Source organism: Neovison vison, chromosome 6, assembly GCF_020171115.1.
Source record: "Neovison vison isolate M4711 chromosome 6, ASM_NN_V1, whole genome shotgun sequence".
Classification (NCBI taxonomy): domain Eukaryota; kingdom Metazoa; phylum Chordata; class Mammalia; order Carnivora; family Mustelidae; genus Neogale; species Neogale vison.
The window spans coordinates 222,583,518-222,653,956 of record NC_058096.1 but is presented as its reverse complement, the minus strand read 5'-3'; the positions used below and the strand labels follow the sequence as shown (position 1 = coordinate 222,653,956).

The window sequence follows — 70,439 nt, the reverse complement described above, 5'->3', positions numbered from 1 at the left end:
CAGGTCATGATCCCAGAATCCTGGGATCCAGCTCCGCATCGGACTCTTTGCTCATTAGGGAGCCTGCTTTCCTTCCTCTCTCTCTCTCTGCCTCTATGCCTACTTGTGATCTCTCTCTGTCAAATAAATAAATAAAATCTTTTAAAAAAATTGTTCAGGGGGGAATGATGTGGGACACAGAGGCAGAAGAATAATTATTAAATTTCCTTACCTACTGACAAGTCCTTAAAACAGGCAGGGTGACTGCCATCTTAAGGCTTTGCTAAGGGCAAAGTACAATCCTAGCCTGACCGACCCCCTATCCCCAGCCAGGATCCAGTAAGTGTCTACATTAACAATTCCTTTAGGAACCTTTATCTCTAAACCTCCAAGATAGTGTTGACAATCATTCCCAAGCATATGGCCCACAGATAGACATCTAAAGGGTCTCACGAAAAGGTTTCATTACTGGTAATGAATAACCTTTTCCCCAGACAATAGCTAGCCCTTCAAGGTCCTAGAAACCTTGCTTCCAAAATTCCTTAGAGACTTAGATCATCCCTAATCCCCTCCCCAATTTACAAGTATATAATAGAGCACTCCTCACATCCCCGGGGCATCAGCTCTTCCTGCCCATGGATCCTGTCCTCGAAGTTGGGTATTCATCCTTTCTGATGGAGGCATAATACTCCATAGTGTATATGGTCCACATCTTCCTTATCCATTCATCCGTTGAAGGGCATCTTGGTTCTTTCCATAGTTTGGCGACTGTGGCCATTGCTGCTATAAACATTGGGGTACAGATGGCCCTTCTTTTCACGACATCTGTGTCTTTGGGGTAAATACCCAGGAGTGCAATTGCAGGGTCATAGGGAAGCTCTATTTTTAATTTCTTGAGGAATCTCCACACTGTTCTCCAAAGAGGCTGCACCAACTTGCATTCCCACCAACAGTGTAAGAGGGTTCCCCTTTCTCCACATCCTCTCCAACACATGTTGTTTCCTGTTTTGTTAATTTTGGCCATTCTAACTGGTGTAAGGTGATATCTCAATGTGGTTTTAATTTGAATCTCCCTGAGGGCTAATGATGATGAGCATTTTTTCATGTGTCTGATAGCCATTTGTATTTCTTGATTGGAGAAGTGTCTGTTCATATCTTCTGCCCATTTTTTGATGTGTTTGCCTGTTTCGTGTGGGTTGAGTTTGAGGAGTTCATTATAGATCCTGGATATCAACCTTTTGTCTGTACTGTCATTCGCAAATATCTTCTCCCATTCCGTGGGTTGCCTCTTTGTTTTTTTGACTGTTTCCTTTGCTGCGCAGAAGCTTTTGATTTTGATGAAGTCCCAGAAGTTTATTTTCGCTTTTGTTTCCTTTGCCTTTGGAGACGTATCTTGAAAGAAGTTGCTGTGGCTGATATCAAAGAGATTACTGCCTATGTTCTCCTGTAGGATTCTGATGGATTCCTGTCTCACGTTGAGGTCTTTTATCCATTTTGAGTTGATCTTTGTGTACGGTGTAAGAGAATGGTCAAGTTTCATTCTTCTACATATAGCTGTCCAGTTTTCCCAGCACCATTTATTGAAGAGACTGTCTTTTTTCCACTGTATATTTTTTCCTGTTTTGTCGAAGATTAATTGACCATAGAGTTGAGGGTCCATATCTGGGCTCTGTACTCTGTTCCACTGGTCTATGTGTCTGTTTTTATGCCAGTACCATGCTGTCTTGGTGATCACAGCTTTGTAGTAAAGCTTGAAATCAGGTAAGGTGATGCCGCCAGCTTTATTTTTGTTTTTCAACATTTCCTTAGTGATTCGGGGTCTCTTCTGATTCCATACAAATTTTAGGATTATTTGCTCCAGCTCTTTGAAGAATGCCGGTGGAATTTTGATCGGAATGGCATTAAAAGTATAGATTGCTCTAGGCAGTATAGACATGGCTCCGGACCTCACCCCACCGAATCTCACCTGTGTTCTAGAACTTCATCACGTGCACCCTGCAGCCATCCAGAAATACCTGAGGCGGGTGGAGTATGACATTCCTCAAGGAACTCACAACTGCCTTCACGTTAATGCTTTAAAAAAAAGTATTTATTTGAGAAAGTGAGAGCGTGAGTGGAGGGGCAGAGGGAGAAGCAGACTCCCTGCTGAGCAGAGAGCCCGATGCAGGGCTTGAACCCAGGACCCCGAGATCACGACCTGAGCCGAAGGCAGAGGCTTAACCCACTGAGCCTCCCAGGCCCCCCAGTGTTGATGCTTTGCTAGAGGCAAAAAGCAATCTTAGCTTGACATTAGTCAGACTTCCAGGATCCTGTAAGTCCTAACATATGAAAAGCCCTTTGGAAACTTACTTTATCTGTACTCTGTATGACCCCCCCATGCCCCTCAAAACATATATGTTAGCAGTCATCCTCCAAACATACAGCCCACTGATGAACATCTGAAGGGTCTCGTAACTCGTGTTTTACTAGATCATAGTAAATAGCCTTACCTTAATGTCAGCTAGCCTCCCAGCATCCTGGAAGACTTTCTTCCAAATTTCGTAGAGACCTACGCTATCCCTAAACCCCACTAACTAAAAAGTACATAATCAGGGCACCTGGGGGGCTCAGTGGGTTAAGTGTCTGTCTTTGGCTCAGGTCCTGATCTCAGGGTCCTGGAATCGAGTCCCACATTGGGCTCCCTGCTCTGTGGGGATTCTGCTTCTCCCTCTGTCCCTTCCCTTGCTCATCCTTTTCTCCGTTGTGCTCTTTCTCTCAAATAAATAAATAAAATCTTTTAAAATAAAAAGATAAAGTGCATAATCAGTCACTCCTGAAAATCTCTGCAGCTCTTCCTGCCCACGGGTCCTATCTCTGTGCTTTAATAAAAACACCTTTCTGCACCAGAAACATCTCAAGAACTCTTTCTTCCCCTTTCACTCCCAGACCCCACATCACATCAGTTATATGCTTAGTGCTCAAGGATGCGGGGGTGGGGGGCGTTCAGGGAATGTTAGATCGTGTATGTCCTCTTTGAATTTCTACTCAAACCTACTTGGCGAGATTCTCAGTTCAGTATTAACTCTAGGTGAGATGTGCAGGCAGTTAGTTACCAGATCACAAGAGAATGGGGCAACCACTGCATATTTGATCTTATCAGAATGATGCAGGCTCTAGGTCAGCCTCCTGGGTGAAGGCAAACACTTTTTTGCTTCTATCCCTCATCATTTCCCCCCTGACCAATTTTCAGTCCTTAAATCTTTAAGGTTGTTGAAGGGTTAAGGGCTCATCGTTTATGACTTCTTCAGGCCAACGGGGTATAGAGATGTCCCTTTGATGAGGGAACAGAAGGTGAGCTGAGAACAAGGCACAAGCCAACATCCCACAAACCAGCACCCCACAAACCATCTTCCCTTCGCAGGGAAGATCTGTGTGACATCCCTCAGGCACTCCGGCTGCCCCGAAACTAACGGAAGGAAAACCAAATGGTTAACTAACAGAGATCACCGTCCTCAGTTTACAAATGTCTCAGTGATTTACAAGGAAAAAGCATTCTTACCAATAACCTAACTTCTAGAAGGAAATTCCCAACTATCTTAATGTTGATGCTTTACTAGAGGGAAAAACCATCTTAACTTGATCATGGCAAGTCCCCCAATATCTCATAGGTCCTCTTTAGCTTACAGAAATTCTTTTTATTTTATTTTTTAATTTATTTGACAGAGAGAGAGAGAGAGATCACAAGTAGGCAGAGAGGCAGACAGAGAGAGAGAGGGGAGGAAGCAGGTACCCTGCTGAGCAGAGAGTCCAACACGGGGCTCAATCCCAGGACCCTGGGATCATGACCTGAGCTGAGGTCATCTGACCCTGGGAGAGAACAAAGGGAAAGAGACAACATATATATAGGATTGACATTGTAATAAAAACAGGAGGGGCGGTAAGAAGACCCTTTAGAGTGGGCGGCGGCCGCCTCCTGACCAGCAATGTAACCAGTTAGTAAGAGACACTGTAGGGTAGGAGCAGCAATTTGATTATTCATATCTGTAAATTATATTTTTGTTATAATTTTGTTATAATCTGGAATGTAGATGACACGTACAGCTTTACTTATTTTTTTTAAAAGATTTTATTTATTTGACAGAGAGAGAGCCAGCAAGAGAGGGAATGCAGCAGGGGGAGTGGGAGAGGGAGAAGCAGGCTCCCCGCCGAGCAGGGAGCAGAAGCAGGGCTCCGTCCCAGGACCCTGGGATCATGACCTGAGCCAAAGGCAGATGCTTAACCACTGAGCCACCGAGGCACCAACACACAGCTTCAACAATGCCACGTGTTCCTCCTTGCGTTGCTGTTAAGACCCCTAATGTCATTCTATTTTGCAGAATTGCTTCATGCATTTGGGTAATGTTAATGTTTAATAATGTAATGCTATTCTGAGAGTCTTTCAAGTCTTCATTTGTGTATGCATCAAGGGCCTCCATGTGCCATATGCCATCTTCTCTAAACCCGCTGATGAAGAAAGATGTGAGAGGGTCGCCGCCCTGGAACACGATCTCGTCCATTGTTAGGAGTCCACCTGTGGCTTGGCACCCTAAGTTATGATTCTGATGGCTTGAGAATAAGAGAAAGGCTTCTAACGACACGCGAGTCCCCTGTAACATTTACCGTGGGCCACCAAGAAACATTCTTTTTTAGTAACAGAAATACTATTTCTGTATGTGCCGGCATTGACGTAACGTATCCTGTGGGTCCAGTATTGGCACAAATAATGCGGTCTGTGCCTTGTAGTAGAGAAACCCATTTAAGGGGAAACTAAGCCACAGGTCCAACATGAACACTGGTGCTGTAGCGCTGCGTGATGTTGCGCCCTTGTGAAACTGAGTCACGCTCCAGGTACAGTGCGCACATCTGCTAGAACGGCGGATGCCGTAGCAGAACCATCCGGGAAATCCACGCAGCATTCGTCCTCCTCGGAGCCTAATGACTTTCTCTTTGACTTGCAGTCCGGACATCCAAGGTCGTTAGCTCTTGGGGGGCCACTTTCCGAATTTGTGGGTGACTGCGTGTGGGGTTTGGTTAAGGGTAGCTATAGTTTGCTTGGCTCGTGGTTTTACACCAATCGAGGCAGCTCCCAGGACAAACAGGGCTACGGGATAAAACCATTAAGAAGCCCTCTGCTTGTGGTTTGGTCATGCCAGCCGCACAGAACTGGTCAAGGTTATGCACTTGTTGGGGAGTCCTGCCCATGTTCCAGCTGTTGAAAGAACCCTGTGCCCCTGGGGTCCTGTTTTTATCCCTACAGAGTAGAAAGCATGGAGACGGTCTACCCAGGATCTATTGGGGCAGTCTGTCTGAAGCTGACCTCAGGCTTTCCAGCTTTAAAGTCCAGGACTTTAGGGATGCCTGGGTGACTTAGTTCCTTAAGTAGCTGCCTTCGGCTCAGGTCGTGATCCCGGGGTTCCTGGGATCGGGTCCCACATCTGGCTCCTGGCTCAGCAGGGAGCCTGCCTCCCCCTCTCTCTGCCTGCTGCTCTCCCTGCTTGTGCTCACTCTCTCTGTAAAATGAATAAAGAAAACCTTAAAAAAATAAATAAATAAAATCCAGGACTTTAGGTGAAAGGGAGGTTTTAGTTTTTAATGATTTTTTTTAAAAAGATTTTATTCGTCGGAGACAGAGAGAGCACCAGCAGGGGAGCGGCAGGCAGAAGAAGCAGACGCCCCATGGAGCAGGGAGCCCGATGCGGGGCTCGAGCCCAGGACCCTGAAGTCATGACCCAGAGGCTTCACTGGCTGAGCTACCTAGTCGCCCCGATCATATGAGTTTTTTAAAAAAACTTGCTCTGCTGGAACTTTTTTTTTTTAAGATTTTATTTATTTATTTGACAGACAGAGATCACAAGTAGGCAGAGAGGCAGGCAGAGAGAGGAAGGGGAGCAGGCTCCCTGCTGAGCAGAGAGCCCGATGCGGGACTTGATCCCAGAACCCTGAGATCATGACCTGAGCCGAAGGCAGTGGCTTAACCCACTGAGCCACCCAGGTGCCCCTGCTGGAACCTTTTATAAGGAATCTCTAGAGTAAACTTTTGATGGCCTCTTGAGGCCAGAAGCCAAATACCTGTCGTCAGACTTGCCTGCGATTCCTACGGATGCAGGTGAATCCCTCTTCCCGAGCCCAGCCGTGTATCCCGACGTTTCCCAGGCCCGCCGGGAAGTCACGCTCCTGGCTCAGCTGGTAAGGCTGCTGGGAACTTGTCAGCAAAACATCAGGCCAGTATTTCCGAGGGGCTTGACTGGCTTCAAAAAGTCCATTTTAGTTCCCGAAAGCTGCCTGGTCATGCCTCTCTCAAATATGACATATCCACGGTAAGATGACCAGTGTTTCCAAGGCTGTCCTGCTGCAAAGCGCACAGATTCTCATAGAACTTATGCAAATGATTATACCAAAATCATATATAATATAATGACGACAGTAGAATATAATACTGAGCGTTTCTGAGTTCTGGAGGGCTCAAGCAGGGACAAAATTGAATGTTTCAATTTATTCACAAAGGAATATTTTATCATCTTCCTCATTTCATTCAGTCCTATGTTACTAATTTTCATTCTTTTTTTTAAAAGGATTTTATTTACTTGTCAGAGAGAGAGAGGGAGAGCACACAAGCAGGGGAGCTGCAGGGAGACGATCCTGATGTGAGATTCAATCCCAGGACCCGGGATCAGGACCCGAGCAGAAGGCAGTTGCTTAACCCACCGAGCCACGCAGGCGTCCCTAGAGCAGTGTACTTTTAGTATCCATCATTTCAACCTTAGTCCTGACCACACATAAAATTCTTTTTTTGTTGTTTTTATTTCTTATTATGTTGCATTCGTCACCATCCGGCTCATCGTTAGTTTTTGATGCGGTGTCCCAAGGTTCGTTGTTTACATAGAACACCGAGCACTCCGTGCAAACCGCGCCCTCCTTAGTACCCCCCACCAGGCTCACCCAACCCCCCACCCCCTCCTTGCTAAAACCCTCAGTTTGTTTCTTGGAATCCACAGTCTCTCATGGTTCGTCCCCCCCACCGATTCCCCCCCTCATTTTTCCCTTCCTTCTGTCCTCCATGCTATTCCCTGTGCTCCACAAGTGAGTGAAACCATAGGATCATTGACTCTCTCTGCCTGACTTCTCTCACCGAGCATCGTCTCCTCCAGGCCCGTCCATGCGGATGCAAAAGTTGGGTGTTCGGCCTTTCTGATGGAGGCCTAATATTCCATTGTATATACGGACCACATCTTCTTTATTTACAATTCTTTTCCAAAGCTTTCCCTTCACAAACCTGCTACAGCTTTCTTTTTCAATTGGATTTTGTCCTATGCATTTTCTCTCCAAACAACCAGTCTCATTTTAGGACCAAGTTACTTTCTTTTTCCCTCAATAAAATGGATTCCGGTTTCCTATACCTTTCCTACACATCTGCTTTCCTACGTCCAGCATTGTTTTCCTCATCATTTCCACCAGGCTTAATTACATGTATTAGAACTTTAACTCTTGGAAACCTTAGTTCTGGTGAAAACTAACCAGTTGTGAGCAGTGGGTTAAACCAGAATTCTTCAGATGGCAAATTTATAAACACACTTCCTAATTTCTAGAAACATACACTTTAGTGCCTTCTTAGCGCAGTAGGCAGTGCGTCAGTCTCATAAAAACATACGTGTTCCGGGGTACCTGAGTGGCTCAGTGGGTTAAGGCGTCTGCCTTCGGCTCAGGTCATGATCCTAGGGCCCTGGGATTGAGCCCCGCGTCGGGCTCTCTGCTCAGCAGGGAGCCTGCTTCCTCCACTCTCTCTCTCTGCCTGCCTCTCTGCCTACTTGTGATCTCTCTCTGTCAAATAAATAAATAAAATCTTTAAGGAAAAAAAAAAACATACGTTTTCCATAGTACAACCTTTCAGTCAAGCACAAAGCGTATTTACTTACAGACCCGAGTACACTCGGGTTCTCTATGATAAGAAGCCAAATACAAACCTGCATTCAAATAATCAGTGCTTTAGTATTTTATCTTATTTGGAAAAGGCCGATATCCAGTCAATTTAACCCAATTTGACGTCTAATGTGGCAAAACTTCAAGGTTTCAGGTTAACAAAGACTTTGAAATCTACTTTAACAGTCACCCATGAGAACTTTATGTGATGGACGAAATTGCCCATGCTTTCGAGTCATCTTTCCGCTGACTAATCACAGCAGAGGTGATGTGAGCCTATGGGAGTGTTAGTAAACCTTGGTAGAGTGAGTTTTCTGTCTAATACCAAGGACTCTACAGACATGTGTACCTTAAACTAAGAAACTTAACTCGGTGTCCATCAGTGTGCTCCCCATTGTCCGTTTTTACCTGCGGCCCCAGTGGGGAAAGCTGAATTTGGGGAACGTGAGCCCAGGAAGGGGTGCCCTAGGCTTCTCGAAGGCGAGGGAAGGGGTAGGAGGCCCAGCCTGGTGTGGAGCCAGTCCTGCGGGCTGTACCCGGGTGGCGTCCCAGCCGGAGGGGCCGGAGGGGCGGAAGAGGTGAGGCGCCCAAAAGCCCAGAGGGCCGAGTAAAAGCATCCCCCGAGCCAAGCTCCTCCGCTCAGACAGCCGAGCGTCTGCTCGTGGGGCCCTGCAGTGTTACGGAGACCAGCCCTTGCCATGCGAGCGTTTCCAGCGGGCTAAAAGGCGTCCCAAGGGCGCTCTGTGGGGACTGAGAGAAGGTCCGTTATCAAGAGGCCCCCCGAGTTCCCGTGGCCTCCCGGGCCAGACACGCCCAGGGCGTCCTGCTCACAGACGGACCCGAGGCGTCTCTCTGCTTCTCCACCGCATTCTGCGCTACACCACGGGGGCCGGCGGACAGACGGAAAAACCCGGCCACCAAGAACCTGCCATTTTGAACCCAAGGAAAAAACCAGAAAAGTTCTACAAGGGGAAATTACCCAGTGTTGGCATTAAGTAGTCAGTAGCGGGCACTGATGAAAAACAGGAAGGAGACCATCGCGGTCTACGCAGTGTTCCGACTCGGGTCGTCCTGACAGCCGTCTTCCCTAGGAAGCCGCCCGCACTGGGGGTTCAGTTCAGTCCAGTGCTGGTTTCGGCTGCCTCTCAGGGGAGGCCCCATGGCCAGAAGCGGCTAGACCCGAGACGTGCGGGGCATCACAGGAGCCCAATGAGGAAGCCTCCTTCCGTGGGAGTCTTAAGATTGGAGGTGTCCGCGTGGCTTAGGTGGCTGTCCTGTGCTCCAGACAGACAGCTCTGTATGAGGACAGGAGGAACACAGAGAAGGCATCAAGTTTCTGGGTCTTCTCATTCCCAGGCAGGGTACTAACCCCAGCCCGAAGGTGGCCTTTCTGCTCCCCATAGAGGACTGCATGTTTCCGTGAGACCCTACTCTCTGAAGAGCCCCCGGAAGGAAAGTAAAAGAAAAGAGGGAGCAACTCACCAAGTGTGCACCAGGCTCGAAGCCACTGAGAGCACAAGCCCCACGTCACGTGCCAGAATGATGTGGGGCCGTGAGCCAACGGTCAAGAAAGAATTCTTGAGAGGCATCTGGGTGGCTCAGTGGGTTAAGCCTCTGCCTTCAGCTCAGGTCATGGTCTCAGGGTCCTGGGATCGAGCCCCGCATCAGGCTCTCTGCTTGGCGGGGCGCCTGCTTCCCCCCCCCCCAACCCTCACCTGCTGCTCTGCTTGCTTATGATCTCTCTCTCTCTGTCTGTCAAATAAATAAATAAATAAAATCTTTTTAAAAAGAGAAAGAATTCTTAAGGAATGTTTGGTGCTAAAGGAGCTTTCATATTAGCACAGGGACAGGATCCGTGGGCAGAAAGCGCTGCCTCAGCTGCGGGAAGCTGCTGGTTGTCGGCTTAGTGGAGGGGGAGGGGACGTGCAGGGAGTCTCAGATCCTGAATGCCTTCTTGGAATTTCTACTCCTAAAACTGCTTTCGTAAGATTTTGCTGGTGCTTATCACTCAGTTGGATGTTAACTGTGGAGCTTAGGGGTCAGTTGGAGATGCACAGGTCATCAGGAGACCCTTTAAAAGTGTAGCAACGAGCTCGTGTTGGATCCTTACCGGAACGACGTGGGCTATATACGGGGCAGGCTTCTGGGCTGCGAGCGAACGTTGTTCTGCTTCTGTCCTCACTGCCCGGACACTGACGCCAGCCTGCGTCCATTCACGGATGTGGCGGCCCAGTCTAAAGGACGTTACCCACTTTTATGAAACTAAACGAAGTATCTACTACATTTCTGAGTGGGACATCCGTCACAGCACCCTCCGCGCACTATGGAGGCAGGTTTGCATCCCACAGCCCCGCACTTCCACTTGAGTCTGTATATCCGAAAAGAGCCGAAAACAGGTTTGGGAGAGGGGTAGTGGTCCACCTGGGTTCAGGAAGCCTTACTCCGTGGGCACAGGAATTTCAGAATCCGGTTCCCCATGGAGTGACCCTATGTCCAGAGCGGAGGGGCCCTTGGGCCAGCCGGGCAGAGACAGGAGGGCCGGGTGTCCTGCAGGGCGGGGGCCGGTCAGGGATCAGCCCCAGAGGGAGGCCTCCAGTTCACTGCGCTTGTTGTTCTGGAGCCCGGTTGGGAGCTTCCTGGCTGTAATCTGAAACCAGCCCCTCCCCCCCCCCCCCCCCCGTAGTCGCGGGGCAGAGACCCCAAGAAAGGCGGGTCCTCCCAGCTTGGTAGACAGCTGCTTCCCAAAGTAAAGGGAACTTACGAGAAAGGCGTCTGTGGGGCTGCAGCAAGGTGAGGGGGTCCCCTCGCCCACCCACCAGCTCTTTATAGAGACGCCTTAACTGTGCTCAGTCTCCATGCCGCGTCACCCAGGCAAGGCTGTGCCCTCTGGACAGCCTCTGGGAGCCCAGAAGGCAAGCACAGCCCACACGGCAAGGACAGGGGAAGGGGATGAGGCTCTGGGCGTCTGCGTCAAGGTCTTGGGACATCTGGAGGTCATGTCTTTTGTTTTTACATTTTCTCTTTTAAGATTTTCCTTATTTATTTGAGAGAGAGAGAGGGAGAGAGAGAGTGCCAAAGCAGTGGAGAGGGGCAAAGGGAGAGTGAGAAGCGTACTCCCCACTGAGCAGGGAGACCCAAGGTCCCAGGACCCCGAGATCATGACATGAGCCGAAAGCAGAAGCTTAACCACTGAGCCCCCAGGCACCCCTGGAAGTCATGTCTTTTTTTTTTTTTAAGGTCATGTCTTTATGATGATTCCCCCAACATCTTTGTTTAAGAAGAAACACATCACCAGCGATGTCACCACATGTGGTGAAGGCGCTGGGAAAGGAATCCAGTTCAAGTCCCCTCTGCCCCCCTAGCCGTGCTTACAGGCCAGACTGTCGGGGGTCTGCCACGTCCCTAACTCTGTTTTCCTAGGTCACGGTGCCCACCATTCTCAGGGAGTAGACCCCAACTACACAACATACTCTTCTCTAACGTGAGCACACCTGCTGCCCAGAGGAGCCCTGGACAAAGCCCCGGGGAAACCGCTGCCTCCTGCTCTGCCCTGGGACCCCCCTCCGTACCCGCCACCCCCCGCATGGACACAGCTGCAGGCCCGTCACACGCAGGAAGGGCCTGGCCCGGGTGGACAGGAACTCGGGCCGACGTTTCTTGAGCTGTCGGGCCCCTGTCCTCCCTTGCAGAATGAATCAACTCTTCCGTGTTTCTCTCCTCTCTGGACCATTCTTTGCCCCTTGGGGGCAGCCCACCTAACAGGGAGAGCATACCCTTTCTACTTAAAACTCTTTTAGGGACACGCTCAAAAAGCGATCTGAAATACATTTCTTTCCAGTATATAGTGTCCACTTGAAAGTTTTAAGTACATCTCATGACAGCGGTTGTCCAAAGACTTCCTGCTCCCGGGCCTGGGTGCTGCTAAAACTAAGACAAGACCAGAATGGAGTCACTCACTCCGTGCCCGGTCCCCAAACCACGACTTCATTGCCATTTTGGCCTCTCCCAGAAATGGAATCATAAACCCAACCGTCAGGAATGAGCTGCTCTTATCCAGCTGGTAGATCCCTGCCATCCCAGAAAGGAAGGTGACCTGCCAAGACCCATTCGCCTCACCCCCCGACCCCGGCTTGTTAAAAGATTTTACTTATTTATTTGTCCGAGAGAGTGATGGAGCACAAGCAGGGGGAGCGGCAGGCAGAAGGACAAGCAGGCTCCCCGCCGAGCAAGGAGCCTGTTGTGGGGCTCGATCCCAGGACCTGAGCTGAAGGCAGATGTGTAACCCACTGAGCCACCCAGGCGCCCCGAATTTTGCTTCTTAAATAGTCCCAACTCCCAGGGGCACCAAGCTCTCCAGAGGCAGTGGGTTCCCGAGGTAAATGCATGTCTGTCTAATAGCGAACAGATCTGGATTTGGTATAAGGAGAAACTTGACTCGAGTGACAATAAACCGATCCAAGAGGTACAAACATCTCAAATCAGACAGTAAGGGGCTTTTCTCTTCCACGTAGAAGGGGAAGTCGGACTGATGGGGGCGCCCAGAGGAGTACAGGGCCAGCGTGGCTGGACTGGACAGGGCCTCCTGTGGTCAAGGTGTTCTCATTTTCGGGAGAAACGGACTGATGTGGGAAACAAAGGCGGAAGAGAAATCATTACATTTCCTTACTACTTACAGCCCGATGACAGGTCCCTTAAACAAGCAGAGTGACATTCCTCTAGGGACTCAACGGCTTTGATGTTGATACTATGCTAAGGGCAGAAGGCAATCCTAGCCTGACCCCCCAGGGTCCTGTAAGTCTACTTTAAGGTATAAAAATTCCTTTGGAAACTTCCTTTCTTTCTATTCCCCAAGATACATGTTGGCATTCATCCCACAAGCATACGACCGACCAGCCCACTGATACACATTTGAAGGGTTTCATGACTCAGGGTTTATAAAACGGTAATGAGGGACCTTTCCCAACAACAGCTACACCCTCTAGATTCTGGAAACCTTGCTTCCAGAATTCCTTCCAGACATACGCTCTCCCTAACACCGGACCAACTTGCATGGATGTAATGGGCCACTCCTCATGGCTCCAGTTCAGCTCCTTCTGCCCAAGGGTCCTGTTCCCTGTACTTGAATAAAACCACCTTTTTGCACCAAAGACATCTCAAGAATTCTTTCTTGGCTGTCGGCTTCGAAACCTAACATCTTTCCTACCTCACAGGCCCGGCGCTGGGTCCCAGTCCCAGTGTTTCCTCGGTGTTGGAGGGGACCCAAACTTCAGGACTCCTGTGTGGAGAGAGCCTGAGAACTGTGTGGTAAGAAATGGGTTGCAGGGAACACTTGGTCAAGCTCCAGAGGTGCAGGGGGCAGGGCCAGGCCTCAGTATATCAAAGGTCACAAGTCAAAGCAGCCGGGCCCTGCCTTGCATGTGGTGACGTCACCGCTGAGTGTCTCTGTTCTTAGAGGAAGGACACGGAGCCATGAAGACCTCATTCCCACACTGACTCCCAACACGTGAAGTCCCCAGGCCCTCCCGTCCCGTTCAGACCTGTCCCCTCTCTCCCAGCTCTGGACAAGGGGAAGCTCCGTGGGGAAACTGAGTCAGGAGATCCCAGTCTGGGAGGAGGGACCCAGCTCCAGTGCTCGATGGCCACCCCATCAGGAGATGTGAGGTTGCGGTGCGAAGCTCTGCCGGGTCACAGGTTCTGGCAGGGGAGAGCAGATCCGTCAGGGTGCAGGGGCCCAGGCACCATCCAAGAGGGAGCGCTCCCAGGCTCCTGTCTGGCTTTGGGAGGGTCTCGCCTTCATGTGCACCTGCCCTTGGGGTCCTCCTGGGGGAAGGCAGTGAGACGGTGAGTGCATGGTGAGGCGGGGGGCGTAGGGGTTGCCTGGGAGGGGCTGGTTCCCACCCTTATGGGTTGTATACTTGGTCTCCCAATACCTTTAGGGGCCCCCAACCCAGCTCCCACCCTTGGCTGTGGGGTTGGGGTCCCAGTATCCAATCAGGTCCCCACTTTCCCCATGGGGCCACACCCTAATCCTTGGCCAGATGGCATCCGAGGGACCAGAGGGCCACCAGCTCTGCAGCCATGGTTTGGTGGGGGGGCGGGGCGGTCTTGGTAGGACCCGCTGTACCTGAGCAAGAGGTAAGGGAGGGACACCCAGAAGACAAGTTGACCAACGTAAAGCCATTTTGGTTTAAGGCTAACCCTTAATATAAAAGTCATCAGGTCATGAAAAGAGTCACAAGATTGGAGTCAAGGAGAAGGACCGGACCCCACTGGCTACAGCAGTGAAAGCCAGAAAGCCTGCAAATGCTCCAAGTCGTTCCTTGTAGGTTTGTCCCCAACTCTAAGACAAAGGAAAAACTCACCTCAATGTAAATGATGAACCCAAAGTAAAAGGGGAAGCTCCTCCCTGTAGGGTTACCTCATTGAAACAAAACAAAACAAGGGAACCTGGGTGCCTCAGGTCATGGTCTCAGGGTCTTGGGATGGAGCCCCATGTAGGCCTCTGCAATCACCGGGGAATCCGCTTGAGAGTCTCTCTCCCTCTCTTTCTGCCCTTTCCCTCAGTAAATAAATGTATCTTAAAAACAAACAAACAAACAAAAAACAACACTTATAAAGCCTTTGGTTAGAGGCTAAGGGAGTCCCCTTTCCCCCCTGCGTGGAGAGACCATCTCCTTTCTCACCTGTATACTTGGTAAATCCTTGTCCCTTTCTCTAAATTGCTTGCCTTTGAATTTTTTTTAAATTTCTTTATTTTTTATAAACTATATAATATATTTTTATCCCCCGGGGTACAGGTAGCCTTTGAATTTTTTAAAAAAGATTTTATTTTTTTATTTGACAGAGTGTTAGAGAGGGAACACAAGCATGGGGAGGGGGAAAGGGAGAAGCAGGCTTGCAGGGTGCAAGGGGCTTGATGCGGGGCTCAATCCCAGAACACCGGGATCATGACCTGAGCGGAAGGCAGACGCTTAACAACTGAGCCACCCTGGGGCCCTTGCCCTTGAATTTCTTGCACAAAGGCAAGAACCCTCTTGGTGAGAGACCTGAGGCCTGCCCTCCCAGGGCCCTGCCCCTCTGGCATCCTAACTGAACCCAGGTCCTTCTCCCCACTGGCAGCAAGGCCACCTACCCAGTCTCTGAGCGCGCAGCAAGGACAGGAGTTGGTAAGGAGGTCGCCCGCCCACCGGATAGGAGGTGGCCTGACGTCTGCCTGTCACGAGTGACAGTAGAATGAATCCGTTGTCCATCCAAGGACATTACCTGGGAGGGATAAGACACCCAGAGAAGGGGGGAACATGTTTGTAAATCACAGAGACGGTGAGATACTGTTCACCGGAATCCACAAACAGTCCTTGGATCGGAGAGCAAGACCCCACACGGCCTGGCTGAAGGCGCGCCGACCCCACCGACATTACAGCTTCCGCTAACGCACGGGATGATGCTCGGCGTCACGATCGACCGCGACGCGAGCCAAAACCACCACGAGATGCCCCTTCCCCGCCGGGCTGGAATCCAGACGCGGGGAAACGGGCCCCGGCGAGACCCCGGAGGCCTGACCCTCCTCCCCTCCCCCCCCCGTGATCGCACCGGCTCCCGGGCTGCGCTCCAGCACGCGGGACAGGGGCTCCATCCCCTCGCCCAAGCGGTGACCACGGACAGCTCCGTTCCGCCGCGTCCCGATCGGGCGCCGCACGGGGAGGCTCCGCGGGGAGACTGTGTCGGATTCCGGGGGCGAAAGGAGGGCGCAGGCGGGTCGGCGGGCGGGCGTCAGCCGGGTTGGTAACCGACTTCCGGCAGGCAGGTGAGACACGTGTGGAGCGCCGGCCTGTCAGTCAGGATGCGGAAGGCGGGGCCTGGGAGCGCTGCGGGGTCTTGGATCCCAGGGGCGGTGCTTGGAGTGCCGCCCAATCAGAAGGAAAAGGGCCGCAGGCTGTCCTATCACGGCGTGACGAGCTCGCGTCCCGGAGGAATGTCCATTCAGAGTTGGGGGGCGGTAACTCCGAATCCTCGTGCAATCAGGTCGCAGGGCCGGAAGTATCGCCCAATCGGAGCGCGGGGCCTGTAACCCGCCCAATGAGGCCTGAGGGAGGTCCTGGTAGGTGTGGCTCCGGGGGGCAGCGGGCGGTGCTCACCGGCGTGGAGCGGCGCACGTGTGGGTCTGCGGGGCAGAACGGACGCCGGGGGCTTCCGCAGCGGGACGCCGAGATGGTGAGCGCGGGGCCCGCAGCGTGGGTCCCGCCGGCCACAGCGAAGCAGGAGCGGCCGCGGCGGGGCGCTCCCCTCCCGGTCGGGCCGCACCTGCGTGCTGGGCGGGTGGAGCCGGAGCGAGGCCGGCGCGGGGCGGGCAGGCCTGGGGCTCCGGACGCTGTGGGGCCCCGCGGGGGGACGGGGGGCGCCGACCGGGCAGCGGGCGCGCAGAGGACCCCTCCGGGCGGGACTTCCGTGCGCTCCCCCGGGGTGGGGGTGGGGGTGGGGGTCTCTCACTCGGCCGGGACGAGCGCGCGCGGGGCTGAGCCGCCCCGGACGGCCGCGGTGGGTTTCGCTTGCTGCGGAGCCTGCGCTTCTCGGTCCGGTCACTTCGGGGACGACGGGCCCGACGAAGGGTGTGCAGCCGCCGAGAGGACGCGGGACCGGAGCGGGCTGCCGCGCCGTGGTACCGTTAGGGGTTCTGAGGGACTTCGGCTGCATGTAGGGGCCCGGGGCTCCGGCGGGTCCGTCGGAACGGGCACGGGGCGCGCCGAGCGGTGCCCGTCGGGCCGCGGCCGCGCATCCGGCCACGGTTCGGTCCGTGTTCGGGGCGGACACCCGTGGGCGTGTGTCTAAGCCGCCTCTTTGCCGAGACCGTGACAGACGCGCTGCAGTTCACTGCGTGATTTGGGGACGTTTTGCTGAAATCCTTCTGCAGAGGCGGTGACCCCCGGTGCCCCTGTGTCCCGCCGGCAGCACAGGCGGTGCGAGTGTGGTTTTGGCTTCGCCGTCCCGGCCCCTCGCTTCCGGCTGGGGACCCGGCTCGGACCGCCTGTCGGCTCCGGACACCCAGTCCCCGCGGAGGCGGCGTGGGGTGGCCCAGAGCAGTTCGAACGTGTTCCTGCGTCCCGGGTGACGGAGCCAGGGCTTGCCTGGGGGCCGGGGGCGGAGCCGCGGACAGGATCCCGCCGCGGAGGTCGCTGTTGGGAGCGGGGAGGGGGCGAAGGGCCTCCTCTGAGAGCCGGTGCGCCCTGCAGGGGGCCTGGGGCTGGGACCTGGGGACGGACCGCGGGCCTTTGCGTACTTTCCGTGCCTCAAGGAGAGATTCATTGTCTCTGATAGCCTTTGGCTCTTTCCAGGCCTGGGGGACACTGTTGGTCTCCGTGTGCCCTTTGTGCTCCTAAAACTTTTAAGGAAGGAGTTCTTTTTTGTTCTGGTTTGTTTTTTGTTTTTCCGTTTCTTTGTGATTCCGACAGACTGGGAGGTGCTCCCCTGCTTGAAGGGGAGAAAGTGTTGGCGTCCGTTATCTAAGGAACGAGACTGAGATGGAGTGAAAGTTATGCAAAACTTTGCTCTATGTCAGGCATTAGAAGTCAGACTGACCGGTCAGGGCCGCCTCCGAAGAGAGCGACCCCGTCCCGATCCCACAGGCTGGCTTTATAGAGCAGAACCGCAGACCTCAAAGTACGTGGCTTCTATTTTTAGGGCGCTTACGCCCGGAATCATACCTGGAACCGATACCAGGAAGTACTGGGGCGCTTATTCTGGAATGAAATCTGTGGGTATAAACAACACCATGGCTACCTAGGCAATATGGAGTCGCTCTGGCCAAGCAGGCCCTACTAGTTAAACAGGTTTTAACATTATATCAACCATAACATTTCCCCCCTTTTCTTTGGAGGTTAGTCAATTCCTTGACGACTCCTGAACTGCAAGCAAAGCAGGCTCTGGTGGGGGCCTTGAAAGATCCCCCCCGGGTTTAAGCACCCCGGAATGGACCTCTCCTCAGGAGGAGACCCCGGGACCCAAAAACCGAGCTGAGACCACAGATCAGATGCAAACAGCACGAGGTTTATAGAGTAGTCACAGGTACCTGCGGGCGATCAAGTCTTAAGAGGACTCGCACGCCAGCCCTTTGTTCAGGGCCTTTTTATGGGGTTTCGGGAAGCGGAAGCATTCGTACAGAAGCAGAAGCATAGTTCCAAGGTTCTCATTGGCTGGTTTGAATGTAAAGGCATACTTGGCGCGCGCGGGAGGGGGATACAAGGTCTTCATTACTCAGCAGAGAAGCATCCTGCCTACGTGACTAGGCGAACGTGGCTAGGAGGCTGGTCTCCCAGCATATCTTTTGCAAGTTTACTTATCGCTTTTGCAACATGTTGTTGCCTTTTTTTAGCCATAGGGCCGTTAAAGCAAAGGAGGGTTGTTTTAGCAAGGGGAAGGGGGAAGAGGTCCTTTCATTCCCCCATTTTCTTTGTGGCCCGGGTAAAATCTTTTACTTTATGGGGGACTAGTATCTCACTGTCCTACAGCATGATATTGTTGGGTTAATACCATGGCTTGGACAAGTGACAGTCTATCTTTTATGAATTGGGTTAACCTGTTAATGATGCATGGCCCGAAGGTTAGAATTGACATCAAGAGTATTAAGGGTCCTATTAAGGAGGTTATTAGGGAAGTAAACCAGGGTGAACGATTCCAAATTCCTTCATACTGAAAGACTCCTCATATAGACACCCCCACCCCCAGCCATTGATTAACTAACTGCTTCTTGGCTTTTCTGTAATCGCTCGCCCTTCCCCCAGTTAATTGTTTAACCGCTCTCTTGTCTTTCTGTAACCGCTTGGCTTTTAGGGGGTGATACTGGTCTCCTGTTTAAACAGGATACCTTATGCGCATAGTCACGTAGGCAAGGGGGTCGCCTAGGTACGTGGGCCTAGTCACGTAGGCAGGATGTTTCTCTGCTGAGTAATAAGGTCCAACTCCCCCTCGTCACTCCCCCTCCCCGCCTTTTTCTTCGCTCGCGGGGGTCCTCCAAAGCCAATCCGCAAACACCAAGTATGCCTTTTCTAAATGTTCAGATTGTAAGCCAATCAGCTCTGCCCCATCCAAAACTTGTTTGAATCTGTCCATAAAAATCCTGCACCACCCCAGCCTGGGGTGCTCAGCTATCAGGAGCTGCTGACCACCCGCAGGCGCCTGGGCTACAATAAAGAACCTCTTGCTGATTGCATCCTGTGGCAGTGTTGAATTCTTGGGTAAGGGGATCCGCGGGTCTTACAATACCAAGACTGTTGGGATTCAAAGTCTCTTTTACGCTTATCTAGCCTTTCCTTTAATTTGTCTAAAGTTTCTGTTACTACTCCAGTCTGGTCGGCAAAAAAAACAGCATTCTTCTTTGAGAGCAGCACATAGGCCACACTCCTTAAGGAACAATTAAGTCTAAGCCTCTTCTGTTTTGTAACACCACCTCTGACAAGGAGGTTAGGGATTCCTTGAGGGCTCGTACGGATTGCTCTAAGGCCCTAAGATCTTCATTCATAGCATGATGTAAAAGTAGGTATTGATCTGTGTAAAGTTTTTTCCGGCGAGATAAACACAACACCAGGCAAAGTGGGTGCAAGATTTATTAAAAACGCTCTCCAGCGAAGTTTCAGGGCTCAGGAGAAGGGGAGCCGAGAAAGATGCACCGGGAGGAGGTGGGCACCCTCGGGCGAGGTTCCGCGACTCTGGAAAGCAGAGTGGCAGAAGTCGCGCCCAAGGGAGGGAGGAGGGGGCTTTTAAGGGGTCTTGAAGGAAGCTCAGGGGTCTTTTGGAAGTTTCCCTTATTTGGATATCTCGCTTGCTCATCGGGATCCCATTGGTCCACAGGAGCCCGGGGCGGGGGTCTCAGATTCCTGCTTGGGCCTTTGTTCTCCTGTCCGAGCTCAGGTTCTGTGGCGGGAACTTTTCGCCATCTTTAGTAGCCCTTCCTGCCAGCCCAACATTCCGACCTTTTGCTTAATATAATGGTGTCAGGGGCGTCGACTGGGTTCTGGCTACTTCCTGCTGACAGGGGGCGTCGTCATAGGGGTAGTCGGAAGTGCGCAGGCCAGAGTAGGGCTGGAGGAGGACTTGATTGAGAAACACTCGGGCAAGTTCTTGTAAGCTGCCCTGCAAGTATCGGAAAAGACAGGGAGCAACTGAGATTAGGAGGAGGATTATGCATACAGGTCCCACCAGAGGGAGGAGCCAGGTTACCCAGTTGTAGGGGTCCAGGCCCCAGGAGGACATGTCTTGCTGCCGTGCTTGGATCCGATCCCTGAGTTCTTTGATCCTGGAGGGAACTATACCTGATTGGTTAACAAAGTAACAACATTCTTCATTTAAGAATAGGCAGGTCCCCCCTTTTTCGGCGGTCAGAAGGTCTAAGGCCCGTCTGTTCTGTAGCGCTAAGGCTGCCAGGCTGGTGATTTGCATCTGTAGGACTGTGAGGGAGTCAGCAACCCATTCCGTGTCATCATTCAGGGCTTGGGAGAGTTGGTCAAGAAAGTCTATGGAAGTCCCTATCCCCGCTGTTCCAGTTGCCACCCTTGTGGCTACTCCTGCCGTTACGAATGGGAGGAAGGCAGCCCTTCCTGCACGGTGTTGGGGGAATAGGATGGATAGCAACTGGGATTCAGAGTAGATGGTGGTAGAAGAAGATAGTAGAATGAATATACAGCCCAGGGAGTCATTAGTGGTCAGGCAGCGATAGGTTCCCTGAGGGCACGAGAGAAATATTCCTGAGGAAGTACAGTACAGGAGGGAGGAGTTATTGATATGGCAGCTGCTGTGGTAAGGGGGGAGGACACATTAATAATAGGTATGATTCCCCGATAGGGCCAATATGGACCGTATTATTTGTGGCCCTGAAGTTGGGGAGTGGCCAGTCAACAGGGAGGGGTATCCCTACAATGTAGAGTGAGGTAAGGTAGATAGGATAAAAGAGGCGGGGAAATGGCCGGAAGGCTATGATTTATTAGAAAGGGCCAGCCGTGTAGGAATTCAAATGGGCTTAAGCCCAAAGGCCCGCAGGGCGTAGCCAGGAGTCTGGTGAGAGCCCTAGGCAGAAGTGTAGGCCAGGAAAGAAAGGGTTTCTAGGGTAGGTTTGGTGAGTTGGGCTTTGAGCAGCCTGTCGGCCTTTTCTACCTTACCGATGACTGCGGGTGGTACGGGATGTGAAGTGTCCAGGTTATGTTGAGGCTCTCAGCTACCTGTTGGGTTACACTGGAGATGAAGGCGGGTCCGTTGTCCAACTGGAGGGTCCGGGGCAATCCGAACCTCGGGATGATGTGCTCGATGAGTATTGGAGACACCATGTCCGCTGGTTCCATCCAGCCTGTGAATGTATCAACCAAGGTTAATAGGTGGCGATAGGTTTTATGGCGAGGCATGTGAGTGAAGTCCAGTTGCCAGTCTTCCCCTGGCTGATGACCTCGGAGCTGATGGTTAGGCCCTGGTCTGCGGATTCATCCTTGTGAATTCACGGAGGAACAGGTTTTGCAAGCCCTGTGAACAACTTCCAATTATTTTAGATAAGGAAGGATGGTAGAACAATGGCTGAAGAAATTGGTGGAGAGCCTTTGGGCCAATATGGAGGGATAGGTGGATTTTAGTGAAAGATCCCCCCCGGGGCTCCAAGCACCCCGGAATGGACCCCTTCTCAGGAGGAGACCCCCGGACCCAAAAACCAAGCCGAGTCCACTGATCAGATGCAAACAGCACGAGGTTTATTGAGTTGTGTCAACAGGTACCTGCGGGCGATCAAGTCTTAGGAAGACTCGCGCGCCAGCCCTTTGTTTAGGGCCTTTTTATGGGGTTTGGGGAAGCGAGCGCATACGTACAGAAGCAGAAACATAGTTACAAGGTTCTTATTGGCTGGTTTGAATGTAAGGCATACTCGGTGTTTGTAGATTGGCTTTGAAGGACCCCGGCGCGCGAAGAGAAAGGTGGGGAGGGGGAGTGAGGAGGGGGAGTGGACCTTATTACTTAGCAGAGAAACATCCTGCCTACGTGACTAGGTCCACATACTTAGGCGACCCCCCTTGCCTACATGACTATGCACATAAGGTATCCTGTTTAAACAGGAGACCAGTATCACCCCCTAAAAGCCAAGCGGTTACAGAAAGGCAAGAGAGCGGTTAAACAATTAACTTGGGGAAGGGTCTAACAGGGGAAGGGCGAAGCCAAACGATTACAGAAAAGCCAAGAAGCAGTTCGTTAATCAATGGCTGGGGGGGGTGTCTATATGCGGAGTCTTTCATTCCCCCCCCCCCTTTTTTTTTTATGGATAGAATCTTATATCCATTCGCTCTGGTCCTGTACCAGGTCAGTTTGGGATCTGGTCTTGTCGAATTAGCTGATATTGCTGTGTCACCAGTGGTTTCGCAGCCCCAATAGCGACAATAAAAGTGGGATGTCCCACTACAGTAGGTCCACTCTCTGGGTCTGTGAAACCCGGGGCATACATAGAAGGTAAGTGTTCTTAACATACTTTGTTGACTTCAGTCCCCATAGCTTCCCCAAGGATTTAACCCGAGTCGCCCCCGGGGGGGATGGTTGTGAAGGCGGCTTTTGTAGGTCAAAGTAATTTTCTACGTCCTAATTGGCTGGAGTTCCCATTGCTAGCTTGCAGATGTTAGGGTGTACTAGCTGCAGGGCTTGCAGATGGGCTTGAGGAACTGAGTTATGTGTCTTTGGAAATTGGGCTATTGATAAGGTAACTTCTTTGTTGTAAATCTTAAGGACATTTGCAAACAAAGGGAGACTCCTGCCTTACAAGACTGTGATCTCTGCAATATAAACATTTGTTCTTTTTTCAGGGCAGTCAGGGGTGCCTGTGAAATGTCATACATATTACCAAGGGGAGGGGTGGAGAAGGGGGTGCAAGGCGCCAGCCCCTGCTCCCTCTTCAGCCAGCCTCCTGAACAATTTTGACCCTTAAATCTTTAAGGTGGTTGAAGGTGGAAGGTCTTATCTTTTGTAACTTCTTCCTGCTGAATAGGGGCGTAGAGCTGTCCCTACCTACTCAGGTCAACATTGATCAGTGGAGGAATGTATAGGGGAGTTACGAAAGGTGGAGGCAGCTGAATCCAGCGCGGACAGTGAAGAAGTATCCTTGCGCGTGGTAAGGATCATCTGTCGTGGTGAAGTCATTGCAGCAATGGAGTCTCGGCACCAAGTAGAGAAACATCGAACAAAGCAACATATTAAGGTTAATAAGGCAATAAGAATGAGAAGCCCAAAAAGAAGATTTGGCCATAGAACTTCTCCAAACCATTAAGCTAACCAATTACTGAGAGAGAGAGAAGGATATTGAAGAGCATCCTATCTTTTATTAGTCCTGTGACATTTTTGTGATAGTCTGGGATGTACACACAACATTCTGTCTTGATAATTGCACAAGTGCCACCCTGTGCTGCTGTCAGGACATCTAGGGCCATCCTATTTTGTAGGACTGCCTTGCGTATTTGTGAGACTTCGGTATTAAGGAGGGAGATGCCATTTAGAGAATCATTGAGCGCTTTTGTAGTGTATCTATTAAGGGCTTCTACATACCACATGACATCCTCTAGTCCTGCAGATGGAACAAAAATGGATGCTAAGTGATCATACCATTTAAAAACAGATCGCATCCACCTTTGTTTCAAGTTGGGGAGATTAGCTGGAGTTGTAATGGTCTTAGTAACGCGCCCATGAATCCAGGCAAATCCTAAAGTACAGCGACCTATCCACCCTGGAGGAAGCCAGGGCCACAGGTTGGTTCCACAGATCCAGTGGGTTCCATAAGGAGCTGATCATCTAATGCCAGGTCGCCTTGCCCAGTCAGTAGCAAACCAGTCAGTGGCCTGGAGTACTATTACTTGGGAACACATTTTTAATGATAGCTATCCCAGATATCGTGTGTTATTTGCCCAAGTACCACTCGTATGATTCTTTTGTTGCCAGCATAAAACTGCCTTTTGACTGAGCCGTCCAATCGTGGGTGTGAACCACAAATATGTATCCCAGATCTGATATACGTCATCCTTAGTATAGCCATAAGAAGGGTCTTGTAACTTAGACCCATATTTGATTGGGGAGTTATGGATTGACAGCAATCCCCTTTTCTTCCAAATAGCTCCATGGGCATGTAGTACCAGGAAGGCATATTTGGAGTCAATGTTAATGTTTATTCTTAGGCTTTGGCAATTGCAAAGTGCTAGTGAACACTACAGTATACCTAGCTTTTCTTATTTTTTTTTTTATGAAAACTATTGTCATCAGTAAACTGTCATTTATCCAGCATATCTGTAAGTATAGCCCAGTATTTAATTAGTCAGCCTTAATCATTCTTTGGTGGCCTTTGAATTCTAAGAAAAATCTGGACCTGATGTGAACTCATTAGTTAGGGGCTGTTTTAAGTTTTGCTAAAGCATCTGTTTGCAATTGCACTTCAACAGAGGTGGCCTCTAGGATAAATATGACTAAGGGATGAAACCAATAAGAAGACCTTTGAGTGGTCCAGCCTTAACAATATCCTGATTACGGAGGATCACTGGCAAGTGAGAAAACTTGTCAAGAGATAAGGGGAGGCCCCCATGCATCATCCGATCTAATCATAAAGAAAGTGGGGTCATCCATTATCTCTATAAGTCCATAGTTAATCCTATGGAGTGCAGTAGGCTGGCCTTTAGGCAATTTTATTATCCCAGCCACACACAAGGTGTTAGTTAAGTTATACAATTATAGGGGAATCAATTCCATTTTCCAGTTGTTTAATCATGTGCCACGGGGTTCTGCTAATATCCCCACAAAATAATAAAAGATCAACTAAAGAAGCTATTGTGTAACTTCTCTGAAGTTTACCTCAAATTGTTTAGCTTAGGTAAACAAACATTTAAAGACAATCAAATCTAGAATTTAACATCCATAAAGGTGTGTTACTAAAACATAATTTTTCTCTCTAAAATAACCCTCATTTACAGAGATAGCCAAATCAGGCCTAATTCACTTGTGAAACAAGTCCAGTTTTAACAGACTTGGCCTAATTATTTACATAAGCTCAGCAAGAACAGTGAGTGTGATCAATAAATCTTTTAGAATCTGCTTTGCTGGAACTTCTTATAAGGAATCTCTAGGTTGAACTTTTAGTAGCCTCTCCGGGCCAGAAGCCAAGCCCTGTACTTGCCATCAGGTGTGCCTGCAATACCTGTCGATTTGGGCGAATTCCTCTTCTGAGACTGCACCTACCAAGGAGTGACATTCTTTACTCACCTGGTGAGGCTGCTGGGAACTCTGTAAGCAAGGTATCAGGCCAACAGTCCCAAGGGGCTTTATGGCTCCAGGTTTCATAAAGTCAACCTTAGTTCCTTTAAACTGTCTGGTCATATCTGAGTCTTATCAAATATGACATCCCAGTCAAAGCCTTGGTAAAATAACCAGTTTCCAATGCTGTCCTGTTACAAAGAGAACAGATTCTTATTGAACTTATGCAAATGACTGATTGCCATGGAAGAAAGAATACTTAACTGAGACCTTTTGGTTTCAGAGGGTTCAGATAGAGAGAAAAGTTGAATGCTTTGACTCGTTTACAAAGGAGCACTTTTACATCTCTATGAGTTACTGATAACTAGGAGGAAGTATCCCTAGTCTGGAAGAGCAAACATTAGAAAGAACCAGCAATGTTTAAAGTAAGACAAAACATTAAGAGACACAACACTATAATCTTTTAGTTCATTTAGTTCCATGTTACTAATTCTGGTGAATGCACCTTTAGTTAGTTTTGGGAATTCTTACCCATTTCAGTTTTAGGATTTTCAAATATATCAAATATCTGTATTTATCCTGGAAGTCCTTTATATGAATCTCCTTGAAGATAAAACTCATTAAAAATAAGATAATTAAAACAATTATAAATGACAAAAACTCGGAATGCATATGGTTAGAGCTGAAGAGACGGGAGTTTACAATTTAGCTGCAAGGAAATCAGGTTACTTCTGTGACACGTAACATTTCCATAATTATAATATCAAGCGATGATCTCTCAAAACCTTAAAACTTTAGAAGTGCGTAGAATCTCTAGAAGAGTTACAGCATTTTCCCAATTGTAAGCCAAGGTTTATCATTGGTTCAGTAGTATTTCATGAGCAACTTCGCATACCAAGGAAAAGCCTGAGTTAAAGAGATTTACAACTTAAATCTTGTCAACATTTGCTAAAATCTTATAAAGTTTTAAAGCACATGCCTAAATATAATTAGGGATGTTAAACACGTGATAAAACAAAACATAGAAACTGGGTTTTCTGGGCTGGCAAAGAGAAAACCATTTACATTCTCTTATCTGATCAATTAATCTAAGAAAACTTTGTCCTTTTAAACAAAGAAAACCAGCTTTTTTTTTTTTTTTAATACCAGTGTCTTTTCCTTTTTAATTTTATTTCTAAGTGTGCAGTCTTAAGATAGGAGTTTTTTGGGTTTATTTTTTCCATCATGAATGATGTCGCAGACAAAGGAGGGGGATCTTTCCCCTGCTGTCCTGCTCGCATCCCTCACAGGAACTTAGGAGCGTTTTAGCTAAGGCCTGTCCGAATAAACCCCAGACCAGGCTACTCCGTGGAGTAGATGACCGTTCTGCCATATGACGCCCTGTGAGACTCAGGGTGCAGCCCACTCAGACTCCGTAGCCGAAGCAGTGAAGCCGTACAGACAGATTTACACAGTCAGGCACTCTTCAGATTCAAACAGGTTGGATACCCTCCCTTTTTACTCTTTACAGATTAGAGTGAATTTCTATGGTTACAGGCAATGGAGGATGGCAACCGGGTGTTTTCGCAGTCTCTCAAGGTTGGGCTGCTTTCTTAATCTCTCAAGGCCAAATGGCCCTTATACTTGGAAGTATAATCTATGTGGAGGCAGGTCAGGAGAGTATTAAATCACCTTGGAGGCTGTTTTTCTTTTTTTAGTCTGTCCTGGCCATATCTAAAATTCCTTTTTTTGAAGATTTCCCTTCACAAACCTTTTACATTTTTCCTTTGCATTTAGGTTTTGTCCCAAGTCATTTTCTTTCAAACAACCATTTTATTGAGGACAAAATTACCTTCCCTAACCTTCAACAAAATGTATTCCCATTTCTTAAATCTTTTTTTACATATCACCTACTTTTTTATAGAGTTTTCCTTATTTTCATCAGTCTTAGTTACACTAAGCAGAATTTGATAGTCTTAGAAACCCCTTAATCTCTAGTTAAGACTAAGTATTAACCAACTGTGAACTGTTACAACAGAATTCTTCAGATGTCAAATTTATGAAACAGTTAAGTGCAAAACACGTTTACCAACAGATTTAAATACTCTTAGTTTCTTTGCAGTAAGAAGTCAAAAGCACAAACCTACATCCAGTAATTAATGACTTAGCATTTTATCCTTTAAGACCTAGATGTCCACAATTTAATTCCATTTGTCACCCAAGCAAAACTTTAAAACTTTCAGGTTACCAAAGACTTTGAAAGCTACTTCAGCAATTACCCATTAGAACTTTGAGAAAGACAATTAACCATCAGTTTAGTCATTTCTTTGCCCCAACAGAGGAGCAGATGCCATGCTTTCCCACCAGCAAGGGGGGAGGGGTTAAGCAGTCCAAGTCGGGCCAGAGAACACAGGGAAACTTCCCCGAAACAAAGAGAGTTTCGGCAGCTGCTTGGGAATATTCCTTATGGTCTCTGTCTCGAGTTAGACCAACCCCAGTTGGTTCCAGTTATAGCCATTAGCATGGGAAGTGAGTGAGGGAGAAACCCCCACATCTATTAGGAGAAACTCAGAATCTCTCCAGTGACCTAAAGTGAGACTTAAGGGGGTGGTAAGTGTTTGCCCCATTTTAGAGTCAAAGAAAACACCAAGGACAATAAGTAAGACACACAAAACAGTTAACAAGAAGGACGCTGCGCGATTTCGGTACAAAACCGAAAGCAAAAACTCAAGCGGAGATCCCGGGGGTCCGGATTCCCCCTCTCCAACCAAGGCCACGTATCTCTCTGATACAGGCTGAGCTCCAAATGCCCCGCTGCCCCGGGGCATAGATGTCCCGAAGGACTCAAATGTCCCGCCCGGCGGGACTACAAACGCCTCTGGAACATCTTCCAGGGCTGCGAGGGAGACGTCCGAGCCCGTCAGCTCCTTCTGGCCCTCGCCAAATACAAATGGATCCGATCGAACCCCAAACCAAACGCATGCGCAAATTCACAAGTAACAGGTTCAGACGCAGCCACAGACGCAACGAACAGGCACAACGAATAAAGTGCTGGCCAGCTTACCTCCTGACAGTGGGTCGGTGGTCCTTGGGTGGGGGGTCTCGTATCCCGGACGAGCCCCCAAATGAAAGATCCCCCCCCCGGGGCTCCAAGCACCCCGGAATGGACCCCTTCTCAGGAGGAGACCCCCGGACCCAAAAACCAAGCCGAGTCCACTGATCAGATGCAAACAGCACGAGGTTTATTGAGTTGTGTCAACAGGTACCTGCGGGCGATCAAGTCTTAGGAAGACTCGCGCGCCAGCCCTTTGTTTAGGGCCTTTTTATGGGGTTTGGGAAGTGAGCGCATACGTACAGAAGCAGAAACATAGTTACAAGGTTCTTATTGGCTGGTTTGAATGTAAGGCATACTCGGTGTTTGTAGATTGGCTTTGAAGGACCCCGGCGCGCGAAGAGAAAGGTGGGGAGGGGGAGTGAGGAGGGGGAGTGGACCTTATTACTTAGCAGAGAAACATCCTGCCTACGTGACTAGGTCCACATACTTAGGCGACCCCCCTTGCCTACATGACTATGCACATAAGGTATCCTGTTTAAACAGGAGACCAGTATCACCCCCTAAAAGCCAAGCGGTTACAGAAAGGCAAGAGAGCGGTTAAACAATTAACTTGGGGAAGGGTCTAACAGGGGAAGGGCGAAGCCAAACGATTACAGAAAAGCCAAGAAGCAGTTCGTTAATCAATGGCTGGGGGGGGGTGTCTATATGCGGAGTCTTTCATTAGTAATTAGGGTGTGAGCCAGATTGCCTAGCAGGGCAATCCTGTCCTGAATGTAAATCCACCCCTTATCTGGCAAGGGTGTAGGCAGTAAAGTTGCAGGGTTTAAGCAGGGGGGAGGTAGAGAGAGAGAGAGAGATGCGAGTTTTCTAGGAATAGCAGATGGAATAGCTGGAGACGAGGAGGAGTCAGATGGGCCAGGGATCGGTGGCTAAGGTCTGTGAGTCGGCGGAGAGTAGACCATGATTTGATAGAGGGGGTGACTTGATATCCCTTGCCCCCCCCGAAAGTTAAGTAGGGTGGAGGTGTCGTCTTGGGAGACCAAGAGGGAGGGGCTACAGAGGAGGAGGTCATTCACATATTGTAGTAGAGTACTGGTCTTAAGGACTCACTGCTCTAAGTCTGTAGTCAAATCCTGGCCGAAAATGTGAGGGCTGTCCCTGAACCCCTGGGGTAGAACAGTCCAAGTTAGTTGTCCAGAAGCGTGCCTGTCGGGATCCTCCCAGGTGAAGGCAAAGAGAAAATAAGAATCAGGGTGCAGGGGGATAGTGAAAAAGGTGTCTTTTAGATCCAGTACAGTAAAGTGAGAGGTGTTTGGGGAATGCGAGACAATAGAGTGTAGGGGCACGGCCTCGTTGATAAGCCTAAGGTCTGGTACCAGTCGATAAGCCCCTGAGGGCTTGCATACTGGGAGGATGGGGTGTTACAGGGGGAAATGATGGGGATCAGGAGTCCCTGACGTTAAAGCCGTTCTGTGATAGGTTTCAGGCCCCGGCGGTGGGCTAAGGAAATAGGAAACTAAGCTCAAGAGGGAAACTTAGAGTTATCCTTAAGCTGTACTTTAACCGGGGTAAGGTGGGAAGCAATGATGGGCTCTGAGATGTCCCACACCTGAGGATCTACAGCAGGTAGGTCATCTGGAGTGAGGGTCGAGGAGTGGAGAGGTGTAGGATGAGACAGGTTGAGGTGGATAGAGGGGAGGAAGGGGAGAAGCAGATAGTTGCCCTTAGTTTCTGGAGAATTGTCCCTACCCAGTAGAGGGACCGGGCAGGAAGGAATCATAGGAACGAGTGGGGGAAGGGGAACCCATCCAGGCTACAGGTAAGGGGAAGGGTCACCCTAGGATTGGAGGAGGTCCCATCAATCCCCATAACAGTAATTGGTGAGGTTCGAGTAAGTACCGAGTAGGAAGGCAGAACAGAGTAGGTAGCCCCCATGTCCAGCAAAAAGGAGATGGACTTACCCACTACCTGGAGCATAACCCTGGGCTTGGCCTGGGTGAGAGGGGTGGCCGAGTCTGGGCTTCGTCAGTCATCCTCCAATCCAAGCAGTTGAAAGGCCGGACTTACTGTCTCGGGGGTCCCCCACGTTGAGGCGCCGAAGATACCCCGAGGTTAGGGCAGTCGGATTTCCAGTGGCCCATCAAATGGCATTGAGGGCCAGGTCGAGTTGGCGGCTTTGGATTGGGGCACTGGCGAGCCCAATGTCCCTCAGCTCCGCATTCGAAATAGGCCCCCGGGGGGGGTGCGGTTGGTTGCCCCTCTCTGCTGGCTCCCAGAGCCGGCTGGCCGCAGGGCTAGTACCAAGGCTTGGGTCTGCAACTGAACCTTTTGCTGGAGTCTGGCTTGTCGTTTAAGCTCAGCCGCCGCCTCACGGGAATTAAAAACCTTAAATGCCATTTTCACCAAGTCAGAAATGGGGGTCTGAGGGCCCTCCTCAGCCTTCTTTAACTTTCTCCGTATATCCGGCGCCGATTGAGAGATAAAACGAGTAGCCAGTACCGTGTTCCCTGCAGGAGAGGCAGGGTCCAAGCGAGTGTACTGGGTTAAGGCCTCAGTCAATCGGTTAAGAAACATAGCGGGGTTTTCATCAGGGGCCTGGACAATCTCCCTAATCTTGTCATAATTAACGGCCTTATTAGAGGCTGCCCGCATGCCGGCTATGAGACATTGGACCATGCGGTCTTGGCGCCAGTGGCCATCTTGGCCATCCTGATAATGCCAACCTGGTTCTACAGCTGGGACTGCCTGGGCTCCAACTGGCATGGCAGCATCAGTGAGCTGGACCTGATCTGTGTGTTCCTGGGCAGCAGCCTGGATGCCTTCCCTCTCCTCTGTGGTGAGGGTGGTGGTCTGGACCACATGTAAATCATGCCAGGTGAGGTCATAGGCTTGGGCCAGATATTGGAATTCTTTAATATAGTTATCAGGATTGGCCGAAAAGGAGCCCAAACGTTTCTCAATTTGGGAAAGGTCTTGTAGAGAGAAGGGCGCATGAACTCGAACAACTTCTTCAACTCCCGCAACTCCCTTAGGGGGCAGACTAACTGGGGGGGGGGCTTTTGAGCCCTAGTGCGGATGGAGCCATACAGACACATTCATGCAGTCAGGCACTCTTCAGATTCAAACATATTGGACACCCTCCTCTTTGGGTATCTCTAGCTAATGGGAGGTGATCAGTCTCCCCTCCCATTCGTTATGAAAGGATCTAGCTCAAACAGTAGCCCCAGGGCTGTTACAACAGAATTCAATTAAGCACAAAAGATGTTTACCAACAGATTTCAAAAGCGTAAACCTAGTTCCAGTGACCAGCGCTCTGGTATTTTATCCCATTCTGTTAAAGGTTACCAAAGACTTTGAAAGCTACCTTAAGAATTACACATTAAAACTCCGAGACACACAATTAACCATCAGTTCTAGGCATCTCTTTGCTAGCAGATTTTAACAAATAACAAGAGTCTATTTGACCTTCAGTAAACTTTGATTGGAGTTTCCCGTTTACTGCAGATAAATTTGTCAAGAGTTCCGAAAGGAGTGGGGAAGGAGAGGGGGAGGGGGTAGACGAGGGCGCCGGTTCAGAAATCCTGAACTTAAGGAACCTTGGGGTAAGGGATCGCGGTAAGGAGGAGGAGGAGGAGGAACCAGGGGCCCCTCTTGTTGGTGGGTGGGTGAAGCTCTCCGGGGGTTCAGAGAGAGGAGACAGGGAGGAGAGGTCTGAGTCTTTGGGAGCAGTGGGTAGCAGGGTAGGGGGAGGGGAGCGGGCCAAGAGGACCTGAGAGGTGGAGCAGTGAGAGCAGAGGAAGGGGCGAGAGTGCAGAGTCCAGAAAACCTGGACATAAGGGACCTTGACCTATTTGCCTTGGTGTCTGCCGAGGTTATTTAGGTCCATGAAAATCTGATAGTTAAACGTGCCTTCCGGAGGCCATTGGGACTGATTGTCTAATCGGTATTGTGGCCAAGCGACAGTACAGTAACGTCGTTTTCACAGGTCCTGGTCCAGTTCCAGGGTTTTAAGATTGGCCAGCAGGCCTAAAACACCCCCGGGATGTTTTAGGGTCGAATTTGGATTGGGGGGTCCCCACGATTTGTTGCCGGGCAGCCCGAGGGTTGGAGGAAGGCGTCCCCTCGTCCACCACTGGGTTGTGGAAAACCTGTGTCGACTGCCGTAGAGGTTAGGACGTCTCCTAGCCTCTCGGAGTCACGGAGGTCACCTGGTGACCGGCGGGGTCCGCCCTGACGCGGCCGCGATTAGGGCAGGGCTTTCCGGAAGGAGGCGCGGAATCAGGGGAAACTCACCACAGCTTCAGAAGTGGCGTTCGGAAAGGCAGGTCCAGTTCGGCCAGGGAAAGGAGAGAGCCTCCCCACTGTGTGGGGGCTCAATCTCCTTCCCGGGTTTCGGCACCAAATGTAAAGTTTTTTCCGGCGAGATAAACACAACACCAGGCAAAGTGGGTGCAAGATTTATTAAAAACGCTCTCCAGCGAAGTTTCAGGGCTCAGGAGAAGGGGAGCCGAGAAAGTTGCACCGGGAGGAGGTGGGCACCCTCGGGCGAGGTTCCGCGACTCTGGAAAGCAGAGTGGCGGAAGTCGCGCCCAAGGCAGGGAGGAGGGGGCTTTTAAGGGGTCTTGAAGGAAGCTCAGGGGTCTTTTGGAAGTTTCCCTTATTTGGATATCTCGCTTGCTCATCGGGATCCCATTGGTCCACAGGAGCCCGGGGCGGGGGTCTCAGATTCCTGCTTGGGCCTTTGTTCTCCTGTCCGAGCTCAGGTTCTGTGGCGGGAACTTTTCGCCATCTTTAGTAGCCCTTCCTGCCAGCCCAACAATCTGTTCGGACCAGGGCGGTTGCCCCGGTACCGACCCCGGCTGCAATGCCTCCTACCCCTATCAACATAGCTAGGGTGATTAGGGTGGCAGGCTCACACCTCACTCGGCTAAGATCACTCCACTCATGATAACTGAGGACCAGTTCATCTGTGTGGTAGGTTATTCGGGGCCACAGTTGTACCAACACACAATAGTCAGTGGTCTGATTCAAGGCTGCAGCAGACACACAAGGGGTTAAGCCGGTGCTACACGCCCAATAGGTTCCATTGGGTGGGATCAAATAATAGGAGCTAGCCCATATTTTATGGGTCGAATTACAAAGTGTTCTCTGAACATGGTGAGGCGGGGTGCCTATACATAGTCCTGCTCCTGAAACTTGTGAGAGGGTTAGGCTATGGTCTTGGGCAAGACATATAGGGCTGGGGGCGGTAGAGTTAGTGTAATTAGCGGAGAGGGCTATGCCCTCATAGTATGGAGGGCTTGGATTAAGACATAGCCAGCAATTGCTTGCCCTCTCAGGGCTAGAGAGGTCAAGAGCCTGATAGGCTCCTCTAACTAGGTTAATGAGCCTATCTTCTGTCTTGGGTATTTCTGGGGTCTTCCTGGTTTGCACAGCTGTGGGAGTTGCAGGGACTGGGGTACCTTTGACTGCTGGCCTAGGAATCTTTATACCGCTAGCTGCTGGTCTGGAGATTCTCGACCGGGGAGAGTTGGACGCCCTCAGGGCGGGGAGTACTGGGTTCGGGCCCACTGGGCGGGTCTGTGGGTCTTGAATTTTGAAAGTAACTCCCTTGTCTGCATAATTTAGGTACCATCGCAGACCCCAAGTGCGACCAGAAGTCCAGTCCAAAAACTCTTTTCCCTTTTTAGTAAAGCTTATGTTTAGTGGTAAGGATAGTCCACCTGCCATCGGCCCTCCGGTGTCCGTGGTGGGGCACCATGATTTCCTGAACCCACGCTTAACTGTTATGAGATCCCATGATGAGGTGGGATTCCAGTACGCATCGCCAGTGGTTTCACAGCCCCATGAGGCACAAAAATATTCTTGATATCCTCCACACTTATAGGCCTGGGCCCGACTTCTGCCGTCCTTAGGACAAACGTAGAAATCATTTTGGCCTAATGCACAGCGAAAATTGGGACAGGCACACCCGTAATAGCGCATTTTTGTTGGGCAAGGTAAGTTTGAAACATTTAAGTCGTTGTGGCTCTTATCTGGGATGTCCCAGGTTTCAAGCCCTGCCGCTAGTTGGCAAAAATCAGGGGTAAGGGATGGCCACCATGTGTAGGGGGCATGCTGCTGAGAGGTCTCCCAAATTACCTCCCCTGTTTGTGACAGGATCTGCCAAGTGAGCTGTTTTACCGAGTGAGGGGACCCTTGGGAACTCGAAATACCCAGAGCAAGAATAGTCAGTGCTAGGGTCGCACGAGTCTTATCTTTAGTGGATTTTGAGTGCGCTGAACTTTCCATTTTTCCTTGAGATCGGGTTTTGCCGGGTCGTCTGGTTCCGGAGAAGCCGCCTTTACATGGGAGGCGTGGATCCGAGCTGTGATGCCGTCGACCTTTAACGCCGTCGGGGTGGTTAAGAGAACGGTGTAGGGTCCCTTCCATCGGGGCTCAAGGCTCTTGTCTGATGCCTGCGGACCCAGACAGAGTCGCCGATCTGGAATTGATGTGGCACAGTTGGATTTTCTAGCTGCTCCCGGTAAGCTGCAGCCAGTGCCCTCCAGACCTCTTTCTGAACGATCTGGAGTGCCTGGAGGTGGGCTTGTAGGGTAGCGCGATCGGCAAGAGAAGAAACATGAGGATCAATAGGATTGAAAAGGTTTACAATAGGGGGTGGGGCCCCATATAATATTTCAAAAAGAGTTAACCCTAGGGGCCTGGGGGTATTCCTGGCCCTATATAGGGCCAGAGGCAGGAGGAGGACCCAGTCCCTAGAGCCAGTTGCAAGCGTTAATTTAGTTAAAGTCTCCTTGATTGTTCTATTCATTCTCTCTACCTGCCCTGAGCTCTGGGGTCTATATGCACAATGCAATTTCCAATTAATCCCCAATAACTTGGCCACCTTCTGACTTACCTGGGAGACGAAGGCTGGACCATTGTCGGTGCCCAATACCTGGGGTATCCCATACCTGGGGAAGATTTCTTCAAGTAGTTTCTTGGTGACCACATTCGAAGTCTCGTGCTTGGTGGGGAAGGCTTCTACCCATCCTGAAAAAGTGTCTACAAAAACTAACAAATACCTGTAGCCATAGAGTCCAGGTTTTACTTCCGTGAAGTCGATTTCCCAGTGAACACCAGGGCAATGTCCTCGAACGCGCACTCCAGGGGCAGCATAAGTTTTCCTGGCATTTACTTGTGCGCAGACTAAGCAATTTTTAATTATGGATTGCAACACCTTGTCTTGGTTTAGTAACAAATACGGTTGGTGTTCATTACTTAGGAGGGTTTTTATTTTGTTTTCGCTCAGATGGGTCAGTGAGTGCAAGGATTGGACTATGTGGTGAGAATACGAAGTGGGCATAACAACTTTTTCATTCATGATGTATGCCCCTTCTCTCGGGTCCCATGTAGCCCCCATTTTCTTTAGCAGCTCCTGATCTTCAGAACTGTACTCCATAGGTTTATTATTTCCCTGTGGGGGCCGTGTGCTCAGAGTGAGAATGGGCCCAGTCTCTTTTTCCCCCAGGGCAGCTTCCTTAGCAGCTTGATCTGCCAGCTGGTTTCCCTTTGCCACCGGGCTATTATCCTTTTGGTGGCCCGGGCAATGCATAATGCTCAACCTTTGGGGCAGGAACAGAGCTTTGAGCAGAGCCAGTATTTCAGGTTTATTTTTAATTTCTTTTCCCTCGGAGGTCCTCCGATAGATTTCACCATGCACGTGGGCCGTAGCAAAGGCATAGCGGCTGTCGGTATAAACGTTTAGTTTCTTACCTTCTGCCATCTGTAGAGCCTGGGTCAGGGCGATGAGTTCCGCCCGCTGAGCTGATGTCCCAGGGGATAGCGTCTTGGACCAGATTACCTCTGTCTCACTTGTCACTGCAGCTCCCGCTCTTCGCTCGCCATTGTGCAGGAAACTACTGCCATCTGTATACCAGGTGTAATCCGCTCCCATAAGGGGCTGGTCCGTCAGATCCTTTCGGGTGCCATGGGCTTCAGCCAGAATCGGGAGGCAATCATGTGTTTCCATTGCCTCGGGTAAGGGGAGTAGGGTGGCAGGGTTGAGCGCCACCACAGGCCCGAACTGTACACGATCAGTGTCCAGGAGCATGGCCTGATGATGAGTCAGGCGAGCATTGGAGAGCCACCTGTCTGGGGGCTGCTTGACCAAGGCTTCAACCGCATGGGGGGCCAAGATGGTCAGTGACTGGCCCAAAGTTAGCTTGCCCGCGTCCTTGACTAGGATGGCGATGGCAGCCACCATTCGCAGACAGGGTGGCCAACCAGCGGCCACAGGGTCTAACTTCTTTGACAGGTAGGCCACCGGGCGCTTCCAAGGCCCTAGCCTTTGGGTTAGTACTCCCTTGGCATAGCCCTGTTTTTCATCTATGAACAGTTCGAAGGCCTTAGTCACATCTGGGAGTCCCAGGGCTGGGGATTCTAGTAAAGCCTTTTTGAAGTTGGAAAAGGCCTGTTGCTGCTCCTCGCCCCAATGGAACCGAGCCCCTTGCTTAGTGAGGGGGTATAAGGGGGCTGCCATTTCCGCAAACCCAGGGATCCACAGGCGGCAAAATCCAGCAGTTCCCAGAAATTCCCTTAGCTGTCGTGGGGTGGTGGGTGTGGAAATGCGGAGGATAGTCTGCTTTCGTGCCTCAGTGAGCCATCTCTGTCCTTCCCTCAGCTGGTCTCCCAAGTAGGTGACTTGTTTTTGGCATATCTGGGCCTTTTTAGCTGAGGCTCGGTACCCTAACTGTCCCAGTACCCGTAAGAGGGCTTTAGTGCCGTTCAGGCAGTTTTCCTTGGTGTTAGCAGCCAAGAGGAGATCATCGACATATTGAAGAAGTACCAGGGAGGGATGCTGCACCCGGAAATCAGCTAAGTCTCTGTGCAGCGCCTCGTCAAACAGAGTGGGACTGTTCTTGAAACCCTGGGGAAGCCGGGTCCAAGTTAACTGTCCTGAGAGCCCAAGATCTGGGTCCCTCCACTCAAAGGCGAAGAGTGGTTGGCTCACCGGATGTAGTCTTAAGCAGAAAAAGGCATCTTTCAAATCTAGCACCGTATACCATCCATGGGAAGGGGGCAGGGTGCTCAGTAGATTACATGGATTGGGCACGGAGGGATGTATGTCCTCAACTCTTTTGTTGACTTCCCTCAGATCCTGTACTGGCCGGTAATCTCCTGTGCCGGTTTTTTTTTACTGGTAAGAGAGGTGTATTCCAAGGTGACCGGCAGGGAATTAGGATTCCTTGATCGAGAAGTCTCTTAATATGGGGCCTTATGCCTTGACGGGCTTCATGAGACATTGGGTATTGCTTTATTGACACTGGGGTGGCTGTTGCCTTGAGTTGGATTAAGAGAGGGGGTTGTTGATGAGCCATTCCCATGCCCCCCGTTTCCGCCCAGGCCGTAGGGAATTCTTTTAGCCAGGCTCCATTTTGGACCTCTGGGGGTTGTTCAGGTTCATATAGTCTATATTCTTCCTCCAAATGGAGGGTTAGTACCTGTAAGGGTCCCCCGTTGGGGCCTGTTATCGCCGCCCCTTCCGGGTTGAAGTGGATTTGGGCCTTTAATTTGGTTAGAAGGTCTCTTCCCAGTAACGGGTAGGGGCGATCGGGTATGTGTAAAAATGAATGCGTCACCTTACCGGTAGCCAGCTGGACCCTGTGTTCCGTGGTCCACCGATAGTTCTTTCCTCCAGTTGCTCCTTGTACCCAAGCAGTTCGGTTGCTGAGTGGTCCTAGAGTCTGGGTTAGGACTGAATGCTGGGCCCCGGTGTCTACTAGGAAGGTAACTGGCTGTCCCCCGACGCTTAAAGTTATCCTGGGCTCAGGGGGGAGCTCCTGGCCCCGACCTCCCTAGTCTTCCAACGTCAGTAGGGAAGTCAGTGGTTTGGGCGTCAGGGGTCCTCTGAGATTCTTGGGGTTCTTGGGACACTCTCGTGCCCAGTGTCCTCTTTCATTCTTAACCACATTCTCTCCTCTTTCTCTTCTGGAGTTTCTCTCTTATTGAACACCTTTTCTGCCTCTTTTAATAAGTCAGACAGCGTATACCCCTGTAGCCCTTCTAATCTCTGTAATTTGCTCCTAATGTCAGGGCTTGACTGCCAGATAAAGGACATCGATACACTAGTTGCTTGCCCTTCATCATCAGGGTCATACGGGGTGTACATTCTATAAGCCTCCTTAAGTCTTTCTAGAAAGGCAGAAGGCATTTCTTCCTTCCCCTGTATTACTTGCTTAACCTGAGCCAAATTAGTGGGCCGTCTCGTGGCTGCTCGGAGACCCGCTATGAGCAACTGGCGATAGAGACGAAGGTGCTCCCTACCTGCAGGTGTGGCGAAATCCCAATTTGGGCGGGTTAAGGGAAAGGCTGTGTCGATCTCATTGGGCAACTGGGTTGGTCGCCCATCATCGCCCGGTACGTTCTTTCGGGCTTCCAGGAGGACTCTCTGCTTTTCCTCCGAGGTCAGCAGAGTCTGCAACAGCTGTTGACAATCATCCCAAGTGGGCTGATGGGTAACTAGAATAGATTCAATCAAGTTAGTCAGGGCGACGGGATCCTTAGAGAAGGGGGGGTTATGTTGCTTCCAGTTATAAAGGTCGGAAGCAGTAAAGGGCCAATACTGTGGCCGACCATTTGGACCCTCCCTCAAAGGGAAAGCCTGGGAGGCTTGACTTGGAGGCTGCACACGTCGATCCCTGAGTCGCCCCGCAATGGGTGACGCCAGAGAACTAGGCTCTCGCTCTTCTGTTGCAGCCTCCGGGTATGGAGGAGGTTCTTCTGTTAACAGGTCGATAAGAGGGGACCCAGTGTCTGGAGGCAAAACGGGAGCAGGCTTGCGGGGTTTTGGGGACTTGTCTTGGAGCGGGGTGACGGTGGGGTAAAGAGAAGAGGAAGTAGAAGTGGGTGGAGGAGGAGTGGGTTGGGGATGGGACAATTGCTCTTCTAGGGGAGGCGGGGCGGTGGGGGTGATAGGGGAAGAGCAGGGTTTAGGAAGGGGAACAAAGGGCTGGACCCAAAGCGGGGGGTCTGAAGCCAGAGCCCTCCAGGTGACAATGTAGGGCACCTGATCGGGGTGTCCATGGGGTCCAGGGCTGAAAACTTTGGCTTCCACCTGAGAAATAATATCAAGGTTAAAGGTGCCATCGCGTGGCCATCCTACATTGAAAGTGGGCCATTCGGAGGAACAGAAGGTAACCCATTTCTTTTTCCATATTTCCACCGACTGGTTGTTTGCCCGGTCCCGGACGTCGCTCCAGTGGCTTAGGGTGAGACTTAAGGGGGTAGTCACTGTCTGTCCCATAATTTCAAGAACAAAAAAGGTTATTATCACAGAGACAAAAACTAGACTCAGACACCAAACAAACAAACGCGCTGCGCGGTTTCGGCGCAAAACCGAAAGCAAAAACTCAAGCGGAGATCCCGGGGGTCCGGATTCCCCCTCTCCAACCAAGGCCGCGTGTCCCTCCGACACCAGCCGAGCTCCAAATGCCCCACTGCCCCGGGGCATAGATGTCCCGAAGGACCCAAATGTCCCGCCTGGTGGGACTACAAACGCCTCTGGAACGTCTTCCAGGGCTGCGAGGGAGAAGTCCGAGCCCGTCAGCTCCTTCTGGCCCTCGCCAAATACAAATGGATCCGATCGAACCCCAAACCAAACGCGTGCGCAAAATTACAAGTAACAGGTCCAACCACAACCACAGACACAACGAATATAGCGCTGGCCAGCTTACCTCCTGACAGTGGGTCGGTGGTCCCTGGGTGGGGGTCTCGAATCCCGGGACGAGCCCCCAAATGAAAGATCCCCCCCGGGTTTAAGCACCCTGGAATGGACCTCTCCTCAGGAGGAGACCCCGGGACCCAAAAACCGAGCCGAGACCACAGATCAGACGCAAACAGCACGAGGTTTATAGAGTTGACACAGGTACCTGCGGGCGATCAAGTCTTAAGAGGACTCGCGCGCCAGCCCTTTGTTCAGGGCCTTTTTATGGGGTTTGGGGAAGCGGAAGCATTTGTACAGAAGCAGAAGCATAGTTCCAAGGTTCTCATTGGCTGGTTTGAATGTAAAGGCATAGTTGGCGCGCGCGGGAGGGGGATACAAGGTCTTCATTACTCAGCAGAGAAGCATCCTGCCTACGCGACTAGGTGAACGTGGCTAGGAGGCTGGTCTCCCAGCATATCTTTTGCAAGTTTACTTATCGCTTTTGCAACACGTTGTTGCCTTTTTTTAGCCATAGGGCCGTTAAAGCAAAGGAGGGTTGTTTAAGCAAGGGGAAGGGGGAAGAGGTCCTTTCAGCCTTAAGGAAGTTAGTGAAGACGGTAGGGACTGTTATGGTCCATTGGGCTGTTTGAGGCCGATGAGGTGTCCCCTGGCTGCTGCTGAGTAGGAACAGGGTTAAAAGTGACCAAGTTATGAAACCCTTTTGAGTCTTAGTTTTAGTCCACACTCGGTGGGGTCCACCGGCAGTGGCTCCCATTTCTGGGGGGGTGTCCTTCCTTGCTTTCGGTTCGTTTGACATGACGTGTGAATCCAGGCCCTGATGTCTTCTACTTTTATTGCCGTGGGGGTGGTCAGGATGACAGGGAATGGTCCCTTCCAGCGAGGTTCCAAGTTCTTCACTTGGTGGCGGTGCATCCAAACCAAGTCTCTGGGTTGGTAAGGATGCGGTTTTATCTCCGTCTCCATCTCGGTGTGGGCAGTCCGATCCCTGCGTGGCTCTTTTTAAGACAGACGGTAGCGCCCGCAGTGACTGGAGTACGGACTGATCAGTCATTTCCGCTAGGGCAGCCTCTTGTAGCCGTGAGCAGAGTGTGTGTGGGGGGGTGTCTCCCGAACATTATTTCAGATGGGGTCACCTTGTTTAAGCAGGGTGTACTTCGCGCCCCGAGGAGGGCAAAGGGAAGGAGACCCACCCACCCACCGGCACTCTGCACAGTTAACTGTGTCAAGGTTTTTTTAGAAGTCCGGTTTATTTTTTTTACTTGTCCGGAGCTCTGGGGCTGGTAGACACAGTGTTGTTTCCAGTCAGTGCCCACAGCCTTGGCCAATGCCTGTGAGACTGAACTCACAAATGCAGGGCCGTTGTCTGACCCAATCGTGGGAGGCAGCCCAAACCTAGGAATTATTTTTTTAGCAGCTTTTTGGCTACTATTCCTGCCATCTCATGTTTGGTGGGAAAAAGCCTCTACCCAGCCTGAAAAGGTATTCATAAAAACTAACATATGTTTGTGTCCAATGGGTTCTGTTGTTATTCCTACAGAATAGTAGGCAAGGTCGTCTAAACGAACTATTGTGCAACTTCTCTGAAGTTTCCCTCAAGTTGTTTGGCTTAGGTAAACAAACATTTAAAGACAATAAAATCTAGAACTTAATATCCACAGAGGTGTGTTACTGAAACATAATTTTTCTTTCTAAAATAACCCTCGTTTCCAGAGATAGCCAAATCAGGACTAATTTATTTGAAAAACAAGTCCAGTTTAACAAACTTGGCCTAATTATTTATATAAGCTCAGCAAGAATGGTGAGTGATTATACAGATCTTTTAGAATCAGCTTTGCTGGAACTTTTTATAAGGAATCTCTAGATTGAACTTTTTAGTAGCTTTTCCAGGCCAGAAGCCAAGGCACATACTTGTCATCAGACATGCCTGTAATACCTGTCAGTTTGGGCGAATTCCTCTTCCGAAAGTACCCAAAGTATCCCGAGGTTCCTGCACCTGCCAGGAAGTGACACTCTTTACTCACCTGGTGAGGCTGCTGGGAAATTTGTAATCAGGGTATCAGGCCAACAGTTTCAAGGGGCTTTATGACTCCAGGTTTTATAAAGTCAACCTAAGTACTTTAAGCTGTTTGGGTATATCTGACATTCCATTCAGAGCCTTGGTAAAATACCCACTGTTTTCAATGGTGTCCTGTTACAGGAGAACAGATTCTTATTGAACTTGTGCAAATGACCGATTGCCATGGAAGAAGGAATACTTGCTGAGACCTTTGGAGCTTCAGAGGGTTCAGATAGAGAGAAAAGTCGAATACTTTGATTTGTTTACAAGTAAATATTTTTACATTTCTGTAAGTCACAGATAACTTAAGAAAAAGGTTTTCTGGGCACCCGGGTGGCTCACTGGGTTAAACCACTGCCTTCAGCTCAGGTCATGATCTCAGGGTCCTGGGATCGAGTCCCACATCAGGCTCTCTGTTCAGCAGGAAGCCTGCTTCCCTCTCTCTCTGCCTGCCTCTCTGCCTACTTGTGATCTTTCTCTGTCAAATAAATAAATAAGATATTTAAAAAAAAAAAGAAAAAGGTTTTCTTAGTCTGGAAGAGCAAACATTAGAGAACCAGCAATGTTTAAAATAACAGTTACAACATTATAATCTTTTGGTTCATTTACTCCCATGTTACTAATTCTGGTTTAGTCTGGATGCAGCCTCTACTTAGTTCTGGAATTTTTTATCCATTTCAGTTTTAGGATTTTTTTTTTTAAAGGAAGTTTTTAAAGATTTTATTTATTAAGCTGAGCCGAAGGCAGCAGCTTAACCCACTGAGCAACCCAGGCGCCCAGGATTTTTTTTAACAAAAAATACCTGTATTTGTACTGGAAGTCCTTTATATGAATCTCCTTTAAGGTAAAACTTACTTTACAAAAGAATTAAAACAATTATAAGTGACAAAAACTCAGAATAGATATGGTTAAAGAGCTGAGGAGATTGAGAGTTGACAATTTAACGGGCAAGAAAATCAGGTGACTTCTGTGACACACAACATTTCAATAATTACAATATCAAGTGATGACCTTATTAAGGAAATGCATAGCATTTCTATAATAGTTATAGCATTTACCTAAATGTAACCCAAGGTTTATCATTGGTTTAGTAGTACTTCATGAGTAACTTAACATACCAAGGAAAAGCCTTATGAGTCAAAGAGGTCTCATTTGGGGGCGCCTGGGTGGCTCAGTGGGTTAAGCCACTGCCTTCGGCTCGGGTCATGATCTCGGGGTCCTGGGATTGAGTCCCGCATCGGGCTCTCTGCTCAGCAGGGAGCCTGCTTCCTCCTCTCTCTCTCTCTCTCTGCCTGCCTCTTTGCCTACTTGTGATCTCTCTCTGTCAAATAAATAAAATAAAATATTAAAAAGAGGTCTCATTTGTAATTTAAATCTTATTGACAGTTGCTAAAATCTAAGTTTTTTAAAAAAGATTTTATTTATTTATTTGACAGAGAGAGAGATCACAAGTAGGGAGAGAGGCAGGCAGAGAGAGAAGGGGAAGCAGGCTCCCCTCCGAGCAGAGAGCCCGATGTGGGGCTTGATTCCAAGACTCTGGGATCATGACCTGAGCCGAAAGCAGAGGCTTTAAACCACTGAGCCACCCAGGCGCCCCTAAAATCTAAGTTTCAAAGCAATGCTTAAATAGGATTACAGATGTTTAAGATCTGATAAAACAAAACATAGAAACTGGTTTCTCTGCGCAGGCAAAGAGAAAACCATTTACATTCTCTTCTTAACGGCAGATCAGTTACGCTAAGAAAACTTCGTTTTTTTGAACAGAGAGAAAGCAGACTTTTTATACTAGTGTCTTTTTAATTCACATAATAGTCAACTTTTTTTTTAAGATTTTATTTATTTATTTGACTGAGAGAAATCACAAGTAGACAGAGAGGCAGGCAGGGAGAGAGAGAGGGAAGCAGGCTCCCCGCTGAGCAGAGAGCCCGATGTGGGGCTCGATCCCAGGACCCTGAGATCATGACCTGAGGCGAAGGCAGCGGCTTAACCCACTGAGCCACCCAGGCGCCCCAATAGTCAACTTTTAATTGAGTGGATTACCAATGTAGATTTGCCATGACACAGGGCTTTAGTCTTCCTTTTTTAAATATTATGACTTATTTGAGCAGAAACATTTTACAGGAAAATATTTATTAGTCTTTTTTTCCTTCTTGTGAATAAAGCCATCAAAACCGATCTAATATGGTCAAATTTTCAACATATTTCATTGTTTTCTTTCAAACCCATAAACCATGGCAAATAAAAGTAACTTTCCCCAAGCCGCCTACAACTTACTGTATACCCTCAAGTTTCATTTTTATTATCTCTTTTCATGTTCTGGTACAACCAGACATTTTCACTTTAAGACAAAACTACTACTATCTTAGGCCCTCTTTCTTTGTGTGTGTACAGTTTTTCTAAACTTACTATCAGTTCCAGTCAACTGCCTTCCCTCTGCTTTTTCAGACAACATTAAAACTTTTAATAAAAATCTTACGGCATTTCTCTTTTGGTAGTCTAGAATACATGGAGTCATTTCATGTGTATTTGCCACTCTGGTGTGCTACATTTTAAAATTCATTTTGATCTTAGCCCGTCCTGACCATACCCAAAATTTCTTTTCTGAAGATTTTCTTCACAAACCTTGTGTAACTTTTTTTGCATTTAGGTTTGGACCAAAGCCATCTTCTTTCAAACAACCATCTCATTTAGGACAAAATTACCTTTTATCTTTAACAAAATGTCTTCCCATTTCTTATCTTTTTTATGTATCTACTACTTTTTTACATACAGAGTTGCTTCCTTTATTTCCATCAGTCTTACAGTTAGCAGAATTTTATAGTCATAGAAACACTTCAGTCCCTAGTGATAGCTAAGTATTAACCAATTGTGAACTGTTATAACAGAATTTTTATATGGCAAATTTATGAATCAGATAAGCACAAAACATATTTACCAACAGATTTAAATAGTCTTAGTTTTTTTGCAGTAAGAGGTCAAAAACACAAACCTAGTTCCAGTAATTAATGCTTTAGTATTTTATCCCATTTGATTAAGATTGTAGATATCCATAATTTAGTTTCATTTGTCATCCAACCAAAGCTTTAAAAAGCTTTAAACTTTCAGGTTACCAAAGACTTTGAAAGCTGTTTTAACAATTACTCATTAAAACTTTGAGACAGACAATTAACCATCAGTTCAGTTATTTCTTTGCTAACAGATTTTAACAAATAACATGAGCTTACTTGACTTTCAGTAAACTTTCAGTTAACAGTTTACTGCTGTTAACTTTAAAGACATGGGGATCTTAATTAAACCAACAAAGTTAACTTAGTTTAAATACTGATTTACGTTCCCCCTGGACCCACTCCACTTTGAATGTTTACCTGAGACACGGGTGGGAAGATCTGGAGTGGGAGGTATTAAGTCCAGGGGCTGCTCTTCTTGCTCCTTGACAGCGAAGAGGGAAGGAGCCGTGGTGCAGGAAGCACCAAGGATGGTCTAGAGGCCACTCATGCAGGCCGCACCCAAGTTGGTGCAGAAACAGAAGGGGGAGACAGAAGAACAAAGTGCCGCCAGAAGGCAGAGGAAGGGTTTCCAGTTTTAGAGCTCATCAGCTTCAATAGAGGAGCAGATACCCTGCTTTCCTGCCAGCAAGGGGGGAGGGGTTAGGCAGTCCATGTCTGGCTGGAGAAGACCGGGACTTTCCCGGAAACAAAGGGAGTCCCATTTCTTTAAACATAACAAATAACAGAACAGACAACAAAAGACAAGACAAAGACAACCGCAGACCCAGCGGCCCTTCCCTGACCAGTATCAAGTCTAAGGGTGTGCAAGATGTAATCCTAACTCAGAACCTACAACCTGCAGCTGATGGGGATTTTCTTGGCCCCCTGAACACCTAGGGGGACTCAAACCCTCTAGCAAGTCTCCTGACCGCCTAGGGGGACTCGAATCCCCGGCGATCTACCAGTGGAGGGATGCGGCATCCCCGAATCCACTCCAGCCCTGGGGAGCAATGGTGCGTCCAGCTTCTCCCCGGTGGGCTACACTCCTGGAGCTCCGCAACCAGACAGACAGGATCCTGAAGAATGGGGTCTTGAGATCTTACCTCTGGAGGCCTTTCCCAGATATTCTGATGCTGGCCAGTACTCATCGTTTGATCTTGGACGAGCCCCCAGATGTTGGGGTCCCTTATCAGGAATGACACCGAGACAAAGTGAAAGTTACACAAAGCTTTGTTCTGTGCCAAGCATTAGAAGTCAGACTGACCGGCCAGGGAGACAAGGCTTGAGACAAAGTGAAAGTTATGCAAAGCTTTGTCTTATGCCAAGCATTAGAAGTCCGATTGACCGGCCAGGGCCGCCGCCGAAGAGAGCGGCCCCGTCCCGATCTCACAGGCTGGTTTTATAGAGCAGAACCGCAGACCTCAAGGTACGTGGCTCCTATTATTAAGGTGTTTAGTCCTGGAATCGATACCCAGAACCAATACTAGGAAGTACTGGGGCATTTATTCCTGGAATGAAATCTGTGGGTATAAACAACACCATGGCTACCAAGGCAATATGGAGTTGCTCTGGCTAAGCAGGCCCTACAATTAAACCGGTCTTAACATTAAATCAGCCCTAACAAAAGTAGCTGGGGGCCTAAAAATGACCTCTTTCTGGCCGCCACCGACCCTCTGAGCTCACAGAGGGACCCACCATGGACCTGTAACCCATCCAAACGGGTGTCACTCCTTGGTGAGTCAGAATCGACACCAGGTTGAGATGTCCCCCTGAGAGAACTATGGATTGGCCGAGGCAAGGTCTCAGGGAAGGGCTTCCAAAGCGTCCGATCCGGGAGGCAAGGTGGATGGGTCATTCCCTTGGGACGCCTTGTCCTCCTCTGTAGAGGGTGGGCTGAGGTGGGTTTCCAGTGCCTCATGGGGACAGCAGCCCCTGCTCTGAGCCACTCTCCCTTGCTGCTCCTCCCGAGTGTGTCCTGGGGAGGCTCTTGCTGCCCAGTGAGGCCAGCGTGGGCGACACGACTTCTGTCCTTGCTGTGTGTGCAGTGGGCTCTTCCATTCTCGAGTGTGGGCAAGTTGGGCCTTGGGGATCAGGCGGGCCCCACATTCATCCCGGCCGGGTGCGGGCACCGCAACTGCAGTCAGTCTAAGTGTAAACCGGAGTAAACACTGACGTGGGGGGGGGGGGCGGGGCTGGCGCTGTCAGTGGCGGCCAGCAAATGCCAGAGTGGTGCATGTGTCACCCGTCGGGACAGATGTCAGTCACCCGGCCCCGGGAGCTCTCTGGCTAGGCTGTGTCCAGCTCAGGGCGGACCTAGGATCTGCTGGGGAATCACACGGCGGTCGCTCTGATCCCTGCTGGGGAGGACACTGTCATCGTGGGGTTACCCTTCTAGGGCAGTGTCACCTTTGACCTGTGCATCTGTGGGTTTCTTCAGCTTCCTTCACGCTCTGTGGACATCCGTGCGGTCTCATGTCCGTGCGTTGCCTGTGTCCTGTCATGCTCAGGGATTCGCGTGTCTCTCTGTGTCCGCATGAATGGGCTCCTCGCGTGTTTAGCACACTTGCACGTCCGCGTCCCCCCCGCACAGACCACCCTTCTTCTGTGCTGTGAGAGACCCCTTCCGTCGCTGCGGTCACACGCAACCCTGCGGGCGCTTCCCCCACTGTGGTCCCCTTGTTTCGGGGATGTGCAATGCGCGGGACTGGGCTCTGGTTCGTGTATGTGTCAAGGGAAACCGTCCCTTGTTCCCCTGCACGTAAGCAGTCTTCAGTGCCCCGTGTCCACGCCTCCCCGTGGCTGCCCCAGCCCCGCCCCACCTGATGCCCCTTCCTCAAATCCAAGGCCTATGCGTGTGTTCCGCTCTTTTCCGACGGGCCGTGTGTCCGTCCTCTGTCACTGCCAACGCTTCTGATCACTCGTTAAAAGTAAAGCTGTCGATTACTTTACCCCCAAACTGGATTTACTCTCCAGTTGCGGGAACTGCACTTGGGAGCGTGGAAGGTCGCGAAACCACAGGCGGAGGGCTCTGTGCAGAGGAGAGGGGGAGGGGTGGCTGTGGGAACACAGAGATTTGGGAGGAAACTGGGGGTGGGAATTCCCGTGTGGGGGTGGGAAGCCCCGTGGGGGGTGAGAAGCCCCGTGGGGGGTGGGCTCATGGGCTGGGTGGCGCCGGGAGATGGACGCGGGTCTCCTCTTTGGGTCCCAGGGCAAGTCGTGGGTCCGAGGGAAAGTTGTGTGGAGGGGCAGGTGCTGAGCTTCCTCCTGGGTCCCCGGTGCAGATGAGGGCCCAACCCGAGGGCGCCCCTGTTGGCCCCATTACTGTCATCTTCGCACGTGGTATGCAGGGCCGGGCAGGGGTGCAGTGGGTCCCCATGTGTCCCTCGCATCCAGGACCCCTTCCCTGCAGTGTGGCCGCTTGAGGGTCAGGGTAGATCCTGAAGGGGGCCCTGCCCATGAGATTGGAGAGAACCTGGAGGTGTCTTCTCGGGGGACGAAATCTCCGGGTGCAGGTGCTGCGGAGACGGCGCTCCCAGAGCACGGTGGGTCTTGGCAGGAGAAGCCATCGGTCCTTCCAACCAAGGGTGTAAGGAGGGAGGCCGAGCGGCCTGACTGTCCTATGAGGTCTCGGTGCTGGGAGTGCAGGGGCTCCGGGGGAGGGTGTGAGGTTCAGAAGGACCGACCGCTGGCCTTCCGGACTCGGGGTGTGGGGGGATCTCACCACAGTGTGTCCGCTGCTTCTCCGTAGTGACACGAGTGTGTTCCACGAAGCCCCGGGACTGTGGGTGTTGCACAGTGACTGCGTGGACCTGGCCAAACTCAGCAGAGCTGGTGAGGCCCCTGGCTGGTCACGTGGGCACCCCGATCCCGGTGACAGTGAGAGCTGTCCCCCTGGGAGGGACAGTGTTTCCTCAGAACTGCAGGCCCAGGACACGCGCTGGCCTGTCTACACCAGAAGGCTGGGTGCAGTGAGGAAACGTGTAAGCCGTGGCTAAAACCTACTCCTATCCCGCCGGAGGGAGCCCTGTGACCTCCGTCCACGCAGACAGGCGTCCGGGGACCAGGCACGCGGTGGGACCTGGCAGGTGCGTTCTTCGTGGCTTTGGGAACATTCGGCACTAGGATTGGTTACGGAGCAGCAACCGTGTTGTTTCAGGCCTGTGGGTTCACAAGGTCCAGTGGTGACTCGGGGACTGTGGAGTCCCTGCTGGGGCCGATGGTTTTTGCGTCCAAACCAGCCTGGACTAAGGGACACTCGATCTCCAGGGTTCCGTGTCCTCCTCTGAGCCGGTCGTTGGGTGTCTCACACGTCACTGCGGGAGAACAGATGTTTGCCTGAGGTTTCCTAGAGAAGCATTTCATTTTCTGCTGGTTATCGTTTGTGTGTTTCAGAGCAGGGAGAGCGAGTGGGGGCCTGGAGTGGGGGGGTGTGGGGAGGGGCAGAAGGGGGGGAGGGAGAAGCTGAAGCTCATTCCACGCTCAGCACAGAGCCCGACGCTCAGATCGTGACCTGGGCTGCAGTCAGGAGTTGGGACGTTTCAGGGACTGAGCCCCCCAGGTGCCCCTGGAGGCGGGACCGTCCTGATGGCAGAGCAGACAGGTCAAGTTCAGCATCTGGTGAGTGTGGGACTCCGGCGCCATTTTCAGTTGATCCCACTGGAGGCAGGAGCACCTCGAGGTCTCTGCGGTATTCAAGGTCATGAGCTCCCTGACGGGCGTGCGGACCCCGGGTGGGACACGTGTGCTCTTGCAGGCGGTGAGGGGACAGAGCCCAGGGGACGTGCAGATGTCGCTCCAGGTTAAGCCAAAGTTGCTGCTCAGGGCTTTCCCAGGACAAATCCTCACGTACCCAGCACGATCTGAGCCGTTTGCAACTTTCATTTATTTTATCTTCATCTTCTTTCTTCTTTTTTTTATGAAGTATTTCCTTAGTTTTTATTATTTATTTATTTACTTACTTACTTCCTTATTTATTTTTCTCACATTTTATTTATTTATTTGACAGACAAGGATCGGGGTCCGGGAGGACGGAGGGGCCCGTCCCCATCCGCAGAGCGGAGGGACTTGGGGGACAGCCCCGCGGCCGAGGCCCCCGTGGGAATGGGGGGATGGGAACGGCTGGGAGGAGGGCTCCGGGGCTCCGGGGCTCGGGCGTCCAGGCGGCCTCAGCCTTTCTCAGCGGTTCTGGCTCTCGGCGGCGACCGTGCGGACCCGCGGGCCGCTGGCGATCTCGGGCCTTCGGTGGCGCCGGCGACCGTGCGGAGCCTCCGCTGTGCGTCCTCCTCGCCGGCCGGAGCGAGCTCGACGCCAGAGGAACCGCCGGCGCGGGCCGCGGGGTCCCGTCCCCTCCCCTGCGCTGAGTCCCCGGGCGACCCGGCTCAGCCGTCCGCCCCGCCTGGCGGGGGGGCCGCGCGGGAGGAAGACCCGAGTCCCGCGCACTCGCCGCGGTCCCCTGTGCTCGGCCCGCAGGGGCCCGGCTCCCGGGGGCGACCGGCCGCGGGTCCCGCAGCGCCAGGGCCGCCAGGGCCGCGGCTGTGGCTGCTCCGAAGGGGTTTCCGGCGCGTGTGGCGGTGTCGTTGCCGACGTGAGGCGTCTGTCCCTCTCCCCGGTCGGGGTCGCCCCACGCGTGGCCGGGCCCGCGCCCGCGCCCACGGGAGACTTGGTGTGAGTCTGGGGACCCGCTGGGCCAGTCGAAAAGCCGCGTCACGTGCTTCGGCAGCTCGCGGGGGTCTCCGTCCCTCGGGACACTGTCCCTCAGCGCAGGGGACAGGAGGCGTTGGGGGTTCGAGCTTGAGAAGCCTCCTCTCTGGCGACGCGGTGTCGGCGCGCCGAGGTCAGCAGGGACCCGGGACCCGGTCAGCGCAGCGAAGGTCAGCGGCGTTTCCAGGCCGGTGGTTGGGGCGGGCCGCGGTGCAGGGGACTGCGCGGGTCTGTGGCCGCCGGAGCCGCCGAGAAGACGCGTCCAAGGCCGTTTGTCTTCCTTCGTCGTTTGCCTCAGTTCCTTCCAAGCGGTCTTGGGTAAGGAGGGTCCCTCGGCTTCCTGAAGATCGGGGAGTCTCAAGGGACCCGTAACATGCGTATCAGATTCTGTGTTTTGGAGTCACGACCTGCAGATTTAATGACCAGTAAGACAAGTTTGGGAGGTTGAGATCGGAAGTTCCCCTAAAAAGCCCTTGCAGCTCCCTCTTACTTTCTCTCTCCCTTCCTTCCTTTTTTTCTTCCTTCCTTTCCTTTCCTTTCTCTTCTTCCTTCTTTCCTTTCCTTTTTTTTTTAAATTTATTTATTATTTGAGAGAGCAATGGATCAAGGTAGGGCAGAGGTGAGAATCCACAATCCGGCCACGTGCTGAGGTGGCGGAGGCGGGGAATATGCTGCATCTCAAGACGCATGAAGTCCTGACCTGAGCCAAAACCTAGAGTAGGACCCTTAACCAATGGGCCACCCAAACACCCTAAGGCCATTTTAGTTCTGAATTACATTTGGTTCAGTTGGCTCATCTTGTTAAAAGTGCATGTGTGGGGGCATCTGGGTGGCTCAGTAGGTTAAGCCTCTGCCTTCAGCTCAGGTAATGATCACGGTCCTGGGATCGAGCCCCACGTTGGGCTCTCTGCTCAGCGGAGAACCTGCTTCCTCCTCTCCCTCTCTCTCTCTGCGTGTCTCTCTGCCTACTTGTGATATGTCTGTCAAATAAATAATTAAAATCTTTAAAAAAAAAAAAGAAGAAGAAGAAGAAAGAAAAAATAATCCCACCGAAAATCCTATCAGGAATCTGAAAGCACTTCAAAAATAGAGACAAATATTTTTAAAAAAGAAAAGAAAAAGAAAGAAATGCATGTGTGGAGGGACTGTGGGGGTTTTTTTTTGGGTTGTTTTTACTTGTTGGTTTGTTTGTTTTAAAGATTTTATTTATTTATTTGACATACAGAGATCACAAGGAGGCAGAGAGGCAGGCAGAGGGCGGGGGATGCCGGCTCCTTGCTGAGCAGAGAGCCCGATGCGGGGCTCAATCCCAGGACCCTGAGATCATGACCTGAGCCGAAGGCAGAGGCTTAATCCACTGAGCCACCCCGGCGCCCCTGGGGGAATAGCGGTGTTGAAAACAAACTGGCCAGGGTCCCCCTTACTTGCCCTGTCATGGCGCTTTGATGACTGGAATCCATTTCCTGGTGGTTTTCTCTAGACTACGGAATTTCTAAACATGGTTTCTATGTAGGAGTAGGCTTGTTACAGAAGAAATCAGAAGGAAGGCCAGCCTGTTTCCATCCGGCACTGATCTAAGAGGAAGAGCCCAGTACTGAAAAGGAGCTGGAACCAAAGCCGAATGAGTCTTCTGAGAACGAACAAGCCCCCAGCGCAGGTCCCCAGTAGACCCTGCCTGGCACAGACAGGGCACCGACCTCTGATCCCAGGACAAAACTGACCCTTCAGCCTCCCACCCGGGTCCGAGAGAAAGCAGCACCGTGGGCTCTGTGGGACCCACACTTGCGTGCTCAGTGGTCAGTGTCTTCTTGGGGTCCATTTGTGATCGGCAAGTCACACTGACATTAACAATAAAACCATCACTTCTTTTTACAGGAAAGATTGTGTTATGGGGTGGGGGGAAGTAGGTGGTTCAGTGGCTTAGTGTCCAACTTTTGATTTTGGCTCAGGTCATGATCTTGACGTCTTGAAATTGAGCCTTGTTCTGTGCTTAGTACATGGTCTGCTGGAGATTCCCTCTGCGCTCATAGATCCATAGGCACGAAATAATGACAAATAAATGTATAAATAAATATTAACAATATTAACAAATAATTAGTAATAAATAAAAACATATTAAATGAAAAACAAATTAAATAAAAAATTTTTTAAATCTCAGGGCACCTGGGTGGCTCAGTGGGTTAAGCCTTGGCATGTGACTCAAGTAATTGTCTCAGGGTCCTGGGATCCAGCCTCGCATCGGGCTCTCTGCTTGGTGGGGAACCTGCTTCCCTCCTCTCTCTCTGCCTGCCTCTCTGCCTACTTGTGATCTCTGTCTGTCAAATAAATACATAAATAAAATCTTTTAAAAAAATTTTTTTAAATCTTAAAGAAAAATGGGTTTATCTGGGAATATCAGAGAATCGTAATAGGGTACAAGGAAGCCCCCAGCAAAAGCACAGGCAAGGCTGGGAAAGAAAGGGAGCGGCTCCTTCTTCGAAGAGCAGGGCGGGGCACGGGAGGGGCCGTCACACAGAGCATCCATTGGAGCAACCTGGTTGGTCCATGTGTTGTGGCTTCTCATTGGCTGAGCCGTGAGTGTCTCTCATTGGCTGAGCCGTGAGTGTCTCTCATTGGCTGGACTGTTGCCACGCGGAGAAACAATCTTCCTTCCGCCGGTGCAGGACGGACTTGGCGGCGCGCGTCTCCCCCCGTTGCTCCGCAGCGGGCCCTGAGCGAGGGTTCGGGAGCTTTCTCTGCGGACTCCGGACTCCATCTTAGTCGTGTGTCCGTCACTCGTTTCCGGGGAGTGGACGGGCTGCTGCGCGGGTTTCCTTGCTGGCTGTGGGGTCGGCTGCTGAGCGCGTGCGAGCGCGAGCTGGTGTTGGCGCGCGCCCGCCCTTGTCGTGGGCAGGTGGTCGCTGTCGTGCGCGGTGACTCGACGCTCACCACTTTGACTCTTCCCAGGCGGCCGCACGCACCGTTCGGCGATCCCAGCAGCAGAGATGGTGACAGCTGCCCTTCCTCGCCTCCTCCCCGGCTCGCGCCTGCGAGACCTCGTAGCTGTTCTAGTGGGTCTGAAGGGGGTCGGCTTGCAGGGCCGCGTCCGTCCCCTGACGGCTACCGTCCAGCATCTCCTGAAGCTGTCGGCCGCTGGCAGATCCTCCTGGGAGCCGTGGCTGCTCAGTTGTTAGGTGTGGGCTTTTCCCTGCTGCCCCTTACCAGGGCGAGGCCGTTCCCCTTTGTTCCTGGTTGGTTGAGTTCTCTTGTTAAGACAGGGTCGTGGTTTCGTCAGATGGCGTCCTGGGTCCGTCGAAGCGATCATGGGGTTTTGGTTTTCATTCTGTTCACAAGGCTTATGACTGCAGTTGTGCTCCCTGAACCGGCCGTTTTATTTCCTATCATGGGACAGACCTGCTGCCGATGCCCAGAGGCCTGTCCCACCGAGGAGGGGTTGCAGCGGATGGCGGTAGTAAGCCCCGCTGCGTCGTTGGCGGCAGTGGCCGGAGCCACACACCAGGTGGCCAAACCGGGTCATACAAGGAGAGGACTCCCCGTTGGGACACATAGGAGCGTGTTTGGCTCTAGATCAAATGGCGGCTGAATGTAAGGGAACAAAGAAATTAAGGGGTTGGTCTCCAAGCGAAGCTGCTGAGAGTCAGGAGGCCTCAGGAGAGGGTCTGGGAAAGTACATTCCCCCTGCGGAGTCACTTTGCAGGAGCTGCTGTTGCCACCTGCGCCGCGTGTTGGGAGTGGAGGGCTCAGGGGATGTAGTGGGAGAGAATAGGAACGGGGTCCTTTGCCCACACGGGCACGCACAGCCCACGACCTTCTGTTGTCTGTGGAGTACTAGGGTTAGACCAGCCGAAGGACGAGAAAGAGGGAGGAAAGGGGTAAGGGGGGAAATCCCTTCCCTGTTTGGGCCAACGCAGTCCGTAGGGCACTCCTTGGGCCTCTGGGTGTTCTCAAGGAACAGTCCCAGCTGGAGATCGTCACCGAGGGAAGCTCCCACAAAATTCTTAAAGACTCTGGGGATACAGTGTCAGAGCAAAGTGGCCCCCATGACGGACGCCAAACTAGGGTGGCCTGATCCCGTGGCGCTGTGGCATGGGTGGGGAAGAATTCCCCGAGGTAGACCCCGGAGATAGAAGTATATTGAGGACCCCACAGGGGAGCAGCACACGGGACAGCGGAGGACAGTATCTGCCTCGAGGTGGTGCCGAGGGGCGAGAATCAGCGGGGACCATGAGGGAGTATGCGATCCTATGGACTCTTCCCTGTTTGGGTAACTCTCCCTGGTTGGAGGAAGTCTGCTGCTTGCTTAGGGCCTCTGCCCATTTCCCGGTAGTGACTTCATGAGCCGGGTAGCATTCAGCTGTGGTCGCTGTGCGCCGTTTGCTTTGATGCTTATGTTTCCATTGCCCGAGCTTATTGCTGGAAAGCGGCCCCTACATTATGTCCCCCCCTTCTGTTAAGGTCACCCTGGGCTCTGTTACCATCCGTCTCTCAGGGGCTCCTCTTTCTGGCGCCCTTCTGCTTGCGTTCTGGGCACCGGGGTATATGGTCGAGGCCCCGCTGATTTCCGTGACTCTTCAGGAACTGGAACTCCTCTTATGCACTACGTGTGCCAGGCCCCTGAGCCCTGTGTCCCTGCTCACTGTCCACCTAACCCAGGGACAGGGTGGCATCTGCCTCTGCCGGGATGGAGGGGACTGTGCTAGGCTCCGTGACCTCGTTGCCCTCCAGCGAGAGCAGCACTGGAATCCGTGTCTTCACAGCATCCTGACATCTGGTTCCAGTTCTTGGGGCTGACAAGGCAGTAATCGTCCTTGCGCAAGTCAAAGATGTGCCGTCCAGTTTCCGTGTGCTCTGAACGAGTATTTCATTTTTCATTCTTTCCCATGCAAGTGTCCTCAGATCTGCTCATTTTCAGTACAAACAGCCTATATTTGGGTGTGTGTACGTCTGTATGAGCTGTCGTCATTGCCCTCTGCTTCAGGGTCCCAGCCCTTCCGGTCACTGAGGGCACTGCTATGGGTGTATTTGTGTGTTGTCACTTCCCGCATGGGTGTGACTTCGGTCCTAGCGTGGGATGTGGTTCCCTAAGTGTCGCCCCCACATCCTCCCACACACATGGGTGAGGAGGGAGCGTTGCTACAACAGAACACGTGGATGTTCCAGGACGCGGTGGTCTTTGAGGATGTGGCTGTGAACTTCACCCGGGAAGAGTGGGCTTTGCTGGATCGTGGTCAGAGGCAGCTCTACAGAGACGTGATGCTGGAGACCTGCAGGAACCTGGCCTCCCTTGGTAAGCGTGGCTCCTCCCGTCTCTAGAGTTGTAGGGAACGGGTGCTTCTTAGAAGTGTCTGATCTTCCTGGGGCTGAGGAATGGGAATATGCTGGAGGAGAGACAGACGTGGTCCAAGCCTTCTTGGAAACTACCGAGGGTCACATAACCTTTTGGTAAAAACAGAGTTTCATGTGTTAAATCGACTCTTCTTTAGTCTTGATCCAAGTCTGAGACTCCCTGCTTTTCTAAACGCGAATGTGGTCTCCAGGGTCCCGTTAGGGCAGGGAGTGTACTTTTCACTCCTAAGAAAGTTACATGGGGGTCGCTACCTGTCAGGCTCGGTGACGTCACTCCAGTTAAACCCTGACTTAACGAGAGGGAAGATGCCAGAGTAGGAGAATCCCGAGCTCACCAGCTCTGCTGGACACACTGAGGCAAGAGCTGCTTGTGTTCTGACTCAGTCTGAAAATGATCTGAAGGCCGCCAGAACAGATCTTTTGCAGCTAGTCCCGGTGAGAAGTCCTCATGGGAGAGGGTAGGTGGGGCAGAGATGTGGTTGGAAACCCAGCCCCAGTGCAGCTACGTGGAAAACCGGATGGGCTCATCTCCCAGGTAGATAGAAGCAAGGAAATGAGTCCCTACACCAGGCATCTTGGCCCTGGGAACCACAGTGCAAAGACCAGGGCCTGGGACACCTGTCTTTGAAAATCAGTGGGTCTTAAGTTTGGGAGCTAAAACATCAGTGGGGCGATGGGACTGTTCCTTGAGAATGTCCAGAGATCAAAGGGAGCCTTACGGACTGCCTTTGCCCAAAAGGGTGAGGGATTTCCCCTCTTACCCCTTTCCTGCCTCTTTCTCTCTTTAGTCCTTTGGCTGGCCCATGCAGGAAGGATGGAGGGCTATAGACAACTGACAGAGAGCACACTGTTGCAGTTGGCTCGGGACGGAGCACAGATCTGCATGTTGAAATGTCCCTGCTTTATGTGTGAAGATTCATTGCCCAATTTCAGGGCACACACTGGAGGCCCAGAGAGCCGTCTAGGGACTGACGTGTTGACGGGTGTCATTTGTCTTGCAGCCCATCCCCCGGGATAGCCAGCGACATCTGGGAGCCAGTTCTGACCCGTCACATGTGCATTCCTTATACTGGTTCCCCCACTCGGCACTGGTTCCCACTCACCCACCCTGTCTAACCCACCTGTCCTGGAGGTACCCGTCCAAAGTACCTCCTGTCCAGTCACCCTTGGTGGCAGCCTCCCTTGGGACTGATGTCTTCCCCATTGGGACTCCTGTCCTGCCACCCCATCAGGCAACCCCCGGTGTGATGCGCACCTCTCCATCATGATTTCTGTCCCAGGGAGTGAAGGTGCTAACCACAGCGACCAGGGAGCCTGTATTGGCCGCATTCAGGCCTTTGGTCCCCTGGCCTCTCAGCTGCCCACTACTGTCCACCTCTGCAGTCCCCACGCATTGTTGCACACAGACATATTGAGGGTGACCCCCATTCATCAGTGCCCCAGCAAGGCTACAGCAGGACTTCTCAGCCAGCCATGCAGGGGTGCGAGCCCCACACAGTGTCATGTAGCAGCTGGGTCTCAGCCGTGACAGGCGGCCACACAGGGCCCACAGCAGGACACTCCTGGAGCAGCTGGTCCTGGTGGCCGGGGTATGCTTGATGGAGGGCACCATAGCGTGTCTTCTGGAAAGGCCACTAGTCTGAGGACCGGGAGATGTAGCTGACTGACTTAACGGGCCAGCACGGGGAGAAGACAGAGGAATTTGTTGCAAAGAAAATAACAGGATAAAAGCACTGAAAATGACCTAAATCATAGAGAGATAAGTCATCTACCAGATAGAAGAATTCAAGGTAGTGGTCATGTAGATACCGCCCAGGCTTGAGAGAAGAGTGGCTGGACACGGTGAGAACTACAACAAGGAGATAGAAAGTATAAACGAGAACCAATCACAGCTAAGAAACGCCATAACTGACGTGAAGAATACACTAGGGGGATCCATAGCACATTGGAGGAGGCCCAGCAGCTCCCCGCGATCTGGAAGGTGAGGGAACGTAAGAAGCAACCAAGCCGAAGAGCAGAATTACAGTAATGGTGAGAAATGAGTAACTGACGTATTAAGTTCACGGGCCTGTTGAGCACAACAGTGATGACAACATTTGCATCATGGGGGTCTATGGAGGAGAACAGAGAAAAGAGCAGAACCTTCTCTGAAGAAACTGTGGGTGAGGCGTTCTCAGATCTGGGCATGGAACAGATACTCAGGTCTGGGAGGTTCAGCAGGGCCAAATGGGAAGAACAAAAGAAGGTCCACACCCGCATTTACAATAAAATGGAGAAAAAAGGAAATATGAAGAGATTATCTGAAACCAGCTGGAGAAACTCTAAACTACACGGAAAACTCCCTAAGGCTGTTAGCTGATTATTCAGGAGAAGTCCCAGGGCCAGTGGGAAGTGGCTCAGAGCTTCTGGCTCAGGTCGGCTCTTTGCTCAGAGTGTAGTCAACTCCTTTTCCCTCTGTCCCTCACCCAGCCGCTGCTCTCGGGTGCTCTCTCTCTCACTCTCTCTCAAATAAGTAAATCTTAAATAAAACAAAAACAAACAAACATTTAACAAACTAGGAAGAAGTACATGCTTCTCAGTAATTCCTTTCAATGTAGACAGACTAGACGCTCCAATCAGAAGACATACATTGACTGAATGATAAAGAAAAGAACCGACGTGTCCTCTGCCTAAAAGGGAGACACAATATGACCTGAAAGTCAAGTGGACTAAAATAGATTCTCCACGCAAATAGAAGGGGGGTAGAAGCTAGAGCTCGAATACTTACATGAGATACAGTTGGCGTCACAACGAAGACTGTGACAAGACAGAGACTGCCATGACATGACGATAAACAGATTAGACAAGACCAGTTGAACAGTTGAATATATCTCTGCACCCAATGGGAACGCTTAAATATACAAAGCAAATATTAGGAGACATAGAGTCAGAAAGTGACAATAGTAAATAATTGTAGGAGGATTTAACACTCCACTAACATACCTGTATAAAACGCCCAGACTGAAAATCAGTAAAGAGTGGATTCCAGTGACATCGCACCAGGGGGACATAGTGAACTTTCCATTCCAAATGGCAGAACATGCATTCTTTTCAAGGGCACACAGAACATTCTCCAGGATAGTTTGTGTGTTAGACCACAAAACGAGTCTCAGTAAATTTATGAAGACTGTGATCTTAGGAGGCATGCTTTTGAAGAATGGCAGCATGAAATTACAAGTCAATACTAAGAACAGGAAGCAGCTTGGGATGCCTGGCTGTCTCAGTTAGTCAAACGTCTGCCTCCCACGTGGGTCACGGTCCCATGCTCAGTGGGGAGCCTGCTTCTCCCTCTGCCTGTGGCTTCCCCTGCTTGTGCCCCCTCTCTTCTCACTCTGACAGATAAATTTAAAAAATGTTTATCAGGGGCGCCTGGTTGGCTCAGTTGGTTGAAGCCTCTGCCTTCAGCTCAGGTCATGTTCCCGGGGTTCTGGGATCAAGTCCCATGTGGGGTTCACTGTTCAGCCATGAGCCTGCTTCCTCCCTCTCGCTCTGCCTGCCTCTCTGCCTACTTGTGATCTCTGTCTGTCAAATAAATAAAATCTTTAAAAACAAATGTTTACCAAAAAAATAAAAATAAGCAAATACATGTTGAGGCCAAACAGCATGCTACTTACACCAGTGGGTCAACAGAGAAGGTCAGGGAGGAATCACAAAATACTTGGAGCCAAAGAACAACGAGGGGAAGATGGAACATCTTTGTCCCGAGCAGCACAAGCTAGTAAGAGATGTGGACTGGGCGCCTGGGGGGATCAGTGGGTTAAACCTCTGTCTTCGGCTCAGGTCATGATCTCGGTGTCCTGGGATCGAGTCCCACATCAGACTCTCTGCTTGGCGGGGAGCCTGCTTCCCCCTTTCTCCCTGCCTGCCTCTCTGCCTACTTGTGACCTCTCTCTCTGTCAAATAAATAAATAAAATCTTTAAAAGAAAATCATCAGGGAAGTCCAAACTGAATCAGCAGTGAGATACCACCTCAAGGCAGCCAGGTTGGATGTAGGAGAAGGACAAGGATCACAGGATAACAGGTGCTGGTGAGAATGCGGAGAAAAGGAAACTCCTCTTTGCTGGTGGGAAGGTAAACTGGTGCAGCCCGCGTGGAAAGCAGTACAGAGTTTCTACAGAACACCACAGAAGGACCATATCGTTTGTAAATCTGCTTCTGGATATTTAACCACAGAGAAAACATTAATGTTCATCGTAGTGTTAGTTGCAATACTCAAGATACGGAAGGAACCCGCACATCTGTCGACGGGTGCATTGGATAATGAACATGTGGAAAATGCATATAAGGGACGATTACCCGGCCGTGGAAGAAGGATGACGTCTTCCCATTTGTGAATATGTGGATGGAACCAGAGGGTTTTCTTCCAAGTAAATAAGTCAGAAAGACAAACACCATATTTAACTTATGTGTGGAATCTAAATAACAAAGTGAATGAACAAACAACAGGAAATAGACAGACTTAAAACTATCAAGAAGAAATTGGCGTTTGTGCCACTGGAGGGTACGGAGGGAGAGGAGAAATAGATGAAGGTGATTGAGCGGTCCAGAGCCGCACTTACCGAAGGTGTGAATGAATGAAGGAGGACACTATTGCGTGGGGCCCTGGGTGTGGTGTATAAACAGTGAATATTGGAACACACACACACACACACAAACTAAATGTGGGAATGGAAAGTACAGCAGAGGGAATACAGTCATAATATTGTATTAGTTTTCCATAGTGACAGATTTTAATTACACTTAATGTGGCAAGAATTTTGTAATGCGGATGGTTGTTGAAACACCGTATTGGGACCTGACCATAAAATGAACGGTCAATATACTTCCAGCAAGAAGAAGAAGAAAAAGTCCACACTTAACCATCATCAGTGAACTCAAAGAATAAAGAGCCCATCTTCCAGACTGCTTGTGGCCCTTCAAATCCTCCCCCCTGCTGGGCTGTTCTGGGGGGCTCTCGGCAGCCACACCCACCGTCCGACCCCCCAGTGGCAGCTGGGGCAGTCAGGCAGGCTCCCCCGATGGCCTCGGTGCCTTCAGAACGGTCCAGCAGCCCTCCCTCAGTCGGAGAAGGGAGAAGGGAACGGCATTCGCGCATGTCCGTTAGAAACGTGACCCGTCCTTGTTCTGAGAAAGGCGATTTTGTCATTGCCCTGGCCTCCTGTCACACATTTCATCCATCCTCGCCCACGTGGCAAGCCTTTCTGTGTTCCTTGGTAGAAGTAGGGTGTGAAGCTATGGATCTTGCCCAGTTCCTTTCTACTTTACTTTTCTGATAATACTTCCCTCCACATTAGTCGCCATGGATTTTGAAGTATTTCTGAGTAAACAGGCTGCCCTACATACACTTTTCCTCTTATTGCCAAAGTCCCAAATCACTAGGGTCCTGAGGATTTTTCTTTGGTTACTTGTCAGTTCTTCCTGATGAACCTCGTTTCCATTTCGGGATCAGTGTATGACTAGAAATCGACTTATGGCCTGTTTTCTTACCTTCAAACATCCCAAGAAATTGAACTTTGCTCCTAATTTTTGCAGTTGGTACAAGTCAGGATGAAAGGAGTGCATCAAGGACTCAGCGGAATGTTCTGCAGAATGAGCTCCCCAGTGAAGGCGAGACCGTCTTATGTGCAAGAAATGATTCGTGCTCTGTCTTTGGAGCAGACTGGAAATTTCCTAATGGTGGAGATCAGACCCAAACCAAGGAAAGGCGTTTGAGGTGAGTCACACTCATACAGGGGAAGGAGGGGCTCAGGGCGGACGGTGAGACTAACTTGAAATCAAAGGGTCGCTGAGAGCACAACTCAATAATCGTATGATCCAAACTTTCACACGAAGAAGTTTTAATGAATGCATTCTAGATACTGAACATCTGAAAACTCATTCAGTTGGAAATAATGGTGAGAAAAATGACATCCGAGAAACCTAGCGTGTTCGGACAGTATTTCCGTCTTCAGCCAGTACATTAAGCTTGTTTCACTGTTACCATGGAGACAGTGCCACAAACACAGCCGTTCACTGCAGACGGCCATTATGTAGTCAAGTAATCACTAATATGGATCAGTAGGTAATTAATAAAGAGATCAGTTAAAATGATTATTCCGTAACAGTGTGCCTTCCCATTTTGAACAGAAGTCATCTGCCGGAGCGGGTCTGTGAAAGCAGTGAAGATGATCGACGTGGAGAAACCAGAAGGCAGATGACAAGTCTTCCCGTGCGTGAGGATCGTCCTACTGGAGACAGGTCCTGTCGCTGCGCCAAGTGTAGAGACGCCTTCACCGATGGTTCTTTCCCTGAGAATCCACTAAGATCCCACCCTGGACACAAACCTAGTCCCCGTGAGGAATGTGGGCCGGCCTGCAGCTGTGTCTCTTGCCCCAGCCCTCACGTGGACACAGGCCTTGGAGAGAAACCTTATGAACCTCCGGACACTGGGGGAGCATCGAAGAGAGACTTGAAAAGTCGCGGTTGTAAACAATCTTTAAAGTGCAAGAAATGTGGAAAAACTTTCACTTGCAGGTCGTCCTTTCGGGGTCACGTGAAGGGTCACTGTGGACAGAGAGTTCATGCGTGTGACGTGTGCGGGAAAGTCTTCATGTATCAGTCCTACCTTACATGTCACATGATTACTCACACTGGGGAGAGACCCTATGAATGTGTAGAGTGTGGGAAAACTTTCCAGAAGAGTGGACATTTTAATCGTCACATGGCCTCCCACAGTACCGTGAAACCCTGTGAATGTAACCGGTGTGGCAGATCCTTCCGGGATAACACAGACCTGCGAATCCATATGAGGACGCACACTGGGGAGAGACCCTATGAATGTCAGCAGTGTGGGAAGGCCTTCAGATATCTTGGAAATCTGCGGGAACATATGCCAACACACACGGGGGAGAGACGGTATGAATGTCAGCAGTGTGGGATGGCCTTCAAGTATAACTCAGGCCTGCGAGAACACATGCGGAAGCACACTGGAGAGAGACCCTATAAGTGTCAGCACTGTGAAAGAACCTTCATTCGTCACTACACACTTGTACTACATACTGCGAGAAGGCACACCGAGGATGGAAACTTGGAATGTAAGGAGTGTGGTGAAACTTTCAGAAAGCATCAACCTTTCAAATGTCACATGGCCACACACGGTATCCTGAATCCCTATGAATGTAAAGAGTGTGGCTCAGCCTTCAGGTGCCACAGAGACCTCCAGGTACATACGAGGACACACACTGGGGAAAGACCCTTCAAATGTGAGCTGTGTGGGAAAGCCTTTAAGTCTCCTGCAAACCTTCGAGCACATATGAGGACACACACTGGTGAAAACCCCTGCAAGTGTCAGCAGTGTGGGAAAACCTTCTCGACTCCTGGACACCTGCGAGCTCATATGAGGACGCACAGTAGAGAACGACCTTGAACATGTCAGCAGTGTGGGAAAGTCTTCACCTCTCCTGGAAACCTACGAGTGTCACCACTGTAGCAAAGCCTTCAGGAGTCCATTGCGCCTAGAAGCACACAACGTGGACACAGGGGAGAGACCTTTTAAGTGTAGAGAGTGGGAAAGCGTTCAGTCGGCCTCACTGAGAGAACTTCACTCACAGAGAGAACTTCACTGGTCACTACTCCTTTCAGGAACACGTGAGGAATCACAGTGGACGGTGACCTTTTGTGAATCTACGGTCTCTGGTAAGACCTTCCACTGTCACACAGAACTGCAAGTATCTGTGATGGCACTCACTAGACGGGAATTGTGTGAATGTCCACGCTGTGGGAAAGCCTTCAGGTGTCCCTCTAATCTTCGGGGATGCTTGTAAGAGCACAGTGATGTGAAACCCTGTGAAGTTAAGAACCATGGAAAGACCTTCCAGTATTTCCTCAATCTGGGAGCACAGACACTGTGGGAAAGCGTTTAATCTCCCTAAAATCATTTTTTAAATGAGAGCCAATATACTGGAGACAAACCCGAATGGACACAGTTTGGGGAACACTTCCCGTATAGAACGTCATGTATTTTGTTCATGACAGTTGTGGCAGGACAGAAATCATTTCATTGTTACAAACTTTTTTTTTTTTTTTGCAAGTGCCTCTTCCATGATAGAGATGCGAAGTGTCTTAATTTCTAGTTCCTGTTGCTGATACAAACACTCGTGGTGAGTGACTTTTGTCCTCTACATCGGTACGACATGAACTTTGTTGTGTCAGACTTGAAGTAATCACCTGGTTATGTAAAACATATTTGGTTTTTTTTTTCCTCCCATTACAATGTCTTTTACACTCAGGTTGATAAGAATGTGTTTGTGGGAGGGGTGTGTATGTGTACAACTTTATATAATTCTAGAAAAAAGGAAAAAAAAACTTGAAGTTCATATTCCAAACACTTCCCAATCTGTGATCATCACATGAGACTTTTTGATTGTTGAAAGTTCTTTTCTGTTTTCTATTGCTAATAGTGGAATTTCCTGACTGAATCACCTCTGTATTTTCAGTCTTCATTATTGAAACACATATTTTCACCTAAATTTTCTCCTTTTATTGAAGAGAAATAAAAAAAAAGATTATTGTTACATATTTTGTGTTGTTTTTATCTCTTCTGAGAGTTATTGTTGGTGTCTTTGGTTTATTTTGTTCCAATATGACTTGGAAGAATGTGCCTTTTGACCAATGCTCAGGATTGCTTGTTTTTTTCCCCGCAACTAGCGATGGTGGTGGGAATATCTATGAAGTGCTTTCTTCTTAACCTCCGAGCCAGTCTGGCGTGCACAGTGCCAGTAATAGCAGCCAGAACTCCTGCCAAAATACAGCATAACGTACATTATAGGCATGGGAGCCTCTTCGTTTTATTGACATTGGATGTAACAACATTTCATGGTTTCCATAATATTCCACAGTCCTGAAGTACCCCAGTCGCATACCAATTGGACTAGTGTTTGTGGATTTACCCTTGGCAAAAAGAGAGAGTGTAACTCACCCTGTTGGGGTGGACATCAAACGGGATAGTATTGCTGTCTCAGACCTTCAAAAGAATTTGCAGGGTGCTTGGACGACTAGGTCTGTGGATCGTGGAACTCTCTCTCATCTTGGCGTTGTGGGTTAGAGCCCCGCATTCTGTGTAGAGATCATGTAAAATAAGTAGTCATCAAATAACATCTTACAAAGAGAAAGGATTCCCAGAAGCACACCCAAGATAATGTTTACTACATTCATGCTTTTTAAAATACCCACCAGAAAACTGTGAAAAAAGTCTTTTTTCCTTAGAAGAGTGACACGTAATGTCACCGGAACTCAAAACCTGATGTGTCTGCATTAAGGATGAGGGGTTTTGCCTGGATCCCAGTGTGGTCTGATTCCAAGATCAGATACCCTACGTGTTTATCATGAGTTTGAGCAAACTTTAATTTTTTGAGACTTTATGTCCCTTTAAAACTCAAAGTTTCAACAAGTAGATGATGCCTTCCGTTGAAAGGCAGAGAATGAAATTGTCTCCATAGTGTGCCAATATAAAGATGCAGATTGTCCGCCATCCAGAGTTACCTTAGGGGTCCATAGAAAGTACAGAAGATTCTGCGGTTCCCTGTGGCATGTTGTGGGTGTTATCCAAGTGGAAGCAAAAACTCGCTACACTTACCAGCTGGAATCCCAAATCCAGTGCATAGGTGAGTTACGATGAAAAATTCCCTCTAGTGGCAATGGATGTCAGTGGCCTGTGGGGTTAGAAACAACAGTGTGGAGGCAGGAACATGTTACTTAATTGCTGAGAGGTCCGGGATAGATGTCCGTTGCCAGCCATTGGGTTTTCTCACCAGGAAGACTGTGTTACACGGAGTAGTGCTGGGAGATCATGAGACACTAATGCTTAAATCTTCTATCATGGGCTTGATGCCTGAAGTGCATCTTTATAGACTATTGTCTCATTCTCCCAAGAGATTTTGAAAAATACAGTTTTATCTTTATGAGGCGTACTGTGGGTTCTGCCAATCTCAGCTGAACGTGTTGCCCGTAAAGAACAAGGTAGCAGGTCCAGTAGGAACAGACCCCATGGCGCCATCAGAGACGGAACGTGCAGAAGACGCCAGGAGGTCGTTCGCTTCTCCTGGTTGATTGTTTTGAATACTGCTGCCCAGTTCTGGAATTATGGGCCCATTTTGAGGGAACCAGATTCTGGCATTTATTTTTCTTTTTCTTTTGTTTTTTTTTTTAAGATTTTTTATTTATTTGACGGAGAGAGAGGAATCACAAGTAGGCAGAGAGGCAGGCAGAGATAGAGAGGGAAGGAAGCAGGCTTCCCACGGAGCAGAGAGCCCGACGTGGGGCTCGATCCCAGGCCCCTGGTATCATGACCTGAGCCGAAGGCAGCAGCTTTAACCCACTGAGCCACCCAGGCGCCCCTGGCATTTATTTTTCTAAGGAATGTCTGGTGCACACATGAAGAGAGGAGAAGCAACAGAGGGGAAGAAGGTGAGTATCTCTCCACGGGCCCCGAGAGGAAGAGGCTGAGAGGCAGGAAGAGACCTGTGGAGATGGTTTTTTTTTGTATTTTTTTTTGTTTTTTTTTTTTTAAGATTTTATTTATTTATTTGAGAGAGAGAGACAGTGAGAGAGAGCATGAGCGAGGAGAAGGTCAGAGAGCGAAGCAGACTCCCCATGGAGCTGGGAGCCTGATGTGGGACTCGATGCCGGGACTCCAGGATCACGCCCCGAGCCGAAGGCAGTCGTCCAACCAACTGAGCCACCCAGGAGATGTTTTTAAGAGGGCCCACTGTTGGAGCTGTTTAGTCCTTGTAGGCAGGGGTTTTGTGTGAGGGAGTTGGCCCTCAGGAGGGTAGTTCTGGTGTCAAGGGCAGAGACTCCTCCCAATGTGCAGATGGTCTCACCAGTTGTTTAAAAGGGACCCCTGGGAACAGCCCCCGTAGTTCCTTAGAGCCCTGGTCTGGGAATGCAGGGAATGTTGGGACGGCCAGCTGGAAGGATCCAGGTGTCTGCAGCCCTTACGTGTGTAACAGGCTTCCTCCAGTATCCTGGCTCCTTGTCGTAATCGCAGAACGTACTGGTTTCATAACTGTTTCACATGTCGCAACTGAAAATTGAGGGGAAAAAAAGAAAGGGGCCCCTGGGTGGCTCAGTGGGTTTGGTCTCTCTCTCTGCCTTTGGCTCAGGTCATGATCTCGGGGTCCTGGGGTCAAGTCCCACATCCGGTGCTCTGCTCTGCAGGGAGCCTGCTTCCTCCTCTCTTTCTACCTACTTGTGATCTCTCTCTGTCAAATACATTTTTTTTTAATTTTCTTTAAAAACAATTTGAAGTCAGTTTTAATCATCCTGAATAGGCCCATCAGGTTTTTGTGTGCAAGTCTGAATTTTGTTCCACTCAGCGGGCTTGAGGGAAGATAGTAGAATTGCTCAGTAGTATTTCCAGCAAGTGTTCTAGTGTCCCTGCAGAAACATGCTGTTCCCTTAATACTTCTTAAGATGTTCCTACCGGGCCAGAGTCAACCAGTGTTTGGCCTGGCCCTCACCAACAAGCATGTGAAGTAATTCCTAGAAATAAATTTGAATAACTGTTCACCATACCTCTGGGGATCCTCAGCCACATTGGGAAATGCTAACTGTGGCTCATGGTTCAGTCTTGAATGCAGGGAATTGAGGTTCCTTGGACCCCCAAATGGGCCTGTTTTAACAGGTTCAGGATAGGAAGGATTGGGGAGAGCATCTGAGGAAAAGGGACCTTCAGAGAAAGAATTAGAAGTGGGGGGTGGGTTCATAGGAGATGAGGATAGGGTAGAGGAAAAAGAGGAGGAGGCCACTGGAGGACTGGTCTCAACACCAGGTGGTGGCAGCTTTGGAGACAAAGAAGATGGGGGAGGTGGGGACAAGAGGATCAAAAGCCATTTTGATAGCTTTCAGTGGCTCACCTCTGTGAATTTAGAAATGGTGTTTTGCAGAGAAGCACCATTAGGTCCTGATAGCGTTTGGAAATCTCGCAAATAGCCATTGAAGCAGGCATTGGATCTGGTTTTGACAGCTGTAGTCATGGCTGTTAAATTGCATTTTGATAAGGGTCAATTTGGGGAGATCAGAAGTTCCCCATAAGGACTATTGATGTTCTACGTTCTTGTGTAGTTAGTCCATTTAGTTAGAAGCGCATGTGAGGAGAGGTGGTTTTTGTAAATATAACACTAGAGGACGCCACAAGATGGGACAGAGGGATACCCTCAAAGCATTTTGATGTCTGGGATCCCGTTTCTTTAGAACAAAAAGAAAGTCCTAAAACCCACTTTTTCAACAGGAACAGGTCAGGTTCAAAAGCAGTTGGTCTGAAGGCCAGCTCAGGTCCAGAGAGATGGGTCTGGAGGCTGATGGTCAAGAATGAACTTGGAATCGTCTTTGGTGCAAAGAAGGTAGTTTTATCAAAGCACGGGGACAGGAACCAGGGACGGGGCAGTCTGCCCTGGGGTTGGCAGGAGTTGGCCGGTTATATCTTTTCAAGTTGAGGGGCACTTATGGCTAGCATCAGTCTCTAAGAAATTTGGTATCAACGTTTTAAGGACCTTGAGGGACTGGCTGTTACTAGCAAAATGCATTTATTGCTATCTAGTAAAAGCTTAGTCTTGAGACCTTTTGGTTTTGTATCAGTGAGCCTTAGGATTGGAGAATGATTGTTAATATACATCTTGGGGGGTAGAGTTGAAGGGAGTTTCTGAAGAATATTTATATCTTCAAGGAAGTTAACAGGATCATGGAAGTAGGGCTAACGTTGAGCTAAGGTTGCTTTTTGCCCGTAGCAAAGTATGAACATCAAGGCAGTGAGTTCCTAGAGGAAAGTCAGCCTGGCCGTCTCAAGGACTTGTTTGTAGGTTGCCAGGAAATTGGATTTTTCTCTTGCATTAATTCTCCACATCACTTCCCCCTGAGCAGTTGTGACCCTTAAATCTTACAATTGCCGCCGATAGAAGGTCTTCTGTGACGTCTTCCGGCTCCGTGGGGTTGTAGAGGTGTCCCCACCTGTGGACGCCATGGACTTACATATAGAGAGAGCATTTAAGAAGGCAGTGACAGCTGCATCAGACGGAGACCACAAGTACGGATCTGCCCTAGTGGAGAGGATCATCTGCTGGCTTGACCTTACAGCGCTGAAAGGGTCTTGGCACCAGGTGGAGAGTCGTGGTAGAAAAGAGCAAAGTGTACTTATTGGAACAAAAGGAAGAAGAGGCAGAAGCCCAAATAAGAGTGGTTTTATTGTTGACCAAAAATCTTATAGTTTCGAGTTCAGCCATCGCTAAAAGAAAGAGAGGGATGGTTCAAGGGCCCCGTTGAATATTCAGGTCAGGTGGGACCCCTGAAATACTACTGGGACACCCCGGCATGTGTACACAGCATTCTGTTTCTGTCACAGCACAACATCCACCTTGTGCAGCAGCTAAAGCATCCCCTGCATTCTGTGTCGCACACGCGCTCTACACAGTTGTGCTCCTTCAGCCTTTAATAGGGAAATGCTATTAGAGTGTCATTTAGGGCTTTGACTGCTATGAAGAGCTTCCTTGTGCAAAACAAAACCCTTCGTCCTAAAGAGGAGTAAAGGTGGACGCTAGGTGGTCATACCAGTGAAACACAGCATGTGTCCACCGTTGTTTTCAACGTGAAAGGTTGGCTGGGTTGATAATGGTTTTAATACTGGGTCTGTCCATCCAGGCAAAACCCAGAGTGCAATGGTCTATCCGGCCTGGGGGAAGCCATGGTTAAGGTTAGAGCCATACAGCCATTGGGCTCTGTTAGGAGCCAGCCATGTAATTCTGGGCCTCCTTGTCCACTCAGTAGTGAACCCATCCGTGGCCTAAACACTGACTTGTGAGCAAACTTCTGATGGTAGCCTCTGTAACGGCTGTGTGCTGTTGGTTCATGTGTTGTCACTGTTTCCTTTTTTCCCCAGCGTAGAATTGCCTTTTGGCTTAACTGTTCCATTGTGGGGTAAGCCATAGCTATTAATTCCGGTTCCGTGTATTCCATCTAGTGTGTACCCGGGTTTCCTTAACGTGGCTGCTGTCGGCTTGGCTAAAGGCTCTACTTGCCATTATCTATCACTAGAGGCAGTTCCTGGGGCAAATTGTGGCTAAGGGTTAAAACCATCAAAGCCCTCTTTGTTTGAGATCTAGCCTTAACAATATCCTAATAATGAGGAGTCACTGGGAAGTGGTAGAAGACTTGTCCCAGACATAGGGCATCCCCAAGTGCATCAGCCAGTCCCATCATACGCGTAGTGAGGCTACCCATTATGTCCATCAGTCCGCAGTCAGCCGCATGGAGGGGGGCACCCCCTAGCTTCAGGAGTGATTTTACCATCTTACCCATGCACAATAGGTCATGGTGTTCCTTGAGTTATACGATTGTTGGGGGACCCATTCCTATTGCCAGCTGTTCAAGCAATCATGTGTTGCTCG

General features: G+C 50.2%; 1 protein-coding gene and 1 long non-coding RNA gene across 3 annotated transcripts; one reads left to right on the top strand and one right to left on the bottom strand.

The window, feature by feature from the left end:
* Positions 1 to 12,165: 12,165 nt before the first annotated feature.
* LOC122909902 lies at positions 12,166 to 15,659 on the bottom strand. 2 transcript variants are annotated; one of them, XR_006385191.1, is made up of 4 exons: positions 15,505 to 15,659; positions 15,047 to 15,177; positions 13,937 to 14,491; positions 12,166 to 13,734 (listed from the first exon to the last, which is right to left on the bottom strand). It is a non-coding gene; the product is annotated as an uncharacterized LOC122909902 (long non-coding RNA). The 2 variants fall into 2 exon arrangements; XR_006385190.1 differs by having other exon boundaries at positions 12,166 to 14,491.
* Positions 15,660 to 16,051: 392 nt separating this feature from the next.
* Positions 16,052 to 64,187, top strand: LOC122909901 (zinc finger protein 77-like). Its single transcript, XM_044254597.1, has 4 exons — positions 16,052 to 16,125; positions 55,797 to 55,923; positions 61,555 to 61,735; positions 62,149 to 64,187. Exons 1-4 carry the CDS (start codon positions 16,123 to 16,125, stop codon positions 63,425 to 63,427), a joined length of 1,590 nt encoding a protein of 529 aa, XP_044110532.1. The 5' UTR covers positions 16,052 to 16,122; the 3' UTR covers positions 63,428 to 64,187.
* Positions 64,188 to 70,439: the final 6,252 nt, after the last annotated feature.

Bases quoted from the DNA above. Each gene is read 5' to 3' on its own strand.
- LOC122909901 (XM_044254597.1), top strand. The intron at 55,924-61,554 runs GTAAGCGTGGCT...TAATTTTTGCAG, and splicing joins CAGGAACCTGGCCTCCCTTG to TTGGTACAAGTCAGGATGAA. The intron at 61,736-62,148 runs GTGAGTCACACT...CATTTTGAACAG, and splicing joins ACCAAGGAAAGGCGTTTGAG to AAGTCATCTGCCGGAGCGGG.